Raw genomic sequence first — 60,948 nt, 5'->3', positions numbered from 1 at the left:
AATCTGGCGAGGTAATCACAGGGGGCTCCAACACTTACTCATGCATGTATGCCATACAATCTAACTTTATTACCTTGTCTCTCCTGTCTATTTACAGCAGCTAGGAAGCTGGGATGCAGCCATAACAGGCTGCCAATTAGCCATAAAAAGACACATTACTGCACTAACTGGATATTGTTGCGTTTGGCTTGGTGCATGCGAGCTGTGCCATGTAGGTGAAAGGTCAAAAGAGTTGTTTTATATCTCTGCAGCCTTCATCGTTTCTTTCCAGGAATATAAGAAAGCGCTGAAATGTGCTTTGTGGTTTTCATCTCATGCAGCCTTTATTGAAGATGTGATTGCTGCTGAGTGGCAGCAGTGCAGGATGGAAGTGGATCTTCAGACTGATGAGCGGTCTAATAGGCCTGCCTAATGTATCATGGATGGATTGACTGCCTTCTCGGAGGAGACATTTCAGAGGGATTCCAGCAGATGAATTTCAGGAGAGGAGGAAGAAAAAAAAAAGGCTTCTGAGTGTGAGCCAGACTGAGGATTGGCCAGTAGAAAGACGCCCTCTTCTTGTTCAGTCAGGATGTGCAGGGAGGATTTATTCCAGGAGGAATACAGGCGGGTATTTATATGCTGCTCTCTCGCTCTCTCTCTCTCTCTCTCGCTCTCTCTCTCTCTCTCTCTCCGTCACTCTCTTTCTCTCAGCCAATCTGCACATGATGACGCTGTGCAAAGGCTGGATCTAGTCTGGGCTTCATCATCATATTTAACACACCCACCCCGATTCACACATGCTACAAGAGGTGCATTCTCTTATCCAGTTACATCCCTGAAGGCTGCCCGGCCCTTCAGAAGGGACTCTCTCTCTCTCTGTGTCTCTCTGTGTCTCTCTCTGCCTTTCTCTTACTCTCTCTCTCTCTCTCTCTCTCCATCTTTAGTTACCTCCTCCAATTATTCTTCTCGCCTAGACTCGACGTGAAGGAAATTACGCATCCCGGATCACCGAGGTGGATGACTGCGCTACTTTTCAGGGACTTTCCCCTCGAAATGTGAAGTATTCTACGGTTGATCTTTGGCTGCTCACCTCGTCCAGGGTCGCGTTCGGACCGATGCGCGCCCTCGGACCTCTTGGACACCCTCGTTTAACGGATCCTCGCGCTGCTTGTGGATCGCTGATTTACTGCTCTTCTGAAATATCTGGTGGTGGACAGGAGAGTCTGTTGTGGTGTGAAGAGGATGTGGCTTGCGCAAGTCGACCGTTGGTCTGGACCGAGTGGTTTACCTGGACGCTCGCAAATGATTTTGCGCCTCTGAAATCCGGACACCCGCTCGAATAAATCAGGCGTCCGATGTTGAAAACATAAAGCTTGAACACTGAATCATTTACTCAAGACGGCAAGCGAAGATGGGTCCTACGTGTTTAATGTATATTTCATTAGATTGGCGTCCAGTCTGATCAACATCATCAGCGATGTAGTCAGCTTGTTCATTTGCGTGCTGATCATTTGCAGTAAATACTCACATCTGCTCAAACGGGAAACCATGAAGATGATCGTCCTCCGTAAATTCCGGGTTTTGATCCTCATGGTGTTCCTTGTTGCGTGCTCAATGCACATCATGATCGACTTGTTACCCAAGCTGGAGAGGCACAGCGGTAGCGGCTGCTCCTGCTCCCACACGCCGAGCGAGGAGCCACGGAGCTGGGGGAAGCAAGGCTGGCCTAACAAACACACGTTGCGGATCCTGCAAGACTTCAGCAACGAGCCCAGTTCCAATGTTTCCTCCCACTCGCTGGAAAAGATCCCGGTGACAGGCGATAGAACACAAGCTTTCAGGAGGCTCGAGCATTACGGGCAGCGCGGTGACAGGAAGAGAGCGTTCACCCAGGATGCCGCGGTGACCAAGAACCTGCCGGTTAAAGGGTCAAGGTTGTCAGCTCTCTATGACCATCCCTTATATAAAAGATCCCTGCCGCCTCTGACAGACGAGGACACGCTGTTCAACGTCAACACAGACATCAGATTTGACCCCAAAGCAGCAGAGCAGGAATGGTAAAGTGTTTTTTTTACACTATAAAATCACTTTTTTAGGTGAATCATACTCCACTTAAAATTATTAATGCCACTGGAGACGTGGACTTATCTTTTCTGTTCAGTCACACTAGTCTAATGCTGCATCAGTAGCACAACACCTGTCGGTCCTTACATTAAAAACATCCTCTTTATCTGCCTTCCTCTTTCACCCAGGAATGGGGAAGGTAACATGGAGGAGTTCAGCCCAACAGGGGAGCTGACAGCAGATTCTTATCCCAACTGGCTTCGCTTTCACATTGGAATTAATCGATATGAGCTGTACTCACGACACAACCCAGTTATCGATGCTCTCCTGAAGGACCTGGTCACCCAGAGGATCACTAGTGTTGGTGAGTCATGCAGTTAGCCTGTAAAAATGGAGGGGGGTCAATAACACTCTGAAGACACTTGGTTTGCATCAAGACATACACTTAAAAAGTATGTGTACGTATCAGTTGTTGGCGGTCATTTAACTGACGGGTGGTCATAGTCTAGTCTATACTCTGTGGGCTTCGATACCAGGTGTGTTCATGGAGGATTTAAACTACAATAAAACACTTCTACAGAAATGAACATTCCTTACATTCGACTCCTTGCGACGTGAGTTCACAGACTGATCAGTAAGTTCTTCATCGCCAGGTAAATTTCATGTGGAGCGTGGTTTGGAGACAACTGCCAGGAGGGTGCAGACTGTCATTTTGCCGGGTTTGTGTGATGCTCCAAAAAAACTGATCCACTGTTTCCCAGCTGTAACAGTAACTGCAGAGCATATAACGTAAGCATGTCTCAACAGTTGTCTGTATTAACTCTCATATCGAGGAAAGGGATATGAGAAACGTCATGCAGAGAGAAGCCAGTTTTAAATTTGTCCCACCGACGCCCAGTCACTCAGTACACTGTTAGATGTTATAAAAAGTAAAATCAGTGTTCTTAATATAAACGCGTTAGTCCGTCTGAAATCATAGTTTTCTAAGTTACTTTTAGAAATTATGACAATGTGGTTTGGAATGAAACTCTAATTCTCTAATTAGCCTGACATTCTTCACATGTTCCAACTATCCTGCTGGGAGATTTAACCTGGAAGTCAAGCAGTGCACAAGTCAAGGGGGTTATCATCATTGTGGGTAAAACCGTGGCGAAAGCAATAAATTTCTGGTCAGACGTGGAGATAAACTTTATGCCATCTAAAGCAAAAAGGAGTCTCAATTTTCCTTCAATGCCTTTCAATTTGAGTCCATCATTTGACGGGAACTCTGCTTTCTGATTTGTTTTGTATGTGACAGAAAAGGTCAAATGGAACAAAGTCCGCCTGGAAAGTCCAACCAGCTGAAAGGTGTCATAAATATACCGCCACTTACTTTTCCAGATGCAGACATCTGGATAAGACAACATCTGTAGTCCAATGAAATAATCTGACTGTGTGAGGAAGAAGCGGCTAAATCTCTGACCGTGTGAGCGAAACGCACGGAAGGATGCAGGAAGATACAGTAGAAGCCGTCTGCAGTCTATCATCCAACACTCTGCTCAGCCTCACAGCTAAAACTATCCATATGTTTTAGTCTCACAAAGCAACACAGAAGAATACATCAGTCCTCAGAGAACAGTCTTGATGCAAATCACACAGCTAAATTGTGGCTTGATTCAAATCAAACACTGCAATTTGATTGACAAATAAATCTGTCTTCCTATGGAGATCTGTAAAGCCTTCACTGCTAGTGAAAGTAGACACCTGACAGAGGCAATAATCCACGCTAGGCCAGTTACATGGAATCTAGGGCTGTTTTTTTCTCTTTCATTTGGGAGAGATTGTCTTTCTTTTTGGCTCAGTCTAGTTTCCAAATTCCGGGAGTGCTTGCCGACTCAAGGTCGCCTATGTTGCGCCGTTTGAAAAGAAGTGATTGCAGAATTCAGGTTTATCCGCCAGTGATGAAGCTGTTACTGGCCCATAGCGAAGATTGGGATTAATTTTTGGGGAGTGGGATTAACTGTTTAGGAAACGAGTCATTTCTGCTCGGTCAGAGGAGGAATTTCTTATTTTATTTTTGTTCGTCTTTCCACTCAGAATGTGTTTTAGTTTTCTGGCTCTTGCTCTTGAACTCTGGGTGGATATAGGAAGCAGCTCACGGCGTCTCTGGCCAGCTAAATACATGGTGACTCAGTAATTACAGAGTCTTAACACAGGCCTGGAGCAGAATACCAATAGAAACCTACAGCACCAGGTTATTATCTAAACTTATGGATAGGAGTGCTTAGATCTATTATACACTATTTATATTTTATAGCAAAGTTTATCAATGAAGACATCGTGTACAAAAGCCAAAAATATCTTAAATGTCATTTTAGATGATAGTAGTCTGTACATGCACGTAACATTTTTGGACAGGAATTGTCCACAAATATGTCACCCTGTGTCACTGTTGCTTTTTAAGAATTTGTAGCAGTTGCACTTAATTAAAATGTCTTTCTACTCCCCACTGTGGCAGGCAGACCAGCGCTGATCTTTTCATTTGTAAATCTTTTCACTCTAAATGTTCTGCTTGTTCCCATGATTCCCATATGTATGAAATTAATGAAACATTGATTTAGAAAGTTGTTCTTTTACAAAAGGCCACCAAAACACATTTTCTGATCGATCGGCGAAGAAATGACAGGCGGCGGCAGCTCTGCACTTAAAATAAAAAGATAAAATTCCAGGTTATTTAGCCCTGCAGTTCTGGCCTAAAGAGCAAGCACAGTCTCACGAGTACTTTCAGAATTCATTATTACGTTCAAAGGAGGAGAAAACATGAGGGAAAGGAGGATGAATGGAAGCACAGAGAGGCATAGCGGACGCAAGATCCCCAGAGATTACACAGGGAGAGTAAACAGCACTGGCTGTCCTTCACCACCCCCCCCCCCCCCCCCCCCCGCCAACCTTCCCATCAAGCAAACACTGTGACATCAGAACACACACACATGCACGCGCACACACGTGAGCACACACATACACAAGCAAAAAGCACCACATGTGCAGGAAAGTGTTTATTTCAGACTTCAGGTTTGACATGGCGCTCATGTTGTCACTATCATGTCACATGATTAGAATGTGATACAACATTATATCTTTCTACTCATGGAAGACTGAGACTGAACATTTACGAACTAATGTGATGTAAATGAAATCATGTGTCTCTTTTTTTAATCAGCAATAATTTATTATTGATTTATTCTACCCTGTCTTTCAGTTAAGTTTAGTTGAGGTTTTCAGCTGAAAGGGAAGATGTGGACTGTAGAGATTTATTGAACTATGTCTTGACGTTTTTATGACACACAAAATCATTGGAGTTGTTTTTTTTTTTTTAGAAACATCAAACATTTATTGTTTGCACAAGGGTTGCAACACTATGATAATTTCATGATATCAAAAATATCACAGTATCATGGTCTGTAGTGCAACAAAATGATTATACATTACAGGGACTTAACATAGTCATAACAGGATTTTTTTAATGGAACCAATGCATTATGATAATTCATCACTTTACATTTGTTTCTTGCAGAACTAATTTTTCTATCCTCCTAATTCGTTGCAGGCTAAGTTTAAACAGGGAGGCAGATTAAAAAAAGTTGAAGGATAGAGCTACGGTACAGTTAAACAAAAAAATGACAATCTCAAATAGAACAAATATACAAGCAAAAAAAAAACTGGTAGTGTTGACTGATTGATGCAGCCTAAACAGCTTATAATGTTTGGCACAAGTGTGTGTCTGGAAAATTTCCAAAGGATAACTGGATAACACTGGTTGCTATTGAACTTCGATTAACTGAAATTCTGATGGTCAGGTCACAAGGACTTTCACACCTATATTACTAAAGCCGACTGCTGCAAAAACTCAACTTTTGTGTTCTTGGAGTCGTTCCATTTCAATCGTAGTTTTGTCTGTTTCACTCTGACAGCAATGAAGTCTGGAGGCACTCAGCTCAAGCTCATCATGACCTTCCAGAACTATGGCCAGGCTCTCTTCAAACCAATGAAGTAAGTCTGTGTGCTTTTACAGCAGAACTGCATTCTTTTTATTGTTAACAAAAACAGGTCATGCGTTTTACTGTTGTTCATCTGGTCAAACTTCCTTGTTCCTTATCTGCTGAGCAGCGTGGCTTGTGCTAGCAATGCCATCCTTATACAGATGCAATGTCTTCTGAATGAGTGAGGGCTTAACAAGCATTTCAGAATAAACCCACCGACTATGCTGCTCTCTACCTCAGCTGACTTTCTCTTCGTATCTCACCACCTACCCACTCTGCTCACAATGCCAGTCTCATTTCCTCATTCAGGCCATACGAAATTGCTTTCATTGCAGGATCCCTTTTACATTTGGTTGAGGGCCAACATCATTCTGCTGTCTCAGAGCCAAAATGTTGCTCAGGCATTTCACCTCGGGCCTTACAGTAGAGGTCTCGTCTTTTAGTGGCAATTTTTGAGGTCCTCAGGAAATGCTGGTTTCAAAATTTTAGGAAAGATTTTCTGAGTAGGGCTATGAGATGACAAACAAGATTCTAGAGGGCTTTGATGCTGACTGAGATGACAGTCAGAATCACTGACATCACAAATCTAAGTCAGCCATTGGCTGGGGGGGTGTGTGATGTCACACTTCCCAGAAAGATCACTTGCAGAATTCTGACTATGATCTAAGAATTCTGTCTTTGCTATCGAAACAAAGAACATATATGATATGATATGATGTATGATGTATATATTTATATAAGAAGCAGAGTCCAAATCATATCACATCACTTTCGTTGCTGAGAGCACAACAATTCCTCAACACAAACATCAGACAGACTTAATCCGGTGAGATGGCAGTTACGGTCCCTCATCGGCCCCGAAAGAGGTCCTTCCGAGAGGTGTCGCCAGACCACACGCCAGACTGCCCCTCTCCCGATAGGAAGAGGAGGAGGATCAGTGTCCCAGATGTCCTCAAGGCTTCGACACGCACATCAGAGGGAATTTCATCTGGTGAGATGGCAGCTAGGGTTCCTCTCGGGCCCCGAAAGAGGTCCTTTCGAGAGGTGTCGCCAGAGCTCAGGCCAGACTGCACCTCTCCCGACAGGAAGAGGAGGAGGATCAGTGTCCCAGATGTCCTCAAGGCTTCGACACACACATCAGAGGGAATTTCATCTGGTGAGATGGCAGCTAGGGTTCCTCTCGGGCCCCGAAAGAGGTCCTTTCGAGAGGTGTCGCCAGAGCTCTGGCCAGACTGCACCTCTCCCGACAGGAAGAGGAGGAGGATCAGTGCTCCAGATGTCCTCAAGGCTTCAATACAATCAGATGGAATTTTTCCCAGTGAGATGGAAGCAGCGGATCTTCATCGGCCCGGATGGAGGTCCTTAGGAGCGGGGTTCCAAAAGCTTAGGCCACACCACACCTATCTGCGGAGGAGCAGGATCATGGCCCCAAATGTCCCCAAGATATGGATCATTGGGGATAGTTACATCCGCAGAGGAGAAGAAGCAGCTGTCAACATGTATGGACCGAATTTGGGACTTCGTGCCAAAGTTTTCTGGCATGGAAAAGGAGGAATGCGCTGGAGTGGCGTCCTGCATCGCTTTTATGCAGAGCTGAAAAAGTACAGTCCACCAGACGTATTACTCGTACACGCTGGGGGTAACGATCTGGGACTGGTGTCCAGTAAGGAACTGGGATTGATGATTGAAAGGGACCTGAAAAAGTTGCATCAGGACATACCCTCTATGGCTATCGCATTTTCTTCTTTAAATGAGAGGGCAAAATACCGGTATGGACATCCAGCCCAGATCGATAGAGACAGGAAGGCTGTCAATTGCCACTTGAAGACGGTCGTGGAGGACCTGGGGGGTGAAATGATTGACCACCCCTTGCTGAGGTTCCATGATCGGTCGATATATCTCCATGACAAGGTTCACCTCAACGCCAAGGGAACCAGCATTTTTCTGGCCTCCTTCCGCAAGGCTTTGGTCTGGATTCTTCATCGTTTTATTACATACATTTGTTAAAGACAAATCCAAGAAAATTCCTAAAATTCTCTTCTTCTACTACGACTACTACGACTACTACTACTACTACTACTACTACTACTAATCTTTCTTTTAATCTTCACAGATTAATAGAAATATTCAGTGTTTCTCATGACACATTAGCACTGGTGAATGCTAAAGTAATGTGGTGATACAACCTCTGGAAGTGGTCTGAGCGATCAGATCTCATGGTTCAGGTTTTGTCTATAAATTGGCCAGCAATTTTGGTATCTCAAGTTTGTTCATTGTAATGTTGCTTTTGATTACCTGGAGGTTTGTGATATAAAATCTCTGTTCCTCACCTTATCTCCTCCTGAGGCTTATTCCAGTTATGATATGGAAAGTCCAACCAGTGAAGCACAATATGAACTACTCACATAACATATCCCTACGCAGCCTGCTTAAGTTGTACAGGAGATAAATCCACCCATTGGTAAAAAATGCTCCACTGGTGTAGATAGTGTGAAATGTTTGATTAATTCACGTTTCCTTTATCCATACTGTCATATTTAGATGATAACACATCCCAAGAGAAATGCTCTTTGCTCCTAATCCCTGCTCAATTGGTGGATTTAAATGTCACCGCTCCTTTGTAATGGTGATTGTAATTTAATTGTGGGTTAATGGTGTTCTACACAGGCTGATGTTTGGCCCCTGCATGTCAGCATGGAGAGCGGGGTTAAGCCTGTGGATGATAGGTAGCAAGGTTTTCCGTGGGAGGCAAAGCTATTCAGAGACTGTTGTAATTACTGCTTCAATCGGAGCACACTAAGTCACGCCAGACACAACAAGCCTGAAATCATCCTGACAGGCTGGGGAAGAGGAGAGATGAGGATGGGGAGAGCAGAGGTGTGGGGTGTTAGAAGAGAGGGAGAGAGAAGGAAGAGAGGTGAGAGGGCAAGGACTGGAGTGGATAGGGGCTAAGGATGAGAGACAGAGGGCAGGGATTGTTGTCAATCCGTGCACATACCAGAGTAAAAATCCACAGATTATCTTGGTGCACTGCTTTGAATTTGAACCCAGACGGAAATGTGAAATGACATTTTCGGAGAAAAGCATGGCTGTTGGATGTAAATGTGCTGTTTGACAGTTGTGGTTGTGAGAGCTGCTGTAATGTTTGATAATCCTGAAGACCAAAGGCGGGGGTGCATTCTACCTTCTGCTTGAATGCACTTGACTTTAACAAAATAGGGCACCCTGTGTTGCTGTGTGTGTGTGTGTGCGCGCACGCACATGCTCATTTGGAGTGCAGTTATGGTCTTGACAGATTTGCACAGTCACTCCCCGCTATATACATGCGAGATAACACATGCCAACAACCTCACACACACACACACACACACACACACACACACACACACACACACACACACACACACACACACACACACACACACACACACACACACACACACACATATCCTCTTAACACCCAACATCGTCTCCTCGTTTGCAATTTGCAAATCTGCTGGTGTGTTTCCACATGGTGCATCAAAGAGACAGAGGCTGAGAGATCAAAGACTTCCCTGGCTGTGCTCTTCTGCTCGGCTCCTCTCAACTATAATGCAAATGTGTGCCAGGCAATCAGGCAGGAAGGCGGGCAGGCATGCACGTGGTGTCTGGGTAACGATCGACCCTCCAACCATCCATATCAGTGGGGAGCTGCTCTGCTCTGCTCTATCTGTTTATCAGTCCCACTGTCTCTTTCTCGTCTTTAGTATTCTCCATCATTCATCCTCCAACTCTGCAGCTCTGTTCGTTTTTCTCACTCGCACATTCTTTAATGCACAGATGTAGAAATCCATTAAGATGCTTGCACAAGGTATTCTTTAGGTCATCTCTCTTCTTTTAATTTCTTAGGAGAGGGATAAGCAAAAATCGATATACTAGTGGTTTTAGCGGACAGGTTCCCTCGCATGATTTTGCTGTGTATCAGCTGCATGATGGCATAGATGAAATCAGCCCAAAGGAACCCAGTCCCAACTAATCATATCTAACTCAAGAGTTGTTCTGTAACATTTCGCAAAGACTTCATGGGATCAGTGAGACTTTATAGGATATTGCCACAAATCACACTTGATGCAGCCTTTTGTTGCAAGAGTAGACAGTGGAAAACATCTTAGCTGTAATTAGTGCTCACTTGATGACTAGGTTCAATTATCTTCATCATCTTCAGCATCCTGTGGCACCTGTAAGCGAAACTGAAATGATCCGGAGTCACGATGTTAATAGAGTTCCTTCTTTTGTTCTTGTAAGCAAACACTCTTTTCCCGGTAAGTCGGGAGCAACTACCGTACACGTCCACACAGTGGGGTTGCACGAGTAATCACATTAAATTTTCATTCATACCTCTATGAGCTTTCTTTTGTAAATGAAAACTGTTGTGACGCGTTTCCACATCAGCTCCATCAAAACAAGCGGCCCTCCTTCAATAGGACATGCCACGCAGAGGAGAAACTAGCAGATGGTGGTGAGAGTTAAACAACAAATCTATACAATTAGCTCGTACTGACAAAAAAAAAGGTCACATTCTGTCTCCTGTGGTGTGTTTTTTTTCATGCTGAGACATGTTGATGAATTCTAAATGTTACATACATTGTAAGTAGTGATTTGCAAAGTAACAGCTCCACAACTGACGCAGCAAATGTGTTCTCTGTTGAAACATCAACACGACAGGAAATGTTCTGTTGCATTTTTCCTTGAACAAAATCATGACAGAAAAGTGTGATCTCTATTCGAAGCAGGAAAATGCCGATCCAGAGTTGTGTAGCCCTGCTATGCATTGGGGGGACAATGTGTAGATTTTTTTAGCCCTCAAACGAACAATGTGCTCGCGCTTTGTCACCAACTATGACCGATTTGAATGGAGGCTATGAGAAGAGCCACATTGACTAGTAGCCCTCTTTGTAGCAGTGAAGGGGGAATAAATACATGTTGAAAAAGTACAGCCCCCGCGGGAGGAGTACTCCAGCAACAAAACATTTTGTACCTTCAAAAGCTTCAAGTTCAAATGCTACTAATACGTAGCATGAGCCTTTTGCTGTCAGAAATGTCCATGTACCTTTAAGCACAGTAAAAAGGTTTAAATGGTCCATAGGAGAATTCTGTTACAAGTACAAGCAGCTATGCTGTGTTTGAGTCCCAGGAGGGGAGTTCGCTACTATGAACCTGAAAATCTTGGACTTTTATTTTCTGTTTTTATCACTTCTGCTTTTTCAATCTGTCACGATGTTACTCGGAATACAAGATTGTAAAACTTACAGTGACATTAGTCTCTGAGCACACAAAGCCCATTAGATGATGAGTACAGATTATCGACGGAGAAAGGCGGGAGAGGCACCAGTGATTGATATAATGATGGGCTTCCGTTCCTTCTTGCTTCGACTTAATTGTATCGCTTGTCAATCAGCTGCATGGCTCAGTCACACACATGAATCAATCCCAGTATTCCTATGAGAGATATATGCTCTTTTTGCCTATTTTCTCCCTGTGGAACAATCTATATCTATGCTTATTCTGGGTCCATGTGTAATTTTTGATTGACACGTGGAGGAGACAAGAGGTGGGAGCTACATAATGTCACCTTGTTTGTGTCAATACCATATTGACGGCGGCACAAATAACAGCCTGGAGGAAACGTCTGTGTTAAATGTGGAATATTAGCGGCAAATTGGCAGCGTAGATGAGCTGATGTCATATCATCGAGCTGCATCAGCTGTGGGAGGTGAAAGAATAAGGGTATGTCTCAACAAAATCCTTATTATCCCTCCTCAAAGCTGCCCAGATTTGTCCTCGACAGACACTGAGAATGGGATAAGAGATACTTAGGAATTATTCCTGTATGTAGTGTATAAAAAAAAAAAAAAACTTCCCTTGGACCAACTTAACCATCCCTTGTTGTTAAATATACCCCTCAATTTTCATACATGTTTAGCACGGTTTCGTTGTTTGTTTGCTGGCCTGTTTACTGTCTGATATTGTATCCACAAGGTCTTCTGTGCCTGCGCTTTGACTTTGAGTCAGGAAATAAAAGGATGAAACGCCTCAGGACAAGTCATTCAGAGCATAGATGATGAGTAGGAAATAGAGGAATTTCACAGCAGCGCAGCGGCATCGGCAGAGTTGGGGAGAGGGGAGGGGGAGAGGAGGGGAAGGGGTGTAACGTTAACCCTACGTATCTGTTAATGGTGCAACACACTTGAAATATTCAGTTCCACTGAACCATGATCTAGGACATTTAAACACTATCACAAGAATAATTGTATATATGCCCAGTTATAGTCATTAAACCCTGTAAATGCTTGCAACGTATAATAGGTGGCACACCTGGTGAATGTATTTGCATGCATTACATGCTTTTAAGTTCATATCTGATATAAGTGTTGTTGTTTTTGTTTTACCCGCACAAATGACACTCACTGTAGGCACAGACAGCATTAAATATAATAACTGCTCACCTTTAAAGTGGGATCTTTCTTCCAGCAATTAGATTCAGGCCTGTGAGTTCACCTGGACTGTAAAAGCAGTACAGCGTAGTAGAACACGCAACCATCATGAATCAGAATATTATAATAGCACACACACACACACACACACACACACACACACACACACACACACACACAGACACACACACACACACACACACACACACACACACACACACACTCGCTGTGTGATAGCAACAGCTCTTAAGGCTCTGCTCTCTGCTTGCTGTTTTGGCCGTTTCCCCTGACGTTACACGTTACATTGGGCTGCGGTCTGGGGTTGGAACCACAGCTGAATTTAGAATTATTTTAGTAATATGGTTGGAGTAAAAATGCACGAGTAAATTGACAAACATTGGTACCAATGAAGGAATTAGCTCAACATATTCGTCACCTTACATATGCAACTGCACATGACATATAATTTGTGGTATTCTGTGTTCTATTTCATTCCGGTTCTTCTTGGTTCTCTACATTAAAGTTAGCTTAGCGCAGTTTTCGTAAAAACAAAGTCAGTTACAACCGATGCATCAGTCATATCATGCGTGGCTGTCGTGTCAAAGTTCACCTCAATGTTCATTGTTAGGGTTAGGGTTTGCTTGCATGCTTCATGTTTTTTCAGCCAAGATCTGACTCCATTATGGAAACTTTGCACCAATATTTACCCTCATCTTGCTTCTTTTTGGGGGGGGCGTTAGTTTCCAAACCAGACAAAGGCTGTTTTCGGTGATTTTAATCCATTGTGTTCACTTAAACTACTGAATAACTTGTTGTAGGCTCCCTCCATCCGATTTGACTTCTTCGTTGTGCTGGCAGCAGCATACCAGAGGTTAAAGAGAGTCAGTATTTGCATCTTGTGGCGGAAGCGACATTACAAAGAAGTACAGGCCATAACTGAGTGTTGAGTAGTCGTTAGCAGTGCATTTCCGCCATTTCATACATGGGCAACTTTGGCATGCCACTGAAGCTGCTGCTTCTAGACACTCTGTTGATAGGGATAGAGATTCTATTTTTATTGTTGAAAATTAAAATTTCCTCTAGCCTTTAAAAATGGCACTTCTAATATTTAATATGTAAATCCTGTGCATTCCAGAAGCCTACATATTGGCAAATGAGTTGCCTATGTGGAAAGGCAGTGGGTCCTAAAGAGGAACTGTGGGTCGGAGCTCCCACCTTCCTGTGCTAAGTGAATTATCCTTTCTGAATTAAAAAGTGTTTACCAAATATAAAATACCCTGTAATTGAAATATAAAGGTTGAACTGGCTCACTCTGATAATAATCTCTTAATATGGAGCTAAGCCTGTCATGGTGATAATCAGTGCAGAACTATGGCCCACTGCACTATACATGAGAACTCAATAACAGGAGTTTATGCAACTAATCTATGGTCTGGTGGGGATGGGGGAAAGCAGCACACGAAAAAGTTGCCCGCTGAAATAATCTGTTAATGTACTGCTGGCGTACTGCCATCTACAGTATTCAGCCATCATGATTTATGTCGATATTTGTAAACTAGAGATGTTTTCCCTGCTAATGTATTCTAACGCTGGGTGCCACTTCTAATCAGTGTTGCTGATTAGCATAATCGTTAAGTTTGACATGTCTGTTAGTTGATAACACCCACTGCTTTTCCTCTCTTTCACCCTGTTCTGCACTTTGACCATCCATCCTGCTCAAGACTTCACTGCTGTCGATGCAATTGAGCTCCAAAAGTGTGGAAGTGTGTTCATGTGTATCAGTGACACACTTTCACTGCCAGCTCTGAAGACTTAGGACATTTCAAACAGTCTTACTGTAGTTGCCCAGGAGACATATTTCCCAGTCCATGTGTGTTGATGTATGTGTGTGGTGTTACTGTTAATTCCACAGGAGCAGAAATGTCTTGACGATAGTATCAGTCAACTGCCCCCTTCAGGTAAACGTTATCAGCCCTAATTTTGTGCTGAAGGAACGATAACCCAGTGTTGCAGCCAGCAGAAAAGACAAGCCAGCATCTAATCTGCATATCAAAGCTTCAGCTAAATTCCTCTGCCATCTGTGTGTGTGTGTGTGTGTGTGTGTGTGTGTGTGTGTGTGCGCGTGCACGTATGTGCGGGCCTGAGCAATTGCTCAGCACACATAAATGCAGTACACATACAGTCTCAGTGGCAGCAAAATACCCCTGACACTCATTGTTCCTCAGAAATAACCAAATAAAGTTTAATAATGTACCCATAAAGATTTCAAATACCTGATCCAACTCCTCTGTTTGCAGGAACACGAGCTTTGATACCATCTGTCATCTTGTCTCTTTGCTTTGAAGGAGCTGTCACTCAAAGACAGGCTTTCCTTTCTGTCTGGACACAGCGCACCTCAGCTGCTGATGTGACAGTCGTAGCAGACATTGATTCATCTGGCCTGGCCTTGGCCTGCCACGGCGCTGTCCTTATTGAGGACTAGACACAGAAAGCTGAGGCACAGAGGGTGTTTTATGACCGGATTCACTGAACAAAAAGGGAGTCAAATTGTGTCATGGAAACATTTTTCATGACTCACATTGCTAAAAACTTCCTGGTTCTTTTGACAGGTTTTATGCTGTATGACACCTGCAGATATTTTAATTCTAATATTAGTGGCATAAGACATGCTGTTCCGTGTCAAAGTACACACATCGAAACATACTGTATCAGAGTCCGATACAGTAGGTGGCGGTATGGACCTCGCTGGGTTGCAATGCAGCAGTAGACACAAAGAAGTAAGAAAGCAGCACCAATCACAGTCCCAAAGCAAGTATACAATGGAGTCCACTATATTATGGCTGCTTTTATTTTTTTGGAGACAATACCAATAACCCTCTTGCCTGCTTCAACATCGACGTAGCAGATCAAATGGTACATGGATGCAAAGGCTTCTGAAGTGACGGGAGGCCTTGAGGAATAGCTTTTGTGACTCTTCTTGCTGACTGTCACTTGGATTCATCCATAAAGTAAGAAACAGTCATACTGTTGCCCACTGGATAAACCTTGCCTGAGACTACCTTTTCAAGCCTGAGTCCACGCTTTTAAGCAGACAAGTATGCACACTTGTTTCACACAAATCATATGAGCTGGATTTTGGGGTATAAAGTAGACTCGCTCTGACCTAATTGTACACAAAGCAGGTCCCATAAACACCAGTGACACTGATTCACAGCTTGTTGGTTTACTGGCCAGAGTTCTAGAAACCTGCACGGTGAATCTAAACAAATCCAATCCTTTTAACTTAGCCGAGAAGGACAGACTCATTTGTTTTTTGTGATGTTTATACTCAAGAAGAGTAAATGAAGCAATAACTGCCGAGCTTCCATCCTGCCTACAGTTTGTATGCTCCGGTGTCAACATCTGTCCTCCCTTCAATTCGGGCATTTTGAGTTTTTTTTCTTTAGCGAAAGTACTACAACGCCTGGAAGAAACATTTCAACATGCCGTGCTTTGGGAATGTTCAAGCCAAACACATTGGAGAACCTGAATATACAGGGAGAAGGAGCTTTGATTTAGTAGTCTAAGTATGATGCCATGAATGCAACAAACCCCCCCCAAAAAAGAAAAGTGAACCAAACACTTGGCGCCTGGCATTTTTTTGATCTGAGAGCAGCGATGGCCTGGAGAACCAGCTGTGGTTCATATGAAAACACACAGTATCTGTTATCCTGCCACAGGGCGAGACAGCTCTAGTTTTACAGAAGTATGCAGTGTTTTATAGAGTGGCGTAGCTTCAGTGGGTTCTGCAGAGCTTTGGTTTTATCCTGTGATCTTCCTTTCGTGCTCTCTGTCTTCAGCCTGTTCACGCTGTCCTGGCTGCAGAAACGGACCCCTTTTATAAGCTGTAGTTAGTGTCAGAGAAAACACCTTAGGGGGGTCATTAGACTGCAATGAAGCAGGAGGTAAAATACCATGTTCACCCATCGCTCTCCAACATTCCTGATTGTCAGGTTTAATTATAGCGCCACAAGGTCTTTGGGCGTCACGTATTTTATTGCATTTATCTCATTTCTTTAATGCTTCCTCCACCTCCCCCTTTCACCAGATGGACACTTGGTCTAATTAGGCTTTCTTTTCTCCCTGAAGAGTCTCCCTCAGAGGGAGATGCTCAGGAACGTGCCACTAGGAGGGCATGTATGTGATATGTAATTAGCAGAGAGCAGAGCAGTGACTAAGGTTACGGTGGGAAAGAGGTTGTGTGAACCACAGCTGTCAGCGCTCTGGCTACAGTATAGATGCGGATTAAACAACATCTGTTCCACACTGCTGCATTCTGTATGAGCTTGATTAGAGTAGAAAGCTCTGTGCTTACAACTCAATATCTGCATATTCCCATAAGCTCCACTCCTGGCGTCCTGTTCAGACAAAAAGGAGGTTGAATAGTCAAAACAAGTGATGCAACCAACCTCAGATGAGGAGATTAAAAGGCTACCCATAATGCCCAAGTCTCAACATGCACCTCACAGGAAATGTTGAAAGTTGCATTCTGCTGCCAGATATCTCCGATATTTAATGCTTCTTCTGAATCGGTCTTGGAAAACGTGAATTATGCTGAAAGATGTGCTGGTCACATGGTAATAATCAGATTCATTTCATTACAGGTTAATTTATTGCAGTTTATATGTGCCTTATTGGCACAAAATGCAAATAAACACCATCAAATATTGGATTATTTATTCACTTACAGCCACCATCATGTCATCTTTAGCCACTAATATGTCATTGAAATTGCTGTCAGTAGACACAGCTGAAGACCAAGTTCCAACTGTAAAAACTATCTGGGGTTTCTAGTACCGTAACTGACAGAGTTAGCATTAATGTTAAAGGCAATAGCCTGGTGATGCTAGTGCCATCTGTGTGGAGGTAGAGGGGGCACACAGCAGGGGGTGAGGTGTTTGATCAGGTACAGGACTTAATGACGTTTGGGAATGACAGTTCAAGATCCTCTTTTTTCCAAAGACTGAAGAGATACTATTCGGGTCACAAAATACATTTGTGGAATTTCTGCCACATTTAAGATTTATTTTTGCAGTACACTTTTGGGCCACATGAGGGAAATTCTTGAAGTATCTGCAAGTTTGCCAAATTGGGTAGCCAGTTACAAGAAATACATGGCTGGCTTAAAAAAAAAAAAGACAGATTCAGACTGTGGCTACAAATGTATATGGTGTCTTTAAGTATGTAACATAAACATTTTAAATAACAAAACGAAGTGACATAAAAAATAGTGGCTTAAAATGATAAAGAATCCTATGTTACGCTCTTCTCAAGGCCTATGAGTTTGTGGTCATGTCTAAAAATGGGTCGGCAAAAGTTTGAGAAAGACTGATCTAGCAGTGGTGTACAGATGTCCCAAATTACTGATGTTATGACCAGGGATTGTTATCATACTGTGTATTATTTCAAAATAAAGGCCACTCGATGATTCTCAATTGAAACATCTGCACATCTGGTTTCTTGAAGGGTCATTGTAAACACTAGTTTTCTGAAACTATTATCCTAGATTTATAAGTGCATCAAGGGTCGCACATTAGCACCAGCATGATGTCCTACATTGCTTATCCTCATGTAGTTAGATTTATTCTTTATCGGACTCAAATTCTAGTATAGTTTGTCTTACATGTGTGGAGGAGATCTTAAAACAGAAATGAAAGTCCGCTGTTTAGCTTTGAGGCTCAAACCTGCAGGGAGGTTTCCTCTGCATGCAGCAAAAGACATCTTGATAACTGTTCAGGCACCAAAACAATCCTAAAACCTGGCAGAAGTTACAAAAGTGAGTAGTTAACTTTGTCCATCTGCTGTTCTGTGTTGAGCAACAAGGGGGTAGTGGATTTATTTAAGCATTTTCTCTGAAAAACAGCTGCCTACTTTGTCCTAAAACAACACCATTGGAGCAGTGAGAGTGAAGTGAAGCAGCAAATTACTGTAAACACAAAACAATATGCTGAAAGATGCTGGAAGACTCTGTAGAGTTGCATTTTATACCCTAGTATAGTCATGACATCACTTGGAAGAAAATATCTGAATATTTATCACCTTATTACAATCCAGTTCAGTATGCAGCTTAAAATGATGGTGAGGTGATTCGAATGTTGAGTGTTGTGGTCTTTTACCATCTCTCCGGTCCTATAGATTATTAATAACAGTGGGGTGCGGACAAAATAAAAGGCAATAGGGTAGGGATCACCAAGGGATTGAGATTTGTTGTTGTTTGAGAAAAAGGAGAGAGAGAGGGAGGGAAAGTGAATTCAGCATTGTTAAGCCTGGCGAGGAGAAAGCAGCTTGGTAAAATGGCACAGATTAGTGTGCTGCAAGAAAACGCTTCCCTACCAACTGTGTCGCTGTGCTGTCTATCCAGTTAACTCTGTATGGGTTGGGTCAGGGAGGAGGAGGAGGGGGAGGGAGTGCGTTTATGGTCTGTTTGCCCAGCGCTTATTCAAATATGAGCTTTGGAGTCTGAATAACAAGTTATCCTCTGAGGGGGTGTGGCTGTTTCATCATTCAGGGTAATGATGTGGTAAAGTCACAGCCCAGTGTCTGCAACCTGCACTCACCTCCAATTCTACCTGTCCTCCGCTAACAACCTGCTCATGAAGCAGCTGGCACTGACATGATCCAGCCGCTGAATGGCCAGTCGTTGTTTGGAGGTAATATGGTCCTACCTCCATAATTACTGCATATTTAGTTTGGGTGATAGATGCCATCTAGTGGGCATAGTAATTATGACAGATCACAAATGCCAAAAACAAATGTACACAAAAGAACATTTAGAAGCTGATGGAAAATGGCTATTATAACAATGACAACTGACAGCTGACCAAGTAACTTCACGCCAATAAATGACATCCTCCTCAACCTTTAACCCTAATCGTAGCACCGAGGCATCATAAAATGTTTATGAATGACAATAATAGATGATATTCACCTTCTCACCAGCTATTAGGTGCAGTTTTCCTCAAAGCAACATTGATAATAGCCATCTATTAGAGAGAAAGACATGCTAGCATGTCCAAAACACTCCCTCCCCTTAAATCTGGTGTGTACAACTTAATTTATTAGTCAGTCTAAAAAGAGCTTTCACATCTGTCACACTGTGTCAGGAAACATTAAAAACCAGCCTCTTTTTGTGCAGCTCAATAATGAAAGAGGTGTATTTAAGCGCGACAGACTTTGGCAAAGACCGTACCTTGAATATGCAAAATTTCCACACTTCGTCTTCTTTCTTTAACCTCATATTTATTCCCTGAATTTAATGTGCATGCATCTGTCATGGGGCATACATCATTAGTAACTGCTGCTAGCTGCATTTCAATCCGGTTTCTCTCAAGACTAAAAAGAGACGGGCATGTTAGATGAGGATTTAGTGCTCGGTTCTATTGTAGGCAAATCCGTGACAGCACACAAGTGGGAGTGTGTGTCTTCATGGCCAGTTGGCTGCCACACTCTTCTCCATCTTCAGCGATTGTTCCTCACACATTCTCCTACATCTTTCTTGAATGTCAGAGTCTGAAAGTGGGTTTAATTACTCCAAGATTGATCTCTCCTATCCACATTTGTGGTATTGCTCGACATCTTGTACAATCACACCTTCTATCTTCTTTTTGCTTTTTAGCCTCAGTCTTCATCCATCTGTCTGGTTCATTTCTAACTCTCCCTCTGCCATTTCCTGATTTCCTCTGTCCCTTTTCACTCACTCTTTTTCACCATCACTTGTTTTCCCTGCAGCCACACCTCTCAATCTCCGCTCTTGGGAGAATTGGAAACAAGAGGAGAGCCCTGCTGTCGCCTTACCTTCCTCCTCTCACTCCCACTCTTGATATGATATGAGTGATTTAGCCAGAAGACGACAGGCACACCCTCTTTCCTCTTTGCCTCTCCTCTCGCCCTCACATCCCTGGAAAATCTGAATCTGACATTAATTGTTCCTCAGCTAGCTAAACTTGTTTTCCTCTGCTCGTAAAACCTCTCAGACAGTGCTTATAAATGCTTAACAAGGTCAGTTTTGTATTGTACTTTTCTCAGCAGCTTTCATCCATTTGACATTCTCTTGTATTCATGAGGCGCAATAAAAAAAAGAGGTCAGAGATGCACCCTTTCCCTTCTTTTACTTGTCTTATGTAACAGTGCAGTGTTAGGAGATTTGATCAAAGGCTGTATGTTTCTTAGCTGGATGTATTGGATGCACTCTCTTCTCTTGTAGTTTATTTCTGCCTCTCTCCATTCCTGAATATTTTACTCTCTAGTCCCTGCCCTTCTTCTGCACCCTTGCCATGGTAGTTGCATGGCTCCAGGGTTTCCCTATGTGTGTTTATAGAGTATTTATAGGCGCTGAGCCCTGTTTTCTATCTGCTTATCAACAGCCACCCTGTACCCCACCCACCAATTTACCAGACACAGCCCTGGGATTTCAGGACACCACAGGCCCTGGCTGCAGTCGCTAGCAGCTTACCAGACCTTGATGCCTGTCTTCCCCTCTCTCATTCCCTCCTTTTCTCAAAAGTGCTGCCAGACTCTCTTGATTTGTCTCCTGCTGATTCATGTTCTATCCATCCATCCATCCATCCATCCATCCATCCATCCATCCATCCATCCATCCATCCATCCATCCATCCATTTTCGATACCGTTTATCCGTTAAGAGCCTATCCCAGTTGACATTGGATGAGGGGGGGAGTACACCCTGGACGGGTTGTCAGTCAGTCACGCTGCTGATTCACGTTGTTTTTCATTCTTTATTAGACCACACTTTTTGGGGGCTCGTGCTCAAACATCAGTTCAAACTCCTTTGATGCACCTCATTGTTTTTCCTCCATAAAGGACAAAAGCCCTTAAACGGTCCTCTGTTCTGTGCTTGACATGTGTGCATGACTTCAGCTGTGAGGTGTGAATGGTGATCTGTGTGTCATAAATCAGTCACGGTAGTCGCGGATGAGGCCATGTTGCGTGCACATTTTTACACAATCTCTGCTTTTGCAAGAGTATGTGAGTCAAAAGTGGAGGCAAACAGGAACACAAGTTGGATCCTGTTACAGTAGCATTCCACCACCTTCATAGCAAACAGTATAATTAGAATAATTGCTTTAGGAATGAATTTCCATCCACACATGGAACAATTTGGGGGGTTTACATTACTAATTACTCACACAGTGTTCAGAGACAGATTGCATGCCTGGTGCTTTGGTGGATGGTGGGTAATTTTAAGCCAGGATTCATTAAAGTAAAACTTACAAGTTGAGACAGATAATATAGTGTGCAACAGCCACAAGTGGACAAAACAAAGCACTTAGGTGTTTTGTAAGGTAGTGAGTGAGTCAGCGTGAGTGAGACGACGCGGGAGGCTGACTCGATGAAGCTCTGTCGGTAGAATGAGCCACTTCAACTGGATTTAATGGGATGCTGTTAACGGATGTATGAATGGTTTATCTGTCCATGTCTAAATCAGCTCCACTCTGCTGTCATTGTCAGCCATTGTGAATGAGGCGAGGCAATACAGGTGAGTAGATAAAAAAATCCTTTCATCCCATTCTTTGTCTTCTAACGTAAATGCAGTCACATACCCCACTTATTCTTCTTTCAATCAGGTCAGTGAATGCTTTATTAATAATACATGACTGTGTGTTTGAGAACAGTGAGAGTGTGGCCCCTCTTTGTTTTCATAATAAAACAGGCCAATGACATCTGTAATGATGCAGCTGCTTTCAAATAAAAGAAATAGTTAGCCTTTTTAGTATTATGTTATCCTGACAATTAGGAACCAAACATGTAAGGAAAGCTGGATCAGCTTGCACACACACTCACGCCACCCTGCTCAATAGCAGTCTTTTGATATTGGGCAGGGTGAAATTTAACTCACAGGAAAACAACACATGCAACACATTTTGAGCTGAATTCAAAAGCCTTGCCAAATCAGTTATCTGCACTTGTCAAGTGTCAATTAGATTTTTGCAGCTGTATTTAAATTTACACCTTTATCTCATGGAAATACACGAGATAAATGGTTAATGTACTCAATTTTATATAGCACTTTGCTACCTTAGCAGCACTTAAAGGACTTCACAGTGTCATCTCATTCACCCATTCACTCACACTGATGATGAAAGCTGCCATGCAAGGCCCCAACCTACTCATAATTACTATGCCCACTTGGAGCAATTATGGTTTCAGTGTCTTACTCTAGGACACTTCGACATGGTCACCAGGGTTGAGGGTTGAACCAGCGACCATTCGGTTACAAGACGGCCAGTCTACCTTTGACCCACACCGCCCAGCCTTTTAACAGCACATTAAACGGTGGTAGCATGACATCTGTTAAAATTCAGGCAGCCCTCATTCACTGTTTGTAGTTGTACCAACAAAACATAATAATAACCCACAAAACTGTGAGCCTGGAGTGAGAGGTTGGGAAATTTGCAGCTGTGTTTCCGGTAATAAAACTGGATGTTTTTAGCAAGAGTTTAGGATATTTGCAGTTGTTTGGATGACAAAACTGGTGGCTTATTATGAGAAGTTGGGACATTTTCGCCCATGCAGGGGTGACTAATTTTAGCAAGACGTTGGGAAATATGCTGTTGTGTTTCAAGTGATAGAACATGATGGAGGTTTTTGCCTTCTCAGCTGTTGTTCTGGCATCAAAATTAGGTGATTTTTGTCTTTGAGACATTTGTGGTTGTATTCCTGGTAAAAATAAATAAATAAAAAAACACCTTTACATGCCATCGCTATGTGGTGTTAAAAGGTTATGTCCTAGGATCACCTAGGAATTTGAGCTCCCACTTTAGGAAGCAGCCAGCAGTGATGGGCTGATTTGCAGCAATAAACATATCTGACTACAGTTTATGGTGATTAAAAGACTCTGCTCTTAACAAATCACAGCTTTTACCATCACCGACATCTTTGTGGTTCTCGTTTTCTCTTTCAAGTCCACAGGCAAGCCACAGGAAATGAGGAAAATCCATTAGCTGTATGGTTTTGGATGACCCCCCCCAAGCATACACATACACAGGCACACACACACTCTATTCCAGTCCAGCGTGGTCCTGCCCCTTGGGCCTGTACTGTATGACATGGGCAGAGGAAATGGCCAGGCATTAATGGCAGCTTTGATTCCCCTCCTGTCACTAATGTAGCTAACATGAAAGACAAGAAGCGGAGAGGAATGACTTCAACCCCAATCAAAGGCAATCTGATGGTATCTACATGTATCCAGGCCACACTTAGTGTGCCATTTGGAGCACACACAAAGGATCTGGGGGGCATATGTACATAATTCACTATGTTTACCTCCAAGCATAAACCTTAGATGTATGTATGTGTGTCCAAGGGAAGCGTATTTATATCCCCTTTTTCTTGTAATTTTTTAGGTATTTTGTTCTTTCAGTTGGGTTTTATTTTTATATCTCTTGTATTTTCCTATATTTTGATAGCTTTGCTTGTGTTTTTCATCCTCTCTTGACATATCTTTTATTTTCCTCGATCTGGACTTTAATCAGATTTATATGTGTGCTTTTAAAAAAAAGAACATTAAGTTGCAGACAGCAGAAGTGGAGTAAAATGAATCTTCACTTTGTTAAGAGACTGAGTAAATAACCTTTGTTGAGTTTCGATGGTGCACCTGCTTTAATACACAACTTGTAGTTATTGGACATTTGTATCTCGACCATCATGGAAGCAAAATGTTCCCTTTGTGCTTTATTAAAGAAGTTTGTTCTTTTTGATTCGGTCCAAATAGATTTTCCGGAGCCAGAACCAAGTGACTGTCGTTTGAAATCGGCTTCACATTCTGACTGGTGGCCAATTAGCTGGTCATACTAAATGATGCACAACAGAAACACTATATTATTAAAATATTATCTTGAAAGGAAGAAAATCAAAGTCAAATGATTTCAGCCACAATGAATGAGGCACGATCAACATGCTGTTCCCCTAATAGAGACGATGTAGGAAATCTTCTCAGTGCATCATTCTGAATGAGCAAAATAAAAAAAAGCAGCAAGAAAGCCACTTAGGGAGGAAAGAGAACTTAGCAAAGATGACTAAACCTGCTGTGTAGGGACTGTATATGAATTTCAGTATATTTTCCATTCTGGCAGTCATTTTGTTACACTTTTCTTCAAAGGTGGTACAATTGTTCACTTGAACTCAAGGATGAACTGATGGTCAAATGTTACTGTGACTGCACGAACACATTTTTACAACTTTTCTTTATATAAAAGAAGGGTGTGCAGAAGCTCCATTGTCGAACCATTTACACATAGTGAACAATTCACTGAATTGGAGGTGAAGCACTTTGCCAAATTGTTTTAGGATGTCACACTTATAGTAGTACATCGTCTGCGTATAAAGATAATTTATTCATCGTGCCCTGCCACGTAATGCTCTCACACAGCAAATTTCGACTCCAAATTTCACAAAAATCTCTCAACAGCATCATCAATGAAATGATGTGTTACGTCTATAAGGTCAAAGGTAAATGTTGTAATTATAATGCTCAGCAAAAAATATGTTTTTGGTGATTATTCAACACCGTCAGTGTAACAGTTTGAGTCAGGACATAAATATAAGATCAAGTTGGACTGATTATTAGAGGCAAACAACCCTGAGGCTGTAACTTCTAGTTTGTAACATATATTTTGAAGACATATTTAATAAACATACTTTAAATCATATAAGGTTAGCAAATGCATTTTAAATAACGGGAAGCACTTTACATTTAAGTTCGTCTTAAAGTCCAAATAGTTCTGTATTTGATTCTGCTTACATCAAAACTCACTGGACTGTAGTTCACATACTCTCTCTCTCTCTCTCTCTCTCTCTCTCTCTCTCTCTCTCTCTCTCTCTCTCTTGTTCCTCATGCCTCCTTACCAATCAAAGATGAGGGTGTGAATCCTCGGGGGGCTCTCACTGTGTGCCTGTGAGTTCATTTAGTGTCAGTCTTATTGAGTGAAGTCTCTACAACGGCTTTAACACATTTTCACGACACTGTCGCCTCCTCTGGAAAGGAATCTGCTCTCAACAGAAACATCGTTCCTTTCATTCCCTTCTCATAATTCTATTAGTGCGTCCTATTCAGGAATTGTCTGATAAGTCAGCAGCACAATGAGCAGCGCAATCGAAAGGTTCTTCTGGGGTTTGGATGGCACTGGCCTGCATGATCGTTTCAGAGTCTTGCCTTTGTTCTCAGTAGTGTAGCAGCTACTATAAGCTCCAGTCTATCAGCTCTGAGAGGCACTTGATCTGCTTAGGGAAGGCCTGCCTGTTTCTGATGCCACAAATGGTACCATATAACATGTGTGACACCATAATGTATTCACATTAATAAGCAAACACTTGTGACGTAAATGCAAACGTACTGGCACGTCCATACATTTGCACAAACTATAAGACATGATCACACTGACTTCTCCGTGCTGTATCAGGGAATAGTGCTTCTGTGTGTGTGTGTGTGTGTGTGTGTGTGTGTGTGTGTGTGTGTGTGTGTGTGTGTGTGTGTTTGGTGTGTGTTGCTGATTGGGCCTCTCTCTCAAAGGAAGATTGATATCGCCCATCAGTGTGTTTGTGCCATTACGGTGTGGCAAAACAGAGAGAAAATATTCTGGATTGAAAAGTCTTGGGCATGGAGATATTTGGTCATTGTGAATGTTCTGTCTAGATTTTTATAGTCATCTTATCAGCTGACCACCCAGGGAAGAGCATACTCCTATGATACTCCTTACTCATAATACCATGATAAATTCAAGCCTATACTTGTGTAGCCATCAGAACGACTCTCTTGTGTCGAGTTGCAAATAGGGAACATTCATTTTAAGAATCGCTCCACTCTTCTCATGAGTGCTGTGTTGTGTTACCTGTTGTGTTTGCTTCATATTGTGTCTGTTACAGTTCTCCTTGTTTCCATCAGGATGTGAGCATAGAGACCCCGGGTCTTCTTGCTAATACTTTCTAATAAATCCACAGCGCTGTGAGAGCAAAAGAGTGGATGAGAGGTTAGAGAGGAGGAGGAGAAACTGTGTTGAGTAGGAGGTTGTGGATAAGTAATGAAATGTACTACAACTCACGCTGTCCCATCAGGTTCAGTGACACCCTGAAATCCTCCTGTGCCGTTTTGGTTACAGGCGAATGACGGCTGTGTGCTCAGAGGGAGAGGAGGAAGAATGGCCTGGGTAGAGAGCGAATGGATGTTTAAATCGTGCTCTGAGAGCTAAAGGCAGGATGGCATCTGATAATTAGCAGTAATTGTTGTTAAGGGAGGGAGAAAAGCAATTGGCTTGGGTTTCATCATCAGCATCTCCCTATCAACGATAGAAAGCTTATCCTTTTCCCTGCAGCAGTCACTAAAAAAAATGTTATATTTTGTGTCACAGCACAGTAAAAAAAAAGTGTTTTAGCACGGCTAAAAATGATCATTTTATTAGATCATTGCTCAATAAATCAAATAGTTTTAAATTATACTCTCCTTTTTTTGTTGTTGCCAGAAACAGCTTCATTGTAACAAAATAGGTTTTCAAGTGATTAATTAGGCCACTAATCTAATCTCACATATGAATGTTTTTTTATTATTGATAGGTGGGGGCTAGTAGACTGAATATGAAACAGTGCACCAGTCAGCAACAAAATATGTCAAAAGTTTCAGTCAAATTTCACAGATGGGTTCTCAGTTGGCTTCAAAACTGACTTTTAAACTCTTAACCTAGGTGCCCTTGTCGACAAGGAAGTGTAAAATTTCTCAATGCTGTGCAAATAATTCCTTATCTTTCTTTGACCACCATCACTGAGACATGGCATCTATTCAGTTCTTGTGGCAAGTGCTTCTGATCGGATCATCAGAAACTGGTCGTGGCTCAGTGAGTTTGTGAATATAGAGTGGAGGGAAGGAAATTTAACACAACTATATTTTGTGAAAATAAAAAAATTGTGATCCAAATACACATATACATGTATACAACCAATGATATCGGTCTACTAGCTGTTGGCGCACATGAACTAAGTTCACACACACACAGATCCAGAACCCCATAAAGATGCTTTCCAGAAACCGAAACATTCTTCTTTCAACTATGTCACATTTATATCCTGATCAAAGATAGAATCAAGGAGCCACAATTTGATCCGCACAGCTTCCAAAAGTTAATCACTTGTTCCTTGTAATATTACCCATCTTTCCTCTAAATTTCAACAAAATCTGTCCGTTAGTTTTGGAGATATTCTACAAACACAGGCCAGCTTGTTTGGAGTTTTTAAATGTATGTTGTATTAGATTTTGCTGAAGTTAAAAAAAAAGTAAAGATATTAATGAAGATGTCTGACCAAAATATATTCTTTTGGTGGTTGATTGCAAGAAAGTGCAAAGTACAACCTGATTGTCAAACTGATTCCGATGAACCTTGACATTTTACCACGATAACAGCTTTACTGAGAATTCTGGTCCCGTGAAGATTTGAATTTTCACCTCCTTTGCAGACATCACACAGCCCATGTCATCTGAGGAGGAAGCAGTTTTTACCTGCGCAGAAGTGAAAATCTGTAGTCGTGACACTGTAAATACAGAGCTGTAACGGCAGTTGACTGCCTGGAGGTGTGGACATAAAGCTAGAGAAGGATTGGCCATGACAGAGTTGTAAAGCACCAGCTCTGTATTTAGTTACATAAAGCCCGGTGGTCATACACTTTTGTTGCTGCACACTGGAGAGAAAAGCTCAGTCCAGGTGTGTGAGCTAACAGATAATGGAGAAAACTGAGCATAGAAGGCCAGTAACACATAATTAGGACCACAGAGGCTCGTGTTTACAAGTGTGCTTCAATCTCTCATCTTAATAAAGTTCATGTGTTCCAAAAAGAATGAATTATTTAAAATATAATTTATCTAGAGCATATTTTAGCTTTTTTTTTTAACAGCACAATGAAAAGCATCCCTGAGTGCTGCAGTTTAGTTTTGGTCAACCTGAAAGTAATTTATTGCGTGAATAAAACTAACCTTTAACCCTGAGGCATCAAACTGCATCTCATTAAAGCAGACAATCACGATTGTTTTCATAACCCTACCTGCAGAGCCGAACATGGCTGAGCTGTTCACTTTCAATTACACCGCCACACACACACACACACACACACACACACACACACACACACACACACACTGGAGTGGCTGGCTATTGTTGATGCAAGGAGAATTCTGAGAAGCTACATCAATCTTGTCATCAAAAATCAACGTGTTTGTTTGTCCGTGTCTGCATGGCTGTGCCCGTGTGTGTGTGTGTGTGTGTGTGTGTGTGTGTGTGTGTGTGTGTGTGTGTGTGTGTGTGTGTCTGAGTGTCTGTGAGGCAATGAGATTCACCTTTTGGTCAGAGCGAGGTTTTAGTGGACTGTGGGTCGATAGATCAATGTTGAGTGGAAGGCACACACTCAACAGAGCCAGAATAGCTCTGGAAAGGCCACAGCAATCAGTCTTAACCAAGCCTGTCCCCTAATCATCCAGTAGAGATTCTCCTCGTGAACACAGGCTATTTTTACAAACAGCCACTTTCCACTGAAGTCAAATATGAGGCAATTACAGATACGAATAATTGAATGTAATGACGCATTTACTGCTTCTCCAACCATGATTGTTCATTGTTTGGCACTAAGTGTGAGGAGCAGTAACGTTGCTGCAGTTTTAAAGTTAATATAACACTTCTCCAGGCCAGACAAAGACAGATACGATCTCACCGCTTGACTTCAACTTAAATGGCCAGAGCCAAAACCACAGATTGCTAGCTGGCAAGCTTGAATGGCAAATAAATAGGCTTGATCAAAAACAGCTAGTTTTCATCATTAAGATAGCGGGACTTCATAAATATACTGTAGCTGCTCTCTCCACCAGCACGGTTTAACTCAACCAAATTGTTTCTGCCTTGTTTAACTAAAGGTCTACAGTATTTACTTGCTTCCTTTTCAATCAAGCTTGCTATTATTGCAGCTGCAACCACAATATAGTTTCATTAGGTGACTTATATTCATGTTGTTGTGTTCGATGGTCACTCACTGTTACAAATTAGAGTTTAGATTAAAATAACTTTCTTCCGTTTCATTCATCAGTTTTCTTGTGTTGTTTACTTGAAATAAATCCCGACAAATTCATTGTTGTAAGAGTAAACTTTTCAAAGCATCGGCTTAATTTTTAGCTGCATTTCCCTCCAGTGATGGTGATGTTAGTCCATCACCAGAAATCTGTTAACCGACAAGAAATGTAGGTGATTAACTGTAATAATGTTGAAAGCGCTTTAACTTTTTACGGAGAGCCCCCCCATCCTGTCTTGGCCAAGTGTGCATCTGTTTACATTGATCTTAGAGCTATTGAGTACATTTGAACATACATGCGAGAGGGTGACCATTGAAACAGCAGAAACGTTTCTTCTTAAATTCAGAAACTCACCAAAATGACTCGTTTAACTCTCCAAATTTGATCCTAATGGTCCGGTCACAATTAGAAAATTTAGAAGAGCCATAGGATTGTATTATTTTAAGCTCATTCAAGTTAACAGTAGTAATAAATGAGGTCCTGCCTCAGCTGCTGTTTCTGGTTTTCTTTACACATCCCCGCTGAATATAGTTGAGGTGTCATTGGGCTGAGGCAAAACAAATGAACAAAAAACAGTGGTTCCAGTTATATTGTGAATTTTGAAAACAAGATTCGACAGGACTTGAACACGGGTCTCTCCCTGCAATGCCCACAGTGCTTGCCCATCCACCGCCACAGCCTGCTTTGTTGCTGGAACTTCATCAGCATTAGTAACCAACGGTTGTATTTGCACCAGAGCATTTAGGTGTTGATCGTGACAATCATTTGCTGATTGTGTCGTAAGTTTAACATTGTAGTCGAGTGTTCTCGTATCTGTGAGATTGGTCAAAGTGTGGGTTGAAAATGATATAAATGCCAATCCAGAGCCTGATCCTATTTGTGTATCCTGTTAATTTAATCACCATTGTTCAGAGGGTGTGTGAGCTGCAGTTTCAAAAGCAAAATTCTCCACCGCTGTGCTGAGCTGGTCACCCTCAGCAATGAATTCAGTTACCCTCTTTGCAAACTTTTAGGTCTTGTCACTGTCCCAAGAAAATGTCTCTTTCCTTTGAAAAGAGTCCTCCAGCTTTTGCCTGAGTTAACTGAGAGAACTCGCTGTACTCCTTTTCTGATGTTTATTTTTTAGGTGCCATATCAAGTTAGTAGTCCTGAATGCGTCTCTGTTACTAGTGCCTTTCAAAATACTCTCATGGCAGACATCAGACTTGGCTGTTGAACTGCATGGGTTCTCCAAAACCTCATCTATTGGGTCAGTCTCAATAAAATGTACATTTAAAACCCTGTTTGAACTGTCAATAAACTGAATATAACCACTGTCAAGCTCCAATGTAGAAGATGCACTGCACAACCCTTGATCTTCAAAACCAAATCACAAGGAAAATCTATTTCATTCAAACTGTGCAAATCATAAGTATTATCTCATTTTCTCCTCCAAACAATATTTTAAGCCCTGAGACTCTGCAGCATTGCTTGCACCCATGTATCACACACTTAAGATTCACAGCTCATATAATAGAGTAACATAATGTGATTATTTGGTCAATGTGCAGCCCTGCGTGCTCGACTCTCCGGCAGCGCCGCGTGAGCCCACTGATGGTGACACTGCTTCACTGATGGGATTCGTTTAGAAGCTGAATAATCGGTGCAGATTAGGGTTCGTCTTTTATGCGGTATGGGGAAATTCATCATCTCCCCTTCCCACTCACCGCGACACACACGTGTGTAATCCACTGCTTTAGAAATGGAGATTAGAAAACAGTGCATCTTCCTCTCATATGGCTTTATGAAAATTCAATGATTCAGGTTTACATTTCTGTTGAGAGATCATGTTTGTCATGCCTTCATATTTGGTGTTTGGAAAATTGGATTTGAAAAATGTTTACTGCCTCTCTTTAACATCTACCTATCTCTCTACCTATCTGTGTTAACGGTGTCTGCACTAATCTAACTATTGACATCGTTCTGAAGAAGACCATTTTTGGATGAAGGTGTTTAAATAAATTGTTTGAAGAATATTCCATTCATATTCCCATTAACATGCTAGACTAGCGGTGGGATATCAGATAGGGATTATAAGAATGGGTTGCTGAAACTGGCTTCATTCACAAGTCGGATATCAGAATGACGGTGCCACATCCCAATCCAGATTCAATTGCATTGTTGGCACTAAAATTCTTAAAAATAAATGTAACTGAATGCAATTGTATGTTGTAGAGCAATTTTTATGTTCATAAAGACCTTTTGTTACTTTGCAATGGAATGAATGCAGTGAAAAGTTCAGAGAATCTCTCTATCTGTCTGTCTATCTATCTATCTATCTATCTATCTATCTATCCATCTATCTATCTATAGATATATATATATCTATATATAGATATATATAGATATATATATAGATATATATAGATATATATATAGATATATATAGATATATATACATGGCAGAACATATTACAAGTACACAACAACATTTGATGTCACTGTCTGTGTTTGAATCAAATTTTATGAAAGGCAAGTTTTGCTTTGTTTATTAATTGGACACCACTTTAGTTCACATATTCCCTTTTCTTGCCACTTCGCACTTGACTTTGAAGCGTCCATCCAGCCTTGTCTCAATCTCTCCACTCTCTCCACCTTCCCTCTGCTTAATTACATTCCCCAGCTCATTTTTTTTTAATCAAAGCCAATTTAATTAACTGGAGCCCATCCTGGCTTTGATGCATTTGAAACTAAATAAGATTTTTTTTTTCTTCTGAACATTGCGGCACCAGAAGGACAACTTCTGGAAGTGTAATGTAGGGGAGCTATTGTCACATTTCCTGTCAAACGCTCCAAAAGTTGAAGATGGAACTGAAACCAAAAGCATCAGTGAGTGGATTTTCCTGATACAGACAGGAAGAGAGCTGCTGACAGACACAGTATTCTCAACTTGTTTTCTAATAAATACAGACTTACAGAGATAGTGAGGATGATAGCAGTGTAGAGATGAGAGGAGGTGTTGGAAGGAAACATTCTGTACAGATAGGGAGCTGGCTTTCAGTGCATCTTTCTCTGATTATGTTGTGATGATGGCTCCATCTTTATGGCCTGTTTATCTGTGCAGGATCTTTACAGGATAACATGACAGCAGCTGACGCAGCAGGAGAGGATGAGTAGGCTCCTAATGTGTTTATATGCACACCTACCAGTGAGGGATTAATGCACAGAATGACAAAGCAAATCCATGTAGACTTCAACTAATTGCACTGTCCTTCGTCTCCTGCCGTCATCTAAAAAGCCTCTCAATAACAATCGAGTTGAACATCCTTCTTCCAGCGTCTCCCTCCTCCTCGTCCTCCTCCTCCTCCTCGTCCTCCTCTTCTCACAGCTAACACTTCATGGTTGTGTTGCCACGCACTAAACCTCTAATAACTGCGTTTTGCTCAGTGATTTTCATTTAGGGCTATTCTTTAGTGAATCCCCTTTGAAGTGACTCCAGTTTGGGGGGAAAAAAAGTGTTTTCTGAAGGTGCTGGTTATATATGGAAGATTGCTGCATTAATACCAGCCCGTTTAGAGACGCAAGCTAAAGTGAAATCAGGATGTAGTGGCTTTTAAAATTATCTCTATTGCATAATTCATTACATCGACATCATCTCTGGTCACACTCATTGTTATGTGTTTGTGTTTATGGCAATATTGCTGTTATGTGGAGAATTGCTCCTTTTCTAGATAGCAGTCTGGCAGTAACAGCGGTGTTAGAGTTTGTGTTAGTGTAGCCGTCTTGCATCCCCTGCCAGTATGTCTTTCTGAGTAGCCTTTATGCCTATTTGTAGCTCTCTTCCTTCCATAGCCTGATCTCTCCCTTTATCCCATCTGTGTGTGTGTGTGTGTGTGTGTGTGTGTGTGTGTGTGTGTGTATGTGTGTATGTGTGTTGGGGGGGGGGGGGCGAGAAGCTGTGCTGGAAGGAAACAGCTGTCTCTCTGTATGTCAGGCCCAGGATCTGAGGAGGAAGAGTACTGCAGTGCCGAGGGAACTATGACAGCAGTCACACTTTAAGAACTGCGACACACACACACACACACACACACACACACACACACACACACACACACACACACACATACAAACACACACCTGGATCACGGCGTGAAGGTTATTTAGAGAGCCCTTGGGTGTTTGCGGTGTGCTAGTTAAAGACTGAGTAAAATTTTTACAACCCGACTCATTATATTGCAGTTTGACTTTATGGGATTTTGAAGGCTAATAGTGATACTTTTAAATTAAAATCATAGTGACCATTTTGCTGGCCGAACGTGTATTTAAGTAGTTAGTTTTCCTGTCTAATTGTCAGTGTGAAAAGCCTCTGACACAGCAACACACTCTATTGAGTTTCATAGTGGAGGATATATTACACCTTTAAATGGTGTAATATATCCTGTGTAATAATCAATTGGGCTTTTAAATGAGTAAATAAAGGTAATTAAAGTTACTGGATGATAGGATGGATTAAATGCTGCTCCTCAAGGAGCTTTCATCATACATTAGCCCAACGTAATGGAAGAGAGGAATCGGTAGAAGATGTCTGCACCTTCCTCTCCTTCTTTTTCATTCGTTCTTTTAGTATTTCTTCCTCTTTTTTCTTTCTTTCTCTCTCAGGTATGATGTGAGGAAGAAGTTTGTTGCTGAGTAGCTGAGTGATCAAGTTTTCCCATTGGATGATTCTCTTTCATCCATCCATCCATCCATCCATTTTCTACCGCTTATCCTGTTAAGGGTCGCGGGGCGTTGGAGCCTATATCCCAGCTGACATTGTGCGAGACGCGGGGCTGGACGGGTTGTCAGTCCGTTGCAGGACTCTCTTTCATAATCAGTGTAAATATTCTAAATGATGTCTTCAATTGGTGTGCAGTGACCTCCCCTGTTGAAGCTCTTTTTGCTTGTCAGTAGCTCAGAGATCCTGTCTGGAATCTAGCAACAAAACAAAAAAAAATCACATTTCTGAAGACTTATCTGCTTCGAGTCAAGCATTAAACACTAAAAATCATGATACATCTCATATCAGCATATTTTCACACGTTTCATGTCAGTGCTGTAACCAGACTTCTAGTAATCTTATTGAAGCGATGTCCGTAAGGCTGTCTGACCCGACGCTAGGGTGTAACAGACCCAGCTGCACAGCCTGACATCGTGCCACATCGCAGACACACCCCGCTGCAGCAAGAAACGCAATGTGCACTGGCAGAGATGCAAACCTGTCTAGGGGGACAAATCACAAGTCCAGGCAACCACTCCCACCACTCTGACTGTAGGTTGTTTGCAACAGTGTGGTCAGATTTCTTCAGTAAATTAGTTTGCTGGTGGTGCGCTGGTCGCTGCATGGATGGAACTGTTTTGCACAATGTTGTGTTTCCGCAGGTTTCACTCAGGCGATTGGTGCAGTAAATAAGACAATAAAAGAACAAATTGCTGCCTGTTTTGTAGTCGTGTGTGACGCACCACTATAGAAACATACAGATACACATTTGATATCCAGGATTTCACATGATGGACTTACTGACCAACACAGTGCAGACATACAGATTTTGATCTTGTCTCTTATTTCCTTTATTCTTTCATTCTTTCCTTTGGTGTTTCCTGTTTCCTTCTCCCTCCTGCCTCAAAGGAAATCATAGTTACAACAACTTTTTTCCTTCCTTTCAACCTCTTTTCTTCCTCTCTCTCTGCACTCCTTCCCTTCCACACACACATAAACAAAACATCTTCTCAACCATGGATGGTGCACTTACTCATACAAAATAGGCTGTCACACCTTACCATTTGTGCACCAAAGGCTCACCGCAGACGTCGCATTAGAGCGAGCGATGATAGCGCAACATCAACAGGAAACAGCAACACGTATCGTCAGATGCAGAGGTGCAGGTATGCCTGTCTCATACGCTTTTTTTGTCACTTTATCAAATGTCATTGCTCCAAAGGTCAGCCTTCACACGCTTGAGATAAAACAATGTACTGCCTCCTTTCACCTCCCCACGGTGGTGTGATGGCGGGGCTTTTAAAGCTCACCTGTCTCGTCGCAGCTCAACACCTCCCTCTTGAGGTTTGGAAAAAAAGTCTGAGAAAGTGTGTGTGTGCATCTATGGTATGATTTTTTTGTGTATGGGTATATAAGTGTGTAACATTTGTGTGTGCGCACACTTTGTCATGCCCATTGGCTTGATGGATGGTGTGTGACAAGTGTGCGGAGTCAGCCCTTTGGTGGGAACCTGCTGGGGCTGGAAGATGCCCTTGTCCTTTTATATTTTACAGCACATCTTTTTACTCCTCCGCCCGGCTTCCCCCCGACACTGCGGACTACGACCACACTGTAGCTACAAGCTTATGATGATTGATCAGCACTTGGACTTTGAAACGGGATAAAACATCCTGTCCGTGCTATGCCCTCATGAACTGTGACACTTCGCATTCACTCACAATGTTCTGTCAGAACAGGTTGATACAGGCTCGATGAAACAGAACACAATTCAAAGATTGGACCACGAAAAACATGATATTCAGCTTTGTGGAAGGAATTCACAGTGAAATAACCAGCAGTACTCGAATATCAACATTCTCCATAATGAATAAAGCCAATGAAGCGAAACACTGGTGTCATAGAAAAGGGAAGTTGAGGTATGAGCACCAGAAAATTACAAATTGAAATATCAGGATGAAGCAGAGAGGGGCACAATCATTAAAAATTAAAAATAAGACAAGGTAAATTATGAATCTATTTAAATTTTTGGTATAAAAACATAGCGTTAAGAAGCAGGTCACTGTGGTTTATCTATTGTTCATGAAATACAATCTTTTGATTGATTGATTGATTGATTGATTTGAATGGGTTATTTTCAGAATAATACTTTTCAACTGGATGTGTACTTTCTTCCTGATTACTGTCGTGCAGTGGGTGGGTGGCGATGATTTTTCAAAACTCAAGTAGCCATCTGCTTTTGAGACTGTATCATCAGGCAAGTTGGAATGGTGGTCGGTACCATCAAATATTGGAGACTGGTGTTAGAACGCCTGTCTTTCACAACCCAAACCAAAAGCTGGGTATCAAATTTGGATTTCTTTTTTTGGCACCAACCAAATTACTTTCATACTATTGAATATCAAAAGAGGCCTTGTCATTTAATACCAAAACTTAGTTAATCTCTGCTTTGAGTGGAAAAATGCCAAAATGCTGAGACAAAATGAAAGCGCTGTAACAAAGTTAAACTGCATTTTGGTTAATTGGGTTTACATTTTTTGGAATGTGAAACTGTTTTAAGTGTGGGAAAATGTAATAGGGCTAAAAGCTTGAACCAGAGATTTATATCATAATACAATATTCTTCCTTAATGAAAAAAGCTTTCTCCCCATTGAACCCGTGCTGATGTTTAGGAGTGAGCATTTCACGTTCACTTGAAGAAAGGAGAAACAAACAAACTGGCGTTGTACTTGCACAAACAAATTAGTGTATTTTTATTTTGCAGTTTGAGGCAAACAGACCTCTTTTCCTGACTTAATGTGGATAACAGGGCAGAAGGAAATGCCTCTTCCTTATTTTCTCTCCTTCCTGCTACCCTCCTCGTGGAGTCTCAGAGGTCAAGCAGGTAGACTTTCCAGATGCAGCCCTCTCATTCACCTTTATATTCTCACATTGCGGTGTGTTTGCTGTTAGACCTCTGCTGCCCCACTAGCTGCTGGGCCCCTCCGAACTGGAAGTGGAGCCAAGAAACTGTCTGGCCAGCCTGTGTAAACTATGTGTTTACAGGAGGGCTGGGGTCACGCTGGGCATGCTCAGCTATGTCTCACCTGCTGCAGATGATAAAAGGTCTGATGTTCGTGTAGACAGGCAGCTGTAGCGGTGCCAAATCCTACTTGAAAAATATAGAGTTTCATTTGTCCTTACAGAACAGTGCTTGGCTTGACTATGCTGGGCCGAGGAATGTTTCTCCTGGCAGCTCGGTGCGAGATATCTACTTATCATTCAGCATAAATCCGCAGTGGATTTGTAAATATTTTAAAGGTTAAGCTCAAGCAGGCAGCCCAAAGTGAAAGGGACGAGTAGCTGTTGAGCAAGCGCCATCTCTGCCCTCCTCTCTGTTTTCTCTTAGCCTACCGCGTGCTCAAACATTTATAGACTTTACTACGTGTTCATGCATTTGTATGTGTTTCCCCTGCTGTCTGTTGACTATGCTGCATCCATAGAACAACATGGTTTGTTTGATCAGAACGCAGGTGCTGCTGTTAGAGGAGTTCAACATTTTGTTGCATAAAAGTTGCATATTTGTCAGTTCAATGGATGACAGTAAGACACTGTAGTTTGTTGCATTGCTTTCTTTTCTTTTCCCATTCTTCTTGCTACTTTTCACTTCTCCTCAAGAGTGTGAGCATGTGTGTGTGTGTGTGGGGGGGGGGGGGGGTGACATTCCATGCTCTAAATAACATTATTGACATTTGAATTGGATGTGGATCACAGTAATTATCCAGTCTCCCTGCTTCCTGGCTCGTATTCACACCAGTGCAGTCACAGCTCAAGCCCAGGAAGCAGGCAGAGAAATGTGTCCCAAGTGACATCCAACTCAATCCCATTGTCACAAAGTCTTGGCAAGGCAGCGACATGTGCACCTAAAAAAATGACATTGAGATATCAGAACCCATGAATAGAGGCATGAATAAAACAGCTTATTGTAGTACCTTACCTATGGACACAGCAATGTAGTAGGAATATGTGAAGAATGCTTGTGGATGTCTTTAAGGCTCAATGACCATGAATCATTGCACTCATATGTTTGCTCATGCTTATCCTCCAAGAAATCTCCATGGCTATGCTCTGGCAATGACAGCATGGTCATGAAATAATGGCAAGTCTAGATAACATCAGACACTTTGTCTGCTGTATCTTACATTTTCCTCTGGAGAACTTCAATAGATAATCTTTATTTTACGTTACACCAGCATATCGTGCTCTGATATCGGCAATGCGTATCGCTTGAATTTACTCACCCATTTGTATTCTGTGGAAAGAATATCTCATAATTTCAGCTGTTCAGATGCAAAAAAAAATTAGATATTTCATACTCTCAGTCTCAACATTTGGGAAGATATGCATAATTGCTTTCATGCAGAGAAATGGATTGATGCCACTCTTCCACACCATGGAGAGCTGCTCAAAGGGTTAGTTCACCAAAAAATGAAATCGCTTATTATCCTTTCACTCTTGTGGCAGGTTGTTTTTTTTTTTATCCCACAAAACACTACCAAACAACAAATACTGCTTTAATCTCCATATCAAATGAAAATGTGTATATGTATATATATATATTTATATATACACACACACATTTGTGTATGCGTTTGTGTGTGTGTTAAAACCTTAAAATGCCTCAATACAGTTTGTCCAAATTGTTTTGAAAAATTCCCTGATGCCGTGTTTTTGCCCTCAATTTTCTGAGCCAGTCACGCCATCGACCTCAAGCTACTTTTTGGGTGAACTATTCCTTTGAAGTCAAACTGAAACACATATAGACTTCATCGGAAGTGGAGCCAAGAAACTGCTCGGCCACCCAGTGGGAGTAGCTCCAGATTATGATTCGAGCATTTTACTGACCACCGCTTCAGCAGCTACATGAAGCACAAGAAGACCTTCAACTCTGACAGATACCCCCATCCCGTCAGTGTGTTCTGTTGGGGGCCTCAGGTCATGGTTTGTAACCGCATGCTGTCCCACGTTTCATCATCCATTCATCGTCGTCTTCCGCTTATTCCTTACTGGTAAGGGTCGCCGGGGGGCTGGAGCCTATCCCAGCATCTACGGGTGAGAGGCGGGTTTCACCCTGGACAGGTCACCAGTCCATCACAGGACCAACACATAAAGACAGACAATCATTCACAGTAACACCTACGGTCAATTTAGAGTATCAATCAGCCTCGTCCCCAAATTGCATGTCTTTGGACGGTGGAAGGAAGCTGGAGCACCAGAGAGAACCCACACAGGAACAGGGAGAACATGCAGACTCCACACAGAAAGATCCCGCGCCCGGGCCGGGACTCGAACCCGGAACCTTCTTGCTGTGAGGCGACGGTGCTGACCACTGCACCACCGTGCAGCCCACTTTTCATCATTCCAATTAAAAATCTTCCTCTCGTTATTTCCAACCTTTACCAGTATAGGGAATACGAATGGACTATCAGTATCGGCAAGCCCGCACTGATCCAATATCACATCATTTATTAGCCCTGAAACAGGATCCTGTTATTTTCGAGTTAGCAAAGTTAGCTCTAAAACAAGAAGTCAATTCTTCTCCGCTATAAAGCAGTACCCTACGCATGAAGTTGAGCTGTGACTCCACTAGTAGCTCATAGTGTTTTGGAGCAACAAAGAAGAATTGATTATGTTATTAGTTGGACAGAGGTTGAAAAATATTTTACATGGTAAAATCCAACCAACAGAATGGTGACTGTGAAACTAGACGATAAAACAAAGTTCTAATGCTTCATTTGATCACGTTCTACAAACCTGAGTCAGTTCATTTATTAAATATCACATCCCATTCATACTCATTAGTACTTGTTAAACAAATCATATGTTTCCATATTTTCTTCTTAACACAGTAGCAGTTCAGTGCTTGGTATTGGCAGATATACATTAAGAATCAGTATCAGGAAGGTTACATTTTGTCGGAGTGTCTCTTGGAGGTACATCCCTATTCAGCAGTTAGACATTCTTTAAACCCCATTTTAGCTTGACTTTAAACGTGTAGTTTCCGGTCTTTGACTCAGTTGCATGAAAGTTAGCATTTTTTTCACATTACACGAAATGCACGTGTTAATTTTACAAGCATTCATTGGGGAAGAATTCCGGGATATGCACAACTGTCCTTGTTGATAAAACAGTTGTCACCATTTGACTCTATATTCCAGACTGAATGATGTTGTCCTGTTTCAGGGCTGAGCAGTGCCGGTGTAAATAGACACCGCTCTCTGCTTTCAAAGTCAGTATCATTTTTCCTTGATGTGGAGTGAGAGTTGTGTCCCTGAGGCAAGGCTATCCAGAGGAAGAGAGCGATACAATCAAGAGACAGCGCTCGGCCTTTACTGACATGGCTTCAATGGCCGCGCAGGAGTGAGGGATGAGCAGGAGAAAGAGGGAGGAGGGAAAAATGAAGAGTGAGGACATTGTAATTCTGATTATAGTAGGAATACTTGCACAATAGTTTCCTCTTTGGTCCAACTTGTCTTGCGCACCCATCTGGGAGACGGAGGATGGAGAGGGATGAGAGAAAGACAGGATGCGAGCAATAAAAACTGGAGGAAATTGAGGTCTTTTCAGCAGACGAGTGTGCTTCTGGGCTCCATGTTAGAACAGTTAATGACTGGTGCATATGTGAGCCATGCAGCTGTGGAGTCAGAATTCAGCCAGCCAGCTGAGGAAGAGGAGCGGCGGATGAGAAGGGAATGGAGAGGAGAAAAGAAAGTATTAAGCCGTGGACACAAGCGGAGAGAGAGAACAGCTCTACATGAGGGAGGGAGGGATAGAGGAGGTGAGATGGAGGACTTGAAGGAAATAAACAGAGACAGGCGTCCAGGGGGAATAGAGAGAGAAGTAGAAAAAGACAAGTTAGCTAGAAAGTTTCCATTCTTCTCATCCTCTCTCACCTTGCTGAAGCAGGAGCGAGGGGCTACGGTCCAAAACATTACACTCAACTGCTTATCTGGAAGGCATTTACTGTTGTCAATAAAAACAAAGAGCAGGCAGCGTTCATAAAAGTAAATAAATAACTAAAATCTCAGCCAGTCTTTTCACCTACTCTTCCTTGGTTTTTGGCTTTATACCCCGGCCGCCCCGTCTGTGCGGCCTCTTTCTGGCCCATGTTCCATCACAGGATTTAAGCCTTAAAGAGCCTCTTTTCTCTCCTGTAAGAGCTTTAAAGCAGAATGTGTGCAGGGAAGCAATTTTTGGGAAGGATCAGAGTTGGGACAGAAATAGGTGCTCACCAGAATCTGGAGTGGAGGTTCCAGGAAGAAGACTTTGACCTTGAAGTGTCCCCGTTCCTTGTTGGCCTCACAAAACACCCAAAGTCATGTCCACAGGGGTGTTTTGTGAGGCAAGGACACCCTTTGATTGTGGCTCGCAAATGATTTTGGCAATACGAGTGATACGCCTCTGTGGGAGTTATACAGGAGATGAGAAAAACACATGGAGAGATTTTAGACCCAAAACAACAAATACTATCAAATTCCTGTTAGCATGAAATCATCATCTTGCACATCTGGTTCTTGCATTTCTCAGTTAAATCAGCTCCTGAACAACTTCATCTCATGATTCTGCTAAAAATGCAGCTGACCTCTAAGCCTCCTTCTTTCTGTTCTTGCAGGCAGACCCGTGAGCAGGAGACCCCCCCGGACTTCTTCTACTTTTCTGACTTTGAGAGGCACAACGCTGAGATCGCTGCCTTTCACCTGGACAGGTACGTGAAGAAAAACCCTAACATAGCATTGATTTTGATATGTGCTCACCATTTGTCTGTTGTTGGGTTTTGTTTTGTTTTTGTTTTGTTTTTTTTGTATTTGTGTATGATCACCAATACTGACCTTTCTATGTTCATTGAATGTTCACCAAATTTGCACTGTAAGGTCAGAGGGCTAATTTCCTATGCATATAATGAACTTTATTAAATAAAATTAAACATTATCATACATGACCATGTACAGTAAATGATATTAAAATGAAATAGTAAAATAAACAAGGCGGAGGTGCCGGAGTGCTCTCTGCTGGACACACTAGGTTACACGTTTGTTTTTGTTTTTTTAAATCACCTAAAGGATTGTTTTCTTCATTTTATGAGCTGTAAAAAGAAAATCTTTAATATCGGCGCATATCGAAAAACATATGCAACAGTACGATTGGTGATAATGGCTCATACATATCGGCCAACTGATATATTGGACAGGCCCCATTTTGAATCGAATTTTCAGCATGTTGAGGCTTTTTAAACATTACGTCCTGCTTGTTCCTGGTTCATTTTGAGGGGATCTAAGACTCCCATCATAAACATATGTATATGTCTATAGCAAAATTTGAAGACCAGATCTTATTCATAATGCATCAGTAGCCTATCTGACATGAATAAATTGGGGATCCAACTTTGATTAATGTCTGAGGGATTAGAGACTGTGTATTTTGGACAATAATCATCTACTGTGACAAAACATCATGTAATATTTTACCTAAGAAATGACCTCCCCCAAGAAATCTGTCACTACTCATCCATAATAAATCGCACAGATATGGCACCAATACTTTGATGATTCTCCATCCATCCATCCATCCATTTTCTTTCACTTATCATGTTAAGGGTCGCGGGGAAGCTGGAGCCTATCCCAACGGCTTTCTGGCGAGAGGCAAGGTTCACCCTGGTCGGGTCGCCAGTCCACCACAGGGCCAACACATAGAGACAAACAACCATTCACACTCACAGTCACACCTACAGTCAATTTAGAGTATCAATCAGCCTCGTCCCCTCTTGATGTCTTTGGACTGTGGGAGGAAGCTGGAGTACCAGAGAGAACCCACACCACACCCTCTTCAACCGCAATTTTAGATCTAGCTAAAATTTGAACAGCCTCAGTCGTCACAATCAAAGGACCATTTTTGAATCATTATTTCTCTGATTTTTGGCCACTTTAACCAGTCATCAAATTTCAGGGTAAAAGAACATTTTTCGAGTGTTTTTACTGTTGTCAAATTTGACTTGAACAGTAGAAATGAATGTTACCTGGCATGGAAGGGCACCAAATTTTGTCTTCTGCATACATAATAACATCTTTACACAGGTCAAATAAATGCAGAGCAGCAGTGAGCATTTTACAGGTGCAACAAGCCTCCACAGGTAAATCTTCAGCACTAACTTAGTTGGATACCTAAATGATACAACAAATCCAAGAAACACAAGAAAGCGATCAAAGCACAACATTTTTAGGAAATTACGAGGGAAGCAGAGTATTTTTTTTGTAGCTTGTCAATTCTATCACTCATTTAGGCAGATAGCTGCTTGTAATGATTTATCAATGTCGATATTATCTGCATCAAAAGAAGTTTATATAACATTTACATTTCATGTGACTGAAAAAATAATATTTTTGTCACAGAACATCTGGAAAAGCACATACATAAAACATTTCGGATCAGTTTGGAACAAAACTGCACTGATAACTGATATATTGTAAAAAAAAAATTACTATTATTAATACTGAAGATGCGCTGATGTAATCGTGCATCCCTGGAAGTCTTATTCGATTTTGCAGTTCACGATAATCCACTTGTATGTCAAATGTCTTTTTCAGTTACAGTATTTGTGAGTATTTGCTGGAAGTTGTTTCAGGAGATAATTAGGTGCACTGGAGGGTTAACATCCTCAGAATAAAGTGAATTGAAATAATGGTGTGTGAAAGTATTAAAATTAACCTAAAAGCTGAAGAAGGGGTTACAGTGGCACTGCGTAACAGAATGACACTGTAGAATGACTAAACATTAATTAAGGTGGACTAATATTAGAAACAATTATTAACACATCATGCTATAGTCTAAAAAAAATGACCAATAAAATAAACACCTCTTTCAGACCGATCTGCTAAAAGTTGAATAAACTTATTGCCTGAGATCAGATCAGGCTGATCCAGAAGCAGCTCTGTTCCTGCAAATATTTTGATCTTATTTAGGGGGAGAAAAGTGAATCTATTCCAGCTCCTTTGTCCCAAGATATCTCTTTCAGATGCTTGAGGGACAATGTCCTGCAGGTTTTTGTTCCTCCCCAATTGCTAATCCCCCCTCCTCGTGTCAGCTCATTAACTGCCTGGCTGGGAGGAACAAAAACCTGCAGAACACCAGACGTGAAGGGCACCACGGTCTTCTACTGTAGAGCTTTAGGATATGTATTTATATCCCATAGTTCACAGGAAGACAAGCATATTGATGTGTTGCTAATGGAGATAGCCTGATTGTGTTTGTAAAATGTCAAATAAATTAAGATAAAATGAAGAATAACTGACTTCAGGTTGTTAGGATAAGGTAAGGACCCTTCAAGCATAGCGATCCAGTTTCTCTTCCACACACTCCAGTTTTACTCTGCACTTATTTGTACATTTGCTCTTCTCTCTCTTTCACTGCCTCTGTCCCTTAGAAACACATGTTTTTTTCCTTAAAAAAATAAATAAAGATTGTGTTGTGTGATCCGGTAAAGGCTTTGAGCTCCGAGAGGCCATGAGTCATAGAGAATGAATGCTGCCCTCCCACAGCTAGCATCTGACTGAACAATGACTGCAGCCTCCTTACTTAGCTAACCACCACGCTCTCTGACTTCACTGCCTTTACAAGGCTAACACTTTATGACCGGCCTGCCCGCTCGCCCTCCCGCCAGCCCGCCGCTGCACAGACTTTAATGAAAAGAGAAAACCTCGTGAGGCTTTCTGATCGAGGGGACAACCAATGAGTTTCAGCGGCAGCCAGGACTATGTTCCAATCAGCACAGCTGCTGTGTTGCAGTGTGAATGCTGGTGTTTCTCCACACTGACACAAGATGGAACCGAGGTCACACACATGTCCACTCGCATTCGTGTGTGCGCACACACACACGTAATGGGGCCACATAGGGTATCAGTGTTGAATGGGTTCTTCCTTCAGGCGCAGTGACACAGCTCAGCAGCAATTGCATTAGCAGCAGCTTTCTTCAACAGTCTGCTACACATCTGTTCCTCCTCCATGCACACATGAAAACATGCTCACACACTCCCAGCATATGTGTGGGTTAAGAGGAAGAGGAGGAAACCAAAGGCATGAAAGGCCCTGTGCCCATTCTAAATATAAGTCAGGCAGGGTTTGCCAAAAGCAGCGCTTTGTTTTTTTCCTTATTTTGTCTGTTCTAAATTAGAGCCTGGCTACATAGCCACCACCACCGCCGCCGCCGCCACTGCCGCTGCTGGTGCAGAGTTGAGATACACTGCCTCCCAGGGGACCCACAGCCACACATAGGCTGTTTTTAGAGCTCACATACTGCCACTGGGGGCGGTGGGCTTGGAGGTAGTGTGGCCGTCTAGCAAGGGTCGCTGGTTTGATCCTCACTTTCCCCAGTGACCATGTCCAAGTATCCTTGAGTTAGATACTGAGCCCCTAATTGATCCTGATGGCCCTGCGATGGACTGGCAACCCATGCAGGGTGAACCCTGCTTCTCACCCAATGTCATTTGGGATAGGCTCCAGCCCTCCCCCACGACCCTTCACGGATAAGCGGTATAGTAAATGGATGGATGATGGAAAATGGATGGAAAATGGATGGATGAATGATACTACCGCTGTACTATATGCTGTGCTGCCATAAGCATCATTTATTATGTGACCGGATTTAAATGAGAGCAAGCAGTCTGCAGCTATTCAAAGATACAATGTGACCTCAAAATATTAAACTTCCAAATTATGAGAGCTGCTGGCATCTTGTACATTTTACAGCTGGGATTTGATGATCAGTTCCGCCCTGAATATACAGTGACGCAAGTTTAAATTGGCCACCGTGGGAAGAAGGTGTATTATTGGTGGAGGAAAGGAAGGAAATAAGTGATAAGGAAGGAAATTGAAGGCAGTTCTCACTGTTCCCTTCAGCATGGCAGCAGGCCCAGGCCCAGCAGGCCAAGCGGTGCTGCGTCCATCTGTCTGTTTGACTGCAAGAAACAAAGTGACATAACGGTGTGTGTGTGTGTCCGTCTCTCCCTGCCCACCACCACCACACTACTCAGTGGCATCATTTGTATGATCAGTTAACGAGGTCTTTTTTTTTTTAATGTTTTGCTCTCTCTCTCTCTACACCTGGTTCTCTCTCTAGTTCGCTCTCGCTCTCCATCTCTATCTTTAATCTCTCTTCCTGCATCTCTGCCCTCAGGCCCGGGCCATTAGCTGTTGTCAGAGGTATCAATTTTTAAAGAGACTGTGCCGAGGTTGTATTGACAATATAGGCCACACATGCATAAAATAAGGAGACGGCACGCAAACGGAAAGATAGACATCTTTAAGAGAAGCTCTCCTTCTTTTGCCTTTCTTCGTATGGCCACATTTCCAGTTAAATGGTGCAAACTAAAGGCACAGAACCACAACTGTCTCAAAACGTATATAAATACAGTTTCCCAGAATGGATCAGGAACTGATCTTGAAGGGTTTTTATATCAGGATGCTGTGTGGAAGTTAAAATGCATCTGATGCACACACACACACACACACACACACACACACAAAAAACCACTGGGAGGTTTACCACCATGTGGTGTACCAATCAGATCATGACTTATACCACAGTGCCCCCTGTTGGAATTGTCTTGCAATTACAACAGATTAGCTTTTCCAAACTGCAATAGTTTTGAACTTTAAAAACTGCAAGATTTTATTTTCTCTTACTTTGGAATTAACCAACCCCATTTGACTCCATCAATATGTGCTCCCTTCCTGCAGGATTCTGGACTTCCGTCGTGTCCCCCCAGTGGCTGGCAGGCTTGTCAACATGACGAAGGAGATCCGAGACGTCACCCGAGACAAAAAGCTCTGGAGAACGTTCTTCATATCGCCAGGTAAATGTTGTCAGAGATACATTTAGAGCGAAAACATCAACATAGATGCATTAATATTTTGCTGCTCACCCAGAATTGATCATTTGGATCTGTGAGGTGGTCTCAGTATACAAAGCCAAGCCAAAAAAGCAAAGTCTTACGTGGGCATAATACACAGGAAAGGCAGTGCTGTCGTCTGAATTAATGAGGACATTCATTTGCTTGGTAGTGGTATTATCGAGGGACTTTAGCTCGCGTCAAAGCACAGCAGTTAATTAGAGATGCAACTTTCACTTTATATATTATACACATGGAAAAGTCTCACGGGATTGAAATTACTGACTATCTCAGCAATTAATACAAGTCACTGAATGCCCCCAGGTCATTTTAATCTTCTGCAAATTGGGTTTCCATTCTATGTGGTGTGAATTCCAAATGTAAAGTTTTGAACATTTGAGTCGCACAACAAAAATACACAACAGTATCTGTCCGTCTTTACATTTCAGCCAACAATGTGTGTTTCTACGGGGAGTGCTCCTACTACTGCTCCACTGAGCACGCTCTATGTGGCAAACCAGACCAGATTGAAGGATCCCTGGCTGCTTTCCTCCCAGACCTGGCCCTGGCTAAACGCAAAACCTGGAGGAACCCATGGAGACGCTCCTACCACAAACGCAAGAAGGCTGAGTAAGAGAGAACTTACACTAAACAGAAGTAGCCACTGAGGGAGTCACTGCAGGCTGAACCATTTAGCTCAAGCCATCAATGATTAATGGACGTGTATTCCTTACGGTGACCTCTGAGGTATAAGTAGCAATGAAATTACTCTGTACTTCATGAAAATCAAGTAAATACATCTCACTAAATAAACAGGGAGCTTTACATGAAGTGTTTATTCAAAGGCACGCATTATTCCTGAAAAATAACCTTGGCTTGAGATAGATGGATTTCAAATCCTGTTCTGATAAAAGAGGCAGAGCAGATGTAGACATTCTAGCACATTCAAAATGAAGACTTCATTTGCAAAAAAACATTCTTAAGATATGTAAACAGTGAATCGACAACATAGATTCTTTGAACAAAGAAAGTCCAAAACATTTTACAAAGCAAATGTCATAAACATTAAAAATGTTTCTTACTGAGTGGCTGTCTCTTTGGCAAATGTGTGTTTGTGTGGTCCGTGCAGGTGGGAGGTAGACCCGGATTACTGCGAGGAGGTCAAACAGACTCCGCCTTATGACAGTGGGACGAGACTGCTGGACATTATGGACATGACCATCTTTGACTTCCTCATGGGTGAGTTGATAAGTTTGATAAGGTTTCACAAAAGATGATCTCAAACAGAATTTTAAAACAATGCTTCACCCCCAAAAAATGGTTTTACCTTTCAATTACTCATCTAATATGTCGCGCTTTTTCTTCCGTATAACATTTTGTGACCCCGGAGTGCAAAAAGAGCCACCCGGGAAGATTTATCTTGAAGCAAATGGTGACCCACGACTACTTGATCCAGCCGTAGGCTCAGTAATCCACGAACACTTTGATTTTAGCTAAAACCAAACTAGCTATGACACACTTCCTTGACGTGGCGCTACCGTAAACAATTTTAAAATCAAAGTGTGTGTGGATTTCTTAGCATATGGCTGGAGAAAGAAGACGTGGATTACAGTAGACCATGTGCTTGAGAGTTTGGTAGCGCTGTGAAGCGCTCTGGACACAGGTTAACGTGTTTTCCTCAAATGATTCACTTTTATTTCATTGCAGGAAACATGGATCGTCATCATTATGAAACATTTGAAAAGTTTGGAAATGAAACCTTCATCATCCACTTGGACAATGGTCGGGGGTAAGAGTTGCATTCTTACTCAAGATTTTTGGATTGCCAAAGCTAAGAACTGGTTATTTTTTTATAGTATTCGCTTCAGAATGTTGGAGAAGTAATAAGGTAAGAGAATTAGGGGGGAAAAAAAATTCTTTCAGAAAAACTCAGTTCTTCATGTCCTCTGCACGAAGCAGAACTTCTTAAAATTAGAGTGAAATACGAGTGAGTAAGTTGTCTTTGAATGATAGGCGGCAAAATGTCACGGTTAAATAGTGCGTTTCAAGGAAATGTTTGTCCTATTAAAAACTGCCACAGTTGAAAATTACAGACAAATATGAATAAATTAATTAATTGGCTTCCATGTCTCCGTTTTTCTCTGCAGATTTGGAAAACACTCCCATGATGAGAAATCCATCCTGGTGCCGCTGACGCAGTGTTGCAGGTAAATCCATCGTTAGTGGTTTTAATATAGCTGGAAAAGAAGGATGTGATGGTCTCTATAAGTCCCGAAGGAAAACAACAGGAAGTCTTGATGAGACCACTTGGGTTTCTGATTGCTGGAACAATATATTGCCATAGTTACATAATCACCCTCATTGTAGGGGACATATGCAGATGTAAACGGTTGGCATGTGTAGATAGTAGTCTCTGAGCATGTGACTGTGTGCAGGGTAAGGAAGTCAACCCACTTGCGTCTGCAGCTGCTTGCTAAGGAAGAATACAAGCTGTCCTCGCTCATGGCAGAATCCCTGGTGAGGGACCGTCTCAGTCCCATCCTCATCCAGCCACACCTGGATGCCATGGACCGGCGATTGCGCCAGGTCAGCCCTTTGTGCTTATTTTACAGCATGCAGGTGTCATTTCATTGAATCTTTCAAGGTAACATTCTAAATTTTGGGAAATGTTTTTATTAAGTTTCTTTTAGAGTTCATCATGTCCTGTCTGTTGAAGATGAAGCAGCATCTAGCATAGCATAGCTTGGCATAGAATAGCATGAAGACTTAGGGAAACAGCTTGAAATGTGCCTTTTTTTTTTTTAATTAGCTTTTTGAAAAAAATCCAACCAACAACATATAATGTGCTACATGTTGCTCCAGGGAGGTGATGCTAGGCAGAGTTTGTTACCAATGCCAACTCAGGTGTGATTATGTTTTTGTGCTCAGTCGTACGAACCAAGTCTTGGTGATATCAGGCAGGTAATGATCTTGTCAATGCACTCTTAGGTAAGAAATTAGCCTTTAGCGTACCCAAATAAACAATATAATGATTACTCGACCTCTGTTGGTGACCCTAAAGAGTAGGAGCAACGGTTTCACAACTCCTCCTTTTTCCTAGGTGCTGAATGTGCTGGCGGAATGTATTGAAAAGGAGGGGTACAGTTACGTGGTGGAGGACGACCTCCAGGGGCACAGAGGGACAGATCATGCCCACACTGCCCCACGGCGGAGGTAGCTGGCTGGGGGAGCCGGCAGCTGGAGATAAGAGGACAGGACTAAATAGATCCAGTCATCCTCTTGAACCAAACTGGCATCCTGTCACTTTTAATTTCTCAGAGGGCTTGACTGCTGAACCTGCCAGAGGTCAATAGAAGCTGGAAGTGGAAGCCTGCTGGATCGGACAGGGCTTGCAAACAGCGCAATGACTTTACAGGTACTGACGCTTGAGACGCAGGTGATATCAAAGACCCCCTCATCACCTAGACTCCTTAAAATAACCAAGCCTGGCTTGTATTGGACAGTACCACTACAGCTGTCCCAAACTGACCCACTTCAACACCACCAAACCATGAAAGTCTTGCAAGAGATGCCTTTCTTTGTCTTGTTCAGGACCCTTTTTTGAATTCAGTGAATTCTGAGGGACGTATAAACAATCTCCTGACCTTCCCTCTGCTCTTCGCAAGCTGAGATGTGTGTGAATTATGTTCATTGTAGCAAGTGTTTGGAGGAGGAGGTTGACTTCCTGTTGTCTTAATTATTACAAATTATATTGTTTGGATTTGCTGCAAAAATTCATTGTGTCTTTTATTTTATTTCTGCTTAAGATGGAAATTTTTGATTGGAGTGCAGGTTAACTCCTGGATTTGTCCATTAATTTTGCCCATAAATGTTACCTGTCCTGGAGAGTATTTATTGAAAATCATATTTATTGTTTGAAATGAATAATAATACATAATCGGTAACACACCAACATCAATATTCTGTTACAGACATTGGATTTAATGTGATATCACTGAGGTATAATTCCTCATTTGTCCACAAGGGGGCGTAACAAACTTGTTAAAGTAGCTGTCGGGTTCATGTTTCTCCATATTTCACCCAGACTGATTGAAATTGGTTTACAGATATCATAAATATTGATTAGATTGAAATGAGCGCACCCGTGTTAACGTATAGCCTTTTTCTGTTTTTAATTTTGTCACTGCAACCCATCTGAGGTTTGATTTTTGGTACCAAAAGCCAAATGTGACACCCAATAGTTTTATATTATTGTTTCTTTGTAATATATTTAATGTCCAGATTTTGCTGTTGTGGAGAGATTATTTTTCAGGATGTATATTTCATTCATGAACAACAGCTGAGAGCGTAGCTGTCGCTGTCAACAATTCGGTCATTGGCTGAAAGTTAATATATATCATAGGAAAATCTAGTGCCTGTGCAATGATAGAAATACTTGAATGTCTGATATAGCAGAAAGGTTTCAGCTCCTCCTCATCATGAGTATAGATAAGATGCCGAGGTCTACATATATGTGTGTGCTGAGTCCATCAATTCCATAAGGGTTTTATACAGTCTTCAGTTTCCATAGTCCTGTGCCACTACAAGTGTGTGTGTGCGTGCGTGCGTGCGTGCGTGTGTCTATGTACGGGTGGCGAACGTTAGACAATGTGTCCTTCGGGTGCGAATGCTTCTTTTTTTATTCAACACATTGTTTCTGTGGATATTTTTTCATTTCTTTGCATCATGGTTAAAGTGCAATAAAACAAGATAAGCAGACTTTTAGAGTCCTTCGTTATTCTCAGGAAAGTTTGCTACATAGAAATCTTTATTAAGGTGATGTTTCCAATCTGACTTCCAGCCTTTAAACACGATCGATGACAATGAGTCCCTTTTTCATGAGCGCAAAAAGAGGAAGATATTGGTAAAGTACTGCTAGAGGAAGAAGCTGCGTTCATGAGTCACCTTAGAAGCAGCTAGAAAAAGTTTTAACTTTTTTGAGAGTTTTGAACCCAAAAAAGTTTCTCTTAAAATTGTATTCAGTCTTACTTGAATCATAAACACATTTAAAACAGAATATCTTGAATGAAGTGCTACCCAGCTAAGAAAGCAAAAAAACAACAACAATAAATATACCATTTTCAGAGTGAATTAAAGGCCCAGGAATAATTTTTAAAAATCTTCTGAGAAGGGATTTAAAGACTAGAGGCGTAGGAGACAGCCTGACGCAAGTTTGGCGGCTGCAATTTAAAGCACGATCACCTCTGCGGTTCAGATTAGATCCTAGGATGACCACTTACGGCCCAACTGACAGACTTGAGGTCTGAGAGTGGGTCTTGTCTCGAGCTGGACAGTGCGGTTAGCCTTGTTTAGGGTTAAGACTGGAAGCAGGGGAGAGTTTTTGTTTGTCCTTTTTTTTTTGTGCAAAACTTACAGCAAACTTCTAGCAAACGTGTAATTGAATACACTGCAGCCTGTAGAGAATTGCAGTTCTGGTGGCTGAAAGTAGAAAGTTTGTTGAAACTGAGTAAAGCCCTCGGGGTGAAAAAAAACCAAACAAACAAACACTTGAAACATTGTATGAAATAGTTGCAAAACTTTCAAGTTCATGCAACAGCCAATCAAAATTTGGATAACATCCCAGGTGATAATGTCTGATCAAGTGCCATTGCAGGGAGTCGATGGCAAAATCTGACACAGTCTCAAGATAATAATAAGGTGGTCTCTTAGACACTGCTGAAAAAAGATATATTTTTAAAAAATTTTGAACAGCCATTCCCTCACCCACAAATATTCATGTTGTGGGTGTTTGTCAAGTAGGCTACTATGAACTCTCTTGCACTCTGCTATTACCGAGCAAACAGTACGAGAAGAAAAACTGACACAAAGACTGTCCAAATTGATGAGAAAATTATACAAGATAGGATGCAAATTTTATGGTCACATTTCCCACGTGATTATACACTAGCAAAAAACGCGACACATGAACAATTACCGATCTAGCTGGCTAGACTGAATTGCTTTGGAATACAGGCAACTTGCATGAAAAGGATAATTCGTGCAGTATTCAACCCACACAAAACATTTGTCAGTGTAATGGGAGGTGGGCCTGCTAGCAAGGAGGCTAAAAACTATAAGTGCTCTGGGTTTTGCTCTGAAGGTGTTAAGTCAGATTTACCTATTGCGCAACACTAGCTGCTAGCTATTGTTACTCTAGCATTGAGGCTTAACCATGTAAAACCAACTTCACCTCAATTTTGGAAAGGCTGCTCACAATGGATTTTGCTGATATCCAATATATATATTTTAAAACTGATTTTCCAAGAGCTGGTATTTATCGATTTTGTACTCATTGAAAAATTTTATTTCCAAAAAGCCCATAAATCATTGTAGTTGTTTCTTCATCAGTGATGATGAGCACTTGAGCGAAACTGCACATATTTAAATACTCACCTTCTGACCAACACCATCCATTTTCTACCGCTTATCCTATTAAGGGTCGCGGGGGGGCTGGAGCCTATCCCAGCAGCCTTTGGGCGAGAGGCGGGTTTCACCCTGGACAGGTCACCAGTCCATCACAGGGCCAACACATAGAGACAGACAACCATTCACACTCACAGTCATACCTACAGTCAATTTAGAGTATCAATCAGCCTCGTCCCCTCTTGATGTCTTTGGACTGTGGGAGGAAGCTGGAGTACCAGAGAGAACCCACACAGGAACAGGGAGAACATGGAGACTCCACACAGAGAGATCCCATGCTCAAGCCGGCGCTTGAACCCAGAACCTTCTTGCTGTGAGGTGACGCTAACCCCTGCACCCCCATGCCGCCCTCTGACTAAGACCAATATGTTAAATAAAGTACCAGTATCTGTTGATACCAATGACATGCCAATATTATTGTACATCCCTTAATATAAGCTCTGCCTGTTTAGCTGCTAAATGTTCCACTATGTTCTCAAGCCTGTTGCTAACTGTGAGGCGGTGTACAAAGAAGTCCTGTGGTCTTTTTTCTTCGCTGAACAGCTGCTCGCTGCGATTCGTGTAATTAACGGCAGTAATGAGAGCAACAACAGTAATGAGAGAAGCAGGCGTGAACAAAGAGTCTCATGAACAATTGCTACTACAAAAATAGCAGTCACAACCAACCTACTTTAAGGACTTATTTGATGGCTGGCATTTGCTAATGTGTTAAATTTGAAAGAACCCTTTTTGATTGAACTGAGCAGCTTTTGGTGTCATGTTTATTTTGCTAAAGGTGCAAACAACTTCATATGAGCGGTCTGAAGTTTTAATTCTATTTCGGTTCACTTTTGAGTAGTTTCATACGGTACATTAGCTTTCCAGTGATCAGGCTTAAATACCCCCCGTGAAAATGCTCCTCAACTTTAGCATGACTCGAATCAAGATGGAGACAAAGAAGTCAGAACCGTTCATGTTTTGCTTCACCTGCTTTGTACACTCAGGTGAACACAGGCCCGCTCTTATCTACAGCGCTAACCCAGTGTAATGTGGAGTCAGTGGGGATGGCTGCACAGTACATGCAAAGGAAAATGGCCCTCAGTCTCAGCTCAGTGCATAAGCATGTTTACAGTTCCCAGTGCACTGTTGTGTTTTGATAACCTTTCCTCACAGAACAGCCCCCGGAAAAGCTACTTGGTTGGTTTACATAAATGAAACTACACACACACACATACACACACATGAGCATAGCTATGAATGTAGGAAGCGAAGTCTGAGACAACAATCAGAGGGACAGAGAGTGACCAGAGGACAAGTGGGCTGTAATCACCTCGGCCGGCCGCAGACAGGATGGCAGAGGAAGCCTCGTCATGGGAGCGAGCCATGAGGTGCTTATCAGATCTTGCTTCAAACCAACCTGATTCTTTGACCTCCTTTTCTTGTTATTCACAACTTTAACACAAGGCTGTTTTTTTTTTTTTAAATCAGCTTGAATCCCTCTAATTGTCATATATTTTTCCCTCTCGCTCCTGTTGTTGAAAGTTTTAGCTTTACAGCGTAGAACGACGACGACGAATTCCCGGATTTTCTCTGTGCTCTCAGAAAATCCGATGTAAGAGGTGGACCCACAAGCGGGATTTGTGACATCACAAGTAAGAAAGCAAATCCTGATACGATGCTCACACGCTGTTTTCAAAGCGCCTCTTGCTTCATGAAACAGCAGAAGCAAGAGCAAAAATCCCGGAAATGGCAAATTTTGACAAAGCTTTGAATCATAAAATCAGGCAGGCTTGCTTGGTTCTTTCAGTGACAGCAGACATAATTTGATCATTTGGGTTTATTTCCAAGTGTCAAACTAGCAGAATCTCCCAGTGAATGTCGATAGACGCCTTTATTCGTCGACCTTTCAGAAATAATAAGACTGGATTGGAGTCTCTCTGTTGACTGATGTAGTTTTAACGTCTGCTCTTGCACCAGCAGGGCCACACACAGAGGCCTGGCAGACCTCAGGGTGTTTTCCTGGCCTCTGTCGCCTCACAGGAGACTTCCAATTGCCCCGTTAAGAGCCCTTCAAAATACACATCCCCCTGTTTTATAGACACGGAAACAATTTATGGCCATTACAGGGCATTATAGATAGCATCTACAAAACTTCCCGTTGTTGACTAAACGTCTGCCAGAGTGGACACACACACACACACACACACACACACACACACACACACACACACACACACACACACACACACACACACACACACACACACACATACACACACACACACCCCAAAGAGTTAAAAGAGAGCAAAAGAAAACAAAGATAGAAAGAGGTTGTTTGTTGGTTTGGGGTTTGCTTTTTTAAATACAGTTACAGAGATTAGGCTATAAAAAGAAGCAAAATAAAACATAAAGGCGGCCTACGAGGTCAGTGGACCACCCAGAAACCTGCTGGAGGTGGTGTACAGGACGCACACCACGACAGGTTCAGACAGCCAGGCTGCTACTGTGAGACTGGACCAGGCTGAGCCATTTAGAAAGCGTCCCAATGTGACTTTTAACTTCTGCAATGGCAACAGCAGCCTCTGTTGACACGAATGGCACTTACAGGATGGTGCTGTAACATCTGAGGGTACCAGGATAGAAGGATAGAAGGGAACTGTGTTCTTGTGCAAACAGTGTTGGTTTGTATTTAATGAACTACCGACCAATTGTACACCACAAACACTACGTTTTATTGCAAGACAAATCAATTTTTGATACAACGTGAATGTAAATACTTACTCAAAATATTTCTTTGTGACTCCAAAAGATTTTCTTTGCTGTTTAACTGGGTCCTTTGTGTGGGATTTGCCATTCTCAGCTGTAACTCAGACTGAGGCCGAAAGATGTGTGTTTTATTATTTCAGCCTAAGATCTGCCCATGAGACAAAAGCTAACAAGATTTTGTAAAAACACAACTCCGACTGTAAACAAAACAAAATCGAATTAGATTTGCAAAATAAAACTTTTGGATTTCCAAAAATTAAAAGCCTTTTTTCCAACTGCAAGCATAATTGGAATGGATTCTCAATAAAAAAAAATAAATAATGAGATCTGAAAGCAAATATTTTGGATTTCTAAATACAACTACAACAACAAAAACAAACAACAAACACCCATCATTTCTGATTTGCAAAACAAAGTTTTTGGATTCCTTGAGGATATTTTTGATTTTAAATTAAATCGGTATTAAAATGTGCTTTTGAGAGCAGTCTGGATAATTTTTTTTTTAAATTTTGTTATTGCACATAAGGAAATGAAAGTAACTCCATTGAGACTGGCCTGCTACAGTGTCTCTTAAGACTGTTACAAATTACTGTTGAACTATTTTATTTTGCAGCACGGTGGTGCAGTGGTCAGCACTGTCACCTCACAGTAAGAAGGTTCTGGGTTCAAGCCCTGGCTCCATCACAGGATCTTTCTGTGTGGAGTCTCCATGTTCTCCCTGTTCCTGTGTGGGTTCTCTCTGGTACTCCAGCTTCCTCCCACAGTCCAAAGACATCAAGAGGGGACGAGGCTGATTGATACTCTAAATTGACCGTAGGTGTGACTGTGAGTGTGAATGGTTGTCTGTGTCTATGTGTTGGCCCTGCAATGGACTGGAGACCTGTCCAGGGTGAACCCCGCCTCTCGCCTGAAGGCTGCTGGGATAGGCTCCAGCCCCCCCACGACCCTTAACAGGATAAGTGGTAGAAAATGGATGGATGGACTATTTTATTTTTTGGTGTATCAGTACTGGTTAAGGTCTGGTGGTTTTGATTTCACACCATTGCAAGTCTCACAGGTAATGACACCTGATCAACACACGTTACAACAGGTGTTCAAGCTATAGAGTTGAAATGAAACTGCCATCACTGCATGTAGTTGAATATCAACCTATTCTTCTGGCATAGACACCTTTATTTACCAGCAGACAGACAACAAGGGACAGCGAGGGGGATGTGACGTGCAGCAAAGGACCTCCGGCTGGGATTCGAACCATGGTCGGCCACATACGTGACATACGCTCTAACCACTCAACCACCCTTAAGTCAATATCAATCTATTTTCATCAAAGCCAAAATAGCTCCATGTTGTTCTCAGGGGTACCACCCTGATATCAACCAAGCATGTGATAACTTGTCCTCTGCGGATGTGTCCAAAAATGTTGAGATTAGGGGGAAGTTGATCGGGGAAAAAAAATACGCGATGTTACAAATTGCTATATGGAAATGTAAGATTCCATTTTTTTTCTCTGCTGCACCAGTACATCATTCTTTAAAATATCTGCCTCCTGCACCTCTACTTACTTGATGGAAAAACAGAACTTAAATACTGGAGCGCCTTTTTAACTCCTAGACTGGGCCAGTCATAGCACTTAAAAGTAGAATTATTTAAGACCACTTTAAATCCAGATCAAGGACAGTGAATGCTGGTCCACATTTAAGCCCCCTAACTATGAGATTGGCTATTGTGGAATGAATTCGATGCGAAGGATAAAAATTAGTCCAAGTCAAGCAAACACAAGATTTGTCCAAAATGAGATTTTGGCGGATCAGAGATGTGAAACCCTACCAGAGGTCTTTGGTCAACAGAGTCCAATAGACCATCACACCTCAGGGTTGATATGATACACATATGAACATAAATAATGTATCCTGCTCCGCCTTCTGGACCCAGTCAAGCTTTGCAGCCTGGGGCAGTTTAGGGAGTCCATCGGCCTCCAATATGTGTGACTTTGCAACGTTTACTCTACACCTTAGAGGCAAAGCATCCCCGTAGTCTGCTCAGAGAGTTTACAGACTGCAAACCCTCCGAGGCCAATTGTGTTTGCAGTATAATCTGCATTATACATAGAATTTTATTTGATTGAAATATCTCGAAAGGTGGATGGTGACAAGGCAGGGTTGGAGCATCACTGAACACGACCAAAATGAATGAACGGACCAAAATGGGAAAGTTGAACAAAGAGAACACAAAAGGACGAAACAAAACTTGACTTGAAATGTGAAATCACGTGAATTGAAAAAAACAAAACAAAAACAAACCCACGAGTGCACAAGATCAGGCCCAGAGAAAGGTGGTCTTGAGACCTGCTGTCGGAATGAGGAGGGGAGAGGGGGGCTGCAGGCTGCAGCCGTCATCAGCAGAGCTCAGAGTGGCTGCCAGCTGGCTGAGCGGAGCAGCAGGACAGGGTGTTGCTGCTGGGCTTTGGCCAGGAGAGTCTGAAGAGCCTCACACAAGTCAAAGTGCAGATATGTTTGATAACTCCCACTACCCCTTCAACTGCTTCAACTATGACGGAGACGGATACCCTTCCTGTAGCTCAGACGAGGACAAGAAGATGTGCAGACCCGCTTACAGGTATGGACCAGCTGAAAGTCGCCTGTCTTGCTTCTTACTTAATAAGTACTTTTGGCCAAACTGTCTTCTGTACATTTTTTTTTTACACTAATTTGTCACATAAACATCATTAATGGGCTTTGATTAGTCATATTTTCTTGGCAGATATTTGACATGTTATGATAAAGTAATATCTTAATCATTATTTTGTAGGATTTTTACCTCCTTGAAATCAAAATTTATTTTGAGATTTTACACACAAATGTATTTCACAACAGAACGATCCTAAACAAATATAGAACACAAATAATCATGAATACAGCAGAACTGCTTAAATAACAGACTTGGCATAAGATTTGTGGCATCGTTGAAATCAGAGGTGCGCTGACCGTGGACTTCATGATGTTCAGTCTTCTCTTTTTTTCAAAATACACGATATTCTCTTGAAGTAATTCAAACAGGATCATTTAACAAAACAAACAGCCTGTTCGAACGTTTTATGCAAAATTGAACCGTTAAGAATTCAACTCTCCAGTCTTAAAAAACGCACGCCCCTCTTAATCTCCCGAGAGGATATTTATAGAGTGATCCTTTTTAAATTGGAAATGTCATCAGAATTTAAAATGAAAAAGAGAGAAGACGCACGTACTTGGCAAGACTGGTTTAGCACTTTTTGTTATCACAGCTTTATTTCATGGATTGACAATTAAGCAAAGCTAAAGGAAAACCTGTCTTTTGAGTAGTTCATGGTGACTTTGCGCCTTTAGAGTAAATGAAGAGATGCAGACTTTTTTTTTTTTCTTGTGGCGTTCGGAGTTCTGAAATGACATGTTCAACGTCGCCTGGTACTTGATGTTTAATTTGCTTTTTTTTTTTTTTTAAAGAGAATTCTTAACAAATAGGATGTTGGACTGGCGTTTTAGAGTCGTGCTCCAGAAATTCTGTGGTCTTTGATCTGAAAATGAATGTGGTTTAGTCAACATTCACGGTATCATTTCATATGGGGTTGAAGAAATTCAGTTCTCTCGTTTACTGAGAGAGAAGTGCTATCACTTAATAGGACAATGTATGGTACTTTTCCTTGTAAATTATGAATACATATAATTATGATTATAAATATAATTTTAATAATTCAACATACTCAACCCAGACATTTCCTTATTTGGTGGGGGGAAAAAATCATGTTATTTTCTATTAATCGGAATGTCAATCCCAATAAACTCAGTGCTTCGGTTCATATTGTAATACTACATATTGAGTGTCAATAAGGTCAAAAATAACAAATTATTGACGAATTTGCAATTATTACAATGTTCACATACTCATACACAACATAGCATTTTGTTTGTCACAGTGTTTCACCACATTATATACATTTTTCTGTGTTTGTGTACGTGTGTGTGTGTGTGTGTGTGTGGGTGGGGGGGTATTGTGTGTGTCAGCTACATCGCTCTGATAGCCATGGCCATCCAGCAGAGCCCCGAGCAGCGGGTCACTCTGTCTGGCATCTACGAATTCATCATGAAGAGATTCCCGTACTACCGCTCTAACCAGAGAGCCTGGCAGAACTCCATCCGACACAACCTCTCCCTCAACAGCTGCTTCATCAAGGTATAATCGCACGCGCGCGCGCGCACACACACACACACACACACACACACACACACAAAACATGCACACATACACATACATAATTAAACTGCTTTTTTTTTTCATCATTGTATAAAAATGAGAGAAAGAGAGACAGCGAGAGTAATATTCATGATCCGGTCGTGGAATAAGTTCGAATATCAGGAGTAAGTGAGTACTGTCCCACAGGTTCCAAGGACAGAGGGCAACGAGAAGGGCAAAGGAAACTTCTG

At 42.0% G+C, this 60,948-nt stretch overlaps 2 protein-coding genes across 2 annotated transcripts in view; both read left to right on the top strand.

The window, feature by feature from the left end:
• Window positions 1-774: 774 nt before the first annotated feature.
• fam20cb (FAM20C golgi associated secretory pathway kinase b) lies at window positions 775-52,042 on the top strand. Its single transcript, XM_086195381.1, has 11 exons — window positions 775-2,039; window positions 2,235-2,410; window positions 5,997-6,075; window positions 42,016-42,108; window positions 47,133-47,248; window positions 47,734-47,914; window positions 48,414-48,523; window positions 48,992-49,073; window positions 49,432-49,491; window positions 49,720-49,870; window positions 50,385-52,042. Exons 1-11 carry the CDS (start codon window positions 1,531-1,533, stop codon window positions 50,499-50,501), a joined length of 1,674 nt encoding a protein of 557 aa, XP_086051507.1. The 5' UTR covers window positions 775-1,530; the 3' UTR covers window positions 50,502-52,042.
• Window positions 52,043-58,829: 6,787 nt separating this feature from the next.
• Window positions 58,830-60,948, top strand: part of foxl3 (forkhead box L3) — a 6,661-nt gene continuing 4,542 nt past the window's right edge. Inside the window, exons 1-3 of the mRNA XM_086195856.1 lie at window positions 58,830-59,107; window positions 60,529-60,697; window positions 60,905-60,948. The exon at window positions 60,905-60,948 is cut by the window's right edge and continues 4,542 nt beyond it. Coding sequence (XP_086051982.1) covers window positions 58,848-59,107; window positions 60,529-60,697; window positions 60,905-60,948 — 473 coding nt within the window. The 5' untranslated portion in view covers window positions 58,830-58,847. The remainder of the gene's footprint in view (window positions 59,108-60,528; window positions 60,698-60,904) is intronic.

Source organism: Aulostomus chinensis, chromosome 23, assembly GCF_037954235.1.
Source record: "Aulostomus chinensis isolate RoL2024-O1b breed Wild chromosome 23, RoL_Achi_v1.0, whole genome shotgun sequence".
NCBI classification, from domain to species: Eukaryota; Metazoa; Chordata; class Actinopteri; order Syngnathiformes; family Aulostomidae; genus Aulostomus; species Aulostomus chinensis.
The sequence above is the reverse complement of the archived record's forward strand: the minus strand, read 5'-3'. Positions and strand labels throughout refer to the sequence as shown.

Coding starts and splice junctions, on each gene's coding strand:
- fam20cb (XM_086195381.1), top strand. CDS start 1,531: ATGAAGATGATCGTCCTCCGTAAATTCCGGGTTTTGATCCTCATGGTG. Junction 47,249..47,733: donor AACGTTCTTCATATCGCCAG/GTAAATGTTGTC, acceptor TTTACATTTCAG/CCAACAATGTGTGTTTCTAC. Junction 48,524..48,991: donor CATCTTTGACTTCCTCATGG/GTGAGTTGATAA, acceptor ATTTCATTGCAG/GAAACATGGATCGTCATCAT.